At 39.6% G+C, this 72089-nt stretch overlaps 1 protein-coding gene across 3 annotated transcripts; it reads right to left on the bottom strand.

Annotated features, from left to right (window-relative positions):
- Positions 1-31349: 31349 nt before the first annotated feature.
- On the bottom strand, positions 31350-56076 carry BPGM (bisphosphoglycerate mutase). 3 transcript variants are annotated; one of them, XM_012744747.2, is made up of 4 exons: positions 55838-56076; positions 45766-45812; positions 44735-45396; positions 31350-32302 (listed from the first exon to the last, which is right to left on the bottom strand). In XM_012744747.2, the coding sequence occupies exons 3-4, from the start codon at positions 45333-45335 to the stop codon at positions 32124-32126; spliced, it is 780 nt and encodes a 259-aa protein (XP_012600201.1). In that variant the 5' UTR covers positions 45336-45396; positions 45766-45812; positions 55838-56076; the 3' UTR covers positions 31350-32123. The 3 variants fall into 3 exon arrangements, with proteins under 3 accessions (XP_012600201.1, XP_012600199.1, XP_012600200.1); XM_012744745.2 differs by lacking the exon at positions 45766-45812; XM_012744746.2 differs by lacking the exons at positions 45766-45812; positions 55838-56076 and adding an exon at positions 49840-49974.
- Between the last annotated feature and the right edge of the window lie 16013 nt (positions 56077-72089).

Below are 72089 nucleotides of genomic sequence, written 5' to 3'. Positions count from 1 at the left end.
CCTCAATGAGAACAGCTCAGAGTTCCTGCACTCCTCTTCCTCTGTAGTCAGGGACACCCCAAAAGCAATGCAAAGAGAAGCAAGAGCAGCTGGCGTGCTGCTGAGAGACAAGACTCTTCGATCCATCTTTCTCCCACCTCTGCCCGCTTCTCCCTGGTCCATCCCTCTCTGATGGGCACAGTTGTCATTTCCTACATTTTTTTAAATACATAAAAGCACAATCATCTCAGGGCTGAGCAGTACCTTTGAGGGGATCTGATCCTAACTCCTTACTGTCCAGTTAGGAAAAATAAAGGCGAGAGGGGTTAAGGCACGTGCCGAAGGTCAAGAGCCAGCAGGGACAGCGGCAGGATAGGAGCCCAGGCAGGGTGGCTCCCGCCCATGCTTGTAACCAAAACACTCTCCAGTGCGCAGACGTGATGAGAAAGCTGGGGGCGGGGGGGGGGGGGGGGGGGGGAGGTGGGCAAAGAACACAAGAGGGGCTGCCGTGATGATGTCGGCAAGATACCGTGGAGCTCAGTGGCAAGGCCACCCTTATGCTATTTTTGTAATTTTTTTCGTGCAAAATTATCAGCGTGTGGGCAGAAAATGAAGCAAACCCACACACTGTCTCAACTATTTGTAAGCACTGATTACAACACAAAGTGGGTTAAAACTCAAATTGTCAGATTCCTTGGCTTCACTCACTTCCTTCTTTCCTGTATCTCACAAGAAGAGGCAGGTAGGACGATTTGTGCCAGGAGAGGAGCCCTCCATGGGCTCCAGCACCCTGGGGTTCTGCTTCCAACGCTGCCTCTTCCCGGACCAACGGTGGGAGGGACCACTTCCCTTCTCTGGGCCTCTGATCGTTCCTTCATCTGTAACTTGGGGAGACGATTGCTCAAGGTGATCGGTGAGGCTGCTTTCCAGCTCCAGGGCTGCGTGTGTGGCCCACCAGCCAGCGGGCAGCGGTATTTGTGTAGCTCTCTGTGCAGCTGAGAGTGACGGTAAATGCGTGGTTATGTGCATTTTTAGGGACTGGCTTTGTGTCGATTCGTACCTCCACCCCTGTGAATGGAGAGAACCTTTCTAGCCCTCGTAACTCCCTCAGCACGCAGAGCGGGGCTCTGCCCCTGACAGGTACACAGTGAATATGGCCTGAGTGGCTGTACCCAGGGCCAGAGCCCCCTGGGGATTCCCTAGTCCTGGTGAGGCTTCCCTTCCACACCGCTCCTTCCCCTCTCCTCCCATCCAAGAAGCCTCACTGGATTTAGGGGGCCTCAGGATTCAACAAACAGAGCTGTGACCCTGTGACCCTGTCATCTCACGGTGACTAGACAAGAAGACAACCTATCTCCCTGACTCTTGGCAGGCTGCTTCTCCCGGGTTTTACAGATATCTGGCTCGAGGCAACCTATCTGCCATTTTGCTTCTTGCTTGGGCTGTCTGGGGTCCTTCAGGGCTTCCTTGATAAAACAAAAAGTGTTCCGTCTCTTAAAAGTGTCCCCCAGTCCCTATCCTTGACAAGAGCACCCCAGCACCAGGAGTCGGTCAATCCATGTCTTCACCAGGATCCATATTTCCCACCCTACTGGGGTAGGGGGCTGGGTTCGATCCTCTGCAGCAGGGTCTCCAGGACAATGTCCCATGACAGCTACATGAGAGGAAACAGGCATGAACTGCCACATAGGAGAGATTTCTTGTCAGACATTTCATCTTCCTCGGGTCATCGCTTAACAGTCAGGATGGTGAAAGCCAAACATTCATGCTCCAGGAATGTTCTGGAAGTTGTGCTGCCTGGAGGCAAAGCGTTATTCTAAGCCAGTGTCAGAACTTTGGACCTCTGATTCAGTGGTTAGAAACTGGGCTAATCGCTTTGATCCCTAGATGGGCCAATGAACTTGGCCTAATTCAGTGGCCCAAACTCCACCGCTGACTTGAACTTGGTGAACTTCAGTGTAACTGTTCAAAAGAAAACCAAAAACAGAAATTACACCTCAACTGCTCTCAAGGTGTTGTACTATCTTGAAGCAATTTGAAATATTGCTTTGGCGATGATATATATATAAAGAAGAGTTAGGAAGATCTTATATCTTATGTTAGGAAGATCTTTTTTTAATTTATTTTTATTTTATTTTTTTTTGAAACAGAGTCTCACTTTGTTGCCCCGGCTAGAGTGAGTGCCATGGCGTCAGCCTAGCTCACAGCAACCTCAAACTCCTGGGCTCAAGCAATCCTGCTGTCTCAGCCTCCCGAGTAGCTGGGACTACAGGCATGCGTCACCACGCCTGGCTAATTTTTTTTCTATATATATTAGTTGGCCAATTAATTTTCTTTCTATTTATAGTAGAGACGGGGTCTCGCTCTTGCCCAGGCTGGTTTCGAACTCCTGACCTCAAACAATCTGCCAGCCTCGGCCTCCCAGAGTGCTAGGATTACAGCGTGAGCCACCGCGCCTGGCCAGGAAGATCTTTATAGCTTATATAAAGAAGAGTTAGGAAGATCAGTGTCAAAGGATAAAATTTCTAATTCTTCTGTGCTTCTGTTATGCTACTGTCCAGGTACAATTCTGCTTCAACACTGCACTGTTGTAAAGTTGCACGTTTTTTGCACAACCCAAATGTTTTCACATCATGTGTAGCTATTTTCTGTTGATTTGTTACAACATTCCTTCACAAAGAGTCATTTAGTTCAACAAACCAATCATGCTCCTCTCTTAGACAGAAAACTTCTCTTTCCTACGAAAGTAACAGATCAATGGTATTTACCTTGCAGGAAGGAGTACAGATGGGAGTTCGCTGTAGTCGTGTCTGACCTCAGGGCTCTCCAGAAAGCAGCAATTCCTTTTAATTCCTCTCTTATCTCTTTTCAGGCCCCAAATCCCACTAACCCAACCCAAATCCCACTACCTCAACTCCAAAATAATTCAGCCATACCCTTGTGCATTGATGGCGCAGGGCTTTCCTCTCCTGAGGGGTTGAGCACAAGATCTCTTTCATTCCCTATGTCTTTCAAACTATGAAATGGTGCCTGGTGGTGAATTGTTTATACATTCCACCAAAACAAGCCAACAAAAAAATTGAATGAAGTTGGCTCATTTTTTTTGCTGTGTGGATTCCAGAAAATTCCACTACATTGCCAATTAGGCTTCCAAAATGGATGAACAATCTGAAAAAAAAAAAAAAAAAGAAAAGAATCTAGGCAGCAACATAATGTAGAGGAACTGTGGGCTGGGTGATCACTCAGGTCCACCTACGTCCCCGATCTTGTTCCTTTCTTTCACTGCTTATTTTTAAAGTTTATCTTCTTGAATAGGGAATCTTTATTCTCCTGATTTCCCAGTATTTAAAGGCAGCAAAAATTATTTTTGGAAAATGTTTAACTTCACTGATTTGTCATACTTTAACCTAATCCAGGACTGAAGAACAGTCATTGTTGTAGTCTTTTCACCCCAGTGCTTAGAACAGTGCTCATACATGTGATGGTTAATTTTATGGGTCAACGTGACTGTGTAACAGCATGGTGCCCAGATATTTGTTCAAACATCACTCTGGACATTGCTGGGAAGGTATTTTTTAGGTGTGATTGATATTTAAATCAGTGGACTTTGTGCAAAGTAGATACTCTCCATAATGCGGGTGGGCCCCATCCAATCAATTGAAGGCCTTCAGATAAAAGACTGAGGTCCTGTAAAGACAAAGGAATTCTGCCTCCAGACTGCCCTTGGACTCAAGTGTGCAATGTCAGCTCCTGCTGGAATTCCCAGCTTGCCAGTTGGTTTGCCCTGGAAATTTCAGTTGAACAATCATGTGAGTCCAGTTCCTTATAATGAATCTCTCTCTGCACTCTCTCTCTATGTATTATGTATATATTCACATATATATGTGTGTGGACATTCAATAAGATGCATACACACACACACACACACACATATATATATGAGATACATATATATCCCCCATGTATATGTGTGTGTATATATATACACACACATGCACATCTTATTGAATCAATTTCTTATTGATTCTGCTTCTCTGTAGAACCTTGACTTAAATAGCACATGTTAATCAAGAGTTTATTGAACTTCAGACTTAATAGCAAGGAAAGGAGGAAAGGCAAGTGGGGTAAAGTCTGAATGGAAGAGGGAAAATGAAACTATGCAGGTACACAGACAGAGATTGAATAACCAGGAAAGAAACTACATGCCACTATTTTTAAAATAACAATGTCTACATTTATTATGCACCTGGGTACCATATATGTGTGTAGAAATATTTTAATGCAATTAGATTTCCTTGAATTTTAGAGATTCTCATGTAAATATCAAACTTTAAGGTAGAATGAGATTAAGATATCGAAAAAGGGATTTAGGCCAACATAAAGCACATATAATAAAGGGTATGTATATTTTATGGGGGATTTTCTGGAATCTTTAGAATCTTTTGGGACTGGATTAAGTCCCTGGGATTCCTAAACCCTTAGGAGTCCTCAAACTATTCTCAGTATTTTTAAAAGTCGCATTGAAGTCCTACCCCTGGCTGCTGAGCCTGCATAGGCTCATTAAAAGGTCAAATTTTGTTTGCTTGGAGCTAGAATTCTGTTACCCCAGTGTGATGGTGTTAGTTATCCTTTGCTGCTCAACATCTCTAATATCTTTGAAAAAAAATTTGGAAAGGGAAACGTGGATCAACGAATTGAAAAATACAAATTGTTCGATAGAAAACTCTCTCAAAATGCAGGGGGCTCAAGTGGAGTTGAATGAAAGGTTTCTGGTGATGGGAAAGTGGGGTCCTTGTACTGGATGATCGCTGAGCTCCCGCAAGGCCCAAGAGCTTGGTAAAGTCCGTGCGGTATCTGGTTAGCCTCAAGGCTTAGGGTGGCCCAGTGTCAAATGCCCTGTGATTGCTTCTGTGCCTGAACTCAGGTTCACACACAGGTGCCACTAGGGACATGGCTCAGAGAAGTCACGCCAGTAAGCCAGGGGGTCCAGGTGGGATGCAATGTGCTAGAACAGCAACTGCAGCAGTGTTGCTCATTCATTTAGCCTTGACTATTGGAGGCTAGGAACACTGACCCTCAGCCCAGACTGCCCAGCTTTGGGTCCCTCCTCTGTCCCTCACTGGGCTTCTGATCTCTTTTTCTCTCACTTTCCTCGTTGGTAAAAGAATTGATCATGATATGTTCCAGGGTTATTGTAATGATCCAGAAACGTAACATGCAAAGCACCTAGAACAAAGGCAGGAAGAGAGCAAGCCTCCGATTAAAGAGGATTCTTGTTATAGGCCAGACATTGTGCCAAGAATCTTGCATACACCTTTTCCCAGTCCCTAGAACAATCTCTCAAGGTAGGTACTCTTATTGTTTCCATTTTACAGATGAGAAAACCTATGCTTCAAGAGTTTAAGGAATTTGTCCAGTGTCACTCAGCTCATCAGTGACAGAAGCTGGACTCAAACAAAGCCCTGATACTGCCAGCCACTCTCCACCTGTCCTATGGGGCAATGGGTGTGCCTGCCTAGGGCCACCAAATTACTTCACTCACTGTGTGCCCTTGTGCAAGCCACCCAGCCTTCCTGTGCTGCCATTTTTTCAATCCATTGAAAAGGGCCATTTCCCAGTTTTGGTAATACATTGTGGCTATGTATGAGGTCGTCATTTGGGTCAAGCAAGGGAAAGAGTACACAGCAATCCTCTGCACTAATTTTGCAACTACTTCTAAACTTCTAAAATTATTATTATTTTTTGCATATTAATTATATTGTTTATATATCTTTGATCCTTTTTAAAGTTCTCTGAACACATTAGCAAACTTTATTTCTAAAATTATTTTAAAGTAGAAAGTTTGAAAACTACTGTAGGGACCTGCTACTTGGCAATTTTCTTGGTGTCATGCATATAAGTGGTGCTCCGTAAATACTTCTTGATGTGATTCGTTTATTTTCTAGACAGTGAGATGTAACCAGTACTGAGCAGATTGTTCTGTGTGACATGAAAAACAGAGGTCTCTCTGTAAAGTCTCTTGAGTTAAGTAGCAAAAACAAGCATTGGAGAGAATGGAAACATTTTATTCTTCAAAATAATGTCTCTCATGGTATTAAAATTTTATATTAGAAAAAAACAAAAACTAGGGGATTGAGTACAGAGATCTCTAGGGCCACTGTCTGTGATAGAACAAGTCACTTCTAGCAAAAGGCTGGGGTTCTGTGTACGTCCCCAGTGCCTTGGGCTGCCAGTCACATCTCAACATGTCCTTTCAGTTTAGACACTGCGTTCCTGTTAAACACTCATGCGTCCAACTTGTACCCTTGAAACAACTGCTGCTGCCCTCAGGAGTGGCTGGAAAACCCTTCTGCCAGGCGCCTTTGTCCGGTCGTGTCTGCCCAGTGAGGAGGTGAATACAGAGCTACACAGCTCGCCGGGTCTTGGGAAGCAACAAAAATCTGGGGTCAGGCTCCAACCAGCCTCCCCAGAAACAGCCACAGAGAGAGTCTTAAAAAAATAAATAAGTAAATAAATAAATAGAAATAAAAGCCTGGTGTTCTCCCATTGATTTAATACCCTGGATATAGTTCTGGACGGAGAGCTCTATGTCCCCCATTTTGTTGCACAACAACGAAGCAGAGCCAGGACACATCCATCAGCCTGCCTGCCTCAGTTTACCCACATGTTGTACATAAGCTTCTACTCTGCGGGAAGCACATTATTTGTATGCCGGAAAGGGAGAGGGTGGGAGGGAAATAGAATAGGAGCGAAGGGCTTCTTTTTCCTTATTTTAATCCATGGCTAGACCGTATAAAGCAGCCCATTTCTAAAACTCAGCTGACAGAGGAAAGCTAGCAAGACTGTGCCTGTGGGGTCTGGGACCAGGCAGAACAGAAATAATGCATGTGGTTCTAGCTTGGTCCCTTCACAAATAGCTCTCGCTGAGAGCCACTCCTCAAGGCCAGGCCTCCTGGGTCGTCCTGGGCGTCAGATGGAAATGATTTGGGCACATCCGGTATAGCCTGAATTTGATCCTTAGGGTAAGATCTGAAAAAGAAAAGAAGAAAGAAGAAGGCAAACCGATTCCCTTAAAAACTCTGCAGACTGAGAACTTGATATTTAATGCTCACCCCTTAGAGCTGTATTCCTAACTCTGGGTTTGTAAGACACAACATGTTTTTTTCCCCTAATTCTTTCCAAAAATGCATTCCATAAATTGTTAGCATCCCTGCCAATGGCCCCAGTAAACTCACATACCAGCTTTAAAGTCAACCCCTTTTAAACCAATGCATCAGTCCCTTGAGTTAGGGGATATTGTTTCCAGATTCCTATAGCTGCTGGCTTCTTTTTTTTTTTTTCTTTTTTTTTTAAGTTGTAAGTGATCATGTTTCTTCGTAGCTGTTAATTTTTAGGGAGAAATAGAAGCAGTGGCAGCAATGCATGTATACAATAGCTGTGACATCCTCCAACACTCCTTAACACACTCTAAGTTACCCTGACACCCCACCACCTACCTCCCTGTTGCGTCAGCTCTTTCTTAAGGATTCAAAACTCTCCTTGTTCAGAATGTCCAAGAAATTTCCATGCATGTTATCAGGGCTTTGCCATTATTGTTTGTTTTATAATGGAGAGGTGGTCAAACGTGGTGGGTGAACACATGGCCTCCAGAGCCAATCCGCCCAGCTTTGAAGCCCAGCCTTAGCACTTGTAACTGTGTGACCTTGAGCAACTTGCCCAACTTCTCAGTGCCTCAGTGTCCTCATCTATAAAATGGGAATGATGAAAGTACCTACACTAGTTCATATGAAAGTTCATACACTAGTGCTTAAGCAGGGCTTGCACAGAATAAGTTCCACATATGTGCTAGTTGCTAGTACATGGTGTTTCTAGTAGGGCTGCAACTGCTCTGATGACCTTCAGATATCAACATGGAAGATAACCAGAAGGATGTGGGGACAAATAAAAATGCACGCAGAGAATGGAGGGAAGCATGCCTAGTGGTTTTGTGATGCTACTGGGGCTGTTTAGTTTATTGTCTTAAAAATGCTGATGAAGAAGCGAATCATAGACTGCATGGACCAGGAGGTGCTCATAGACCGCAAGGCCCCACCCCTCAACTTACAGCCTGTCGTTGACAAGTTGAGGGCAGACCTGGTGCCAGGCCCTAGGTCTCCCGGTCCCCAGCCCCCAGGCCCAGTTCTCCCCACTGCCCAGTGCTGCCTTTCCCAGGGAAGATGGATACCTGGTCCAGGTCCTCATCTCACCTAGGGTCTGGATTCTACAACATCAATCAATCAGCTGGTTGATTTTGATTTGAGTTTCCCCAGCATTGATCCCTTATACATTTCTTTGCAGGAATAGTTTTGCTCAAATACAATTATCTCTCATCCCACGCCAGTGCTTAAGGGTCTGCAGGGCTTCCTCCTGTATGTGGTGTGGCCTTGGACATGACTCTGATTTTTCACAGAAGCTTAACCCTTTGCACTCAGATGTCAAGTGTGGATAATGTCGAGTGGATGATGAGAAAAAAGCAAGCGAGTGCAAAGGGTTAAAGAACAAGGTTCATTACTTCTCATTTTTTATGTCACTTCTTATTCCCTCTAGTGCTTATTAATTTGCTTTCCCAAAGGGTAGGTGCTCAGTAAAAGCTTATGGCCAACAAAAGGGGCACAGGGACACGGAGAGTTTGCTCGACACACGTATCTCCAAGGCTACACAGAGAGATAGTAGCAGGAAAAGAACACAGTTTCCTCTGTATTCTCTCTTGTATCTGATGGGAGTAGGGTGTAGAAGGATGATACCTCCAGTCAGATAACCCAGAAGGTGTGTTTATTCTGACCATTTAAGTCATTCCTAACATGGAGCAGAAACACCAAAGGCAGTATTTGTTATCGGACTCCCATGGGATGGCAGAGATAGAAAAGGGTCAGGGGCAGCCTAGGCTAGCGAGGAGGGGCTGCACTGGAAGTCAGGGAATGATGTGATTCTCAGTAGAGGATGTACTGAATAGAAGCTATTTGTAATTAAAGAATTCTTGATAAAAATTCCTAGAACCTCCATGTCTTCTGGCAGCTCATGTAGCTAAGAAAGAAATCACCCACTCTTTGGGGAACATAAAGCCCACCAGCATCAGCCTCCTCTGGCTCCCACGCACAAGCCAGGAGCAGAGTAAGGCTCACGGGCTCTGTGCCTCACTCTGAAACAGAACTGCCAGTGACACTCCTGCGACTGAAGCTTCTCTTTGATGAGCTGGAGGGGACTCCGGCCATCATCTGAGCCAGTGCAATTCAAACCCTTCCAGGGTTCAGGTGCGGCCCCACGCAGGCCAGGGAGTGTACAGCGAGCTAAGTGGGCAGAGTCTTGGGGCTCCTTTCCCACGTCCGCTGGGGCAGCTCTGCCTTCCCAAAAATGCCCTGATTTAGATATTTAATAGAAGAAAACCCTGAGCTAGAGCCACTGCTTTGAGGCATTGAGTCTCAGCGATGAAGCAACTGGCTGCAGGTTATTCAGCCAGTTGGTGGCCAAACTTAGGGTAGAATCTTCATCTTGGGGTCTTTGTGCCCAGTCCCTTTGCACTTCACACCCCTGTGCTGCCAACTGTCTTGTGTGCATATTATATCTCAAATAACGATGCTAGAGGATGCTCAAACAATACTTTTTGAAAGAAAAAGCACGAAATGTCCACAAAAGCAAACACGAGATTATCTATTGCCAACAGCCCAAATAGACAAACATATCGTCACACCCAGCTTAAAACTGGGCTGTTCTCTCTCCTCCCTGACAACTGAAGATAAACAAGGCCAACTGTTGGTATAATCAGCTAGTCAATAACTTTGTTTTCCAGGCCTTTCTTCAACAGCAGTTCCTCCTCCTCTTCAGCGTCCCTTTCCTCTGCTACCAATATTGTTACCTGTGGCTCAGTGGAATAACTACTTTTTTGTCAGCATGCTCTGTTCCTTAGTGCTATTTGCTGTTACAGTTTTATTTCTCATAATTTCATAAAGATGTTTGTCCCTTATTAAAGGAAGTTCAGCCATCTGTGACTGAAACAAGGGAAGACACTTTTTCTCAGTAGTTGGGGAAGATCTCCTGATCATATCAGGTGTTAATTCAGGGTACCCTTAAAGTGGCTTAAGAGAAAATCCTATTTTGATCTTTTAAAGGCAGAAATCCCTCCCTAGTAATCTGGACCTAGGAGTAGAACTCGAAGCATCCTTGGTTGAATTTTCAACCATAGGCTGCCTCAAAAGCCCCTCCCTGTCCCCTGCCAGACCTCTGCCTGGTAGGGGGAGACTCATGGGCAGTGGTGGCGCCCTCCACCCCCACCCCTTTCCAATCGTACCAAAAATCTTAACTTTCCCCTGCCCCTGCCAACTCCCCTGTGGTCTCAAGTGTTCCAGGAAATGAGGAGTAATTCTTTAAACCTTGCTTTATAAGGGGAGGTCCATGTGGCTCCTCCCTGTGGAGGGCAAGGGGCTCAGCTAGAGCCTGCAGAAGTCCAGGGTCAGGACTCCAGCCCGGAGACTGCCGCGACTTGGCAGAGATCCCCGGAACAGTCCTCTTTTCCCTCATCCTCTGCCTTCACTTAGTTCCTCCCTCTCTCTGCCCCAGGGCTCCTATTTGCATTCCTTGCATCTTCTGGCATTTTTCATGTTGTTATGCTTTGTATTTAATAACAGCTCTGCATTCTCTTCTTTATCTGAAATCAAGGCTCATACCTGCATCATGTGTTCACTTTGGGAATAAAATTTATGGCAAAGCTTGCCATTGGGTTAATTGCTTTTCGTTTACTTCATGCTTCTTAATTATTACAAATTATTTGCCTGTACAAGAAACAGTTCCATCCTGTTCTCCGAATTTACTAGCCTTCAATTACAACCAGAAACTGGAAGTCTCAGATTGCCTGTGCTTGGGGAGTGAGGTTCCTGGCTTTCTGCAACAGGGTCTGGCCATACTGAGTGTAGGGTAGAGAGGGTGGGTAATCCTAGATCTTTTGACTTCAAAGCCCAGATTATGGTCTATGGGTCAAATAAAAATTGAATTTGCTTTTCTAAGCCATAGACTGTTCTGTGTCTCAGTTCTCAAATCTATAAAGCGGAGTTAGAAAGACAGAAAGGCAAGATGTGTATATTTATTAACAAGTTTACTTTAAAATCAGTTTTGAAAAACCTATACTTCATATAATGAATGGGGTTTCAAAAGCAAGAAAGAGAGAAAGAGTGTACCCTTCAAAAGGGAGCCAGAACAAATCCCAATGGAAAATTTGTGCCTTTCTGCGGTTGGAGTCATTTGGTCAAAAAATGATGAAATACGAATTTCTGAAAAGGGTGTGTGCTGGAGTTTCTGAGGTCCAGGTCTCAGCATGATACTTGGGCAAGGCCAGCATTGAACTCCGAGGCAGAATGAGGAGAAGAAAGTGGCAGAGAGCAGCATTCTCTGCCAGCACAGAGGTGCCTCCGTCCAGAGTCTAATAGAGCCCATTAGCTTCTTCATTGCATGGACTTGGACCCACGCTTTCCTGGCAAGCCTGCACACCCATCGCCCCTTGCAATGTAATTTGTCCTTTACCTCTAGATGGAAATGGGTGGTAAAAGAGAATTGCAGCTGGAGGTTTGCACAAAGGACCTGTGCGATGCAGCAGCAGCAGCTGTTGGAGCTGTGGCCCGGTGCTGGGGAGCAGTAGGTATTTCTCGGCGCAGAGGAACAATCCTGCCCTCCCTCACAGCTCAGTTGTCAATGTCAGCACGGTCTATTTGGTCGCTGGGCTTGGCTTTGAACTAACATGCAAGAAAAGAGAAAGAAGTTGGCCCAGATCTGGGCCGAGAATCAGTGGGGAGGACATTCAGAGTTCCATGGTAAGGGAGCATGGATGGATACAAGGGAGGAGAAGAGTTTGTGGCCATTTCTGCAATCTACCAGACCATTGCCATTGGGCTAGCAGCAGATGTCCCAGCATGAGGGCAGTGTCTGTGCTTGGTGGTAGGGGCATTGGGTCCTTGCTGGAACAATCCCACATGTGGTCTGAGCCTTGTTCTCAGCTGAGTGACCTTGCAAGCTTAACTCTCTGGACTTCCCAAAGAGTGTATGAGCTACCTAATATCCTTTAACAGATTCTTTTTCTGTTTAGACGAGCTGGAGTGGTTTCCACAGTTTCTAGCAAAGGGCCCTGACGCTGATAGTTTTCTAAGGCTAAAGCTCTGTGACTTTAAATACTCCATGCTGAAGAAAGTGCAATTTTTTGTTTTAGTTTTTGCAAATAAAATGTCTTGTTCACCTACTCCTATGTATGTATTTATATAATTCAGTTAGGCTTTGATACACAAGCTCTGAATTCTCCAGATATCAAAGCAGATGGTTTGAGAAAAGGAGGAACGCAAACTCCTATTTCTCCCACTAAGAAAAGCATACACTTAAATTTTGTGTGAAACAAATCTAAGCTCTCTAGCTCCACTCAGTGTCCTGCTGAACTTGTTTCTTTGACCAATTTTAAATGGATATCAATTGAAAATTTTTTTAAAGCTAAAAACAGTATAGGATAATGGCTAAGAGCATGGGCTTTGGAGTTAGATCAACCTGGATTCAAGTTGTGCTGCAGCTATATACCAGCTTCGTGACTGTGGCTTGTCATTCAGCTTTTCTGAGTCTCCTCTGTAAGATGAGGTTAATCAAAGTGTTCACCTTACAATATTATTACGGGATTAAGTAAGACCCAAGACCTGGCTTAATTTGCCATTAGAAAATGACCCACAGGAGTTAATTAAATATACCAGAATGATAAAATTTAAAATCAAGAATTAAGTGTTTTCAGAAGTGGTGCATTTTAGAAGAAGAATTTTAAAGTCTCCCTATTAATCTCTTTTTAAATATGATAGGAATTATAATTCTCATGGGGTTTATATTTTACAATAACAAAATGTAAATGTTGCCTTGGAGAGATTGCATGCTCAAATGGCTGAAGTTCTTCAGTGGCAATGAGAGCTTGGACTACCAGACTCCTCTTGGACTCCTCTATTTATTCCTTTTATATCTTCCATATATCCCACCAGAGACCCAGGCTGGCTTTGGCCTACCTCGCCAAATCCCATCCCGTGCCACTTTACTGTGTTCAAGCTAAACTGACCTTACCCGTTATCTGTTATCTGTTTCCTAAACACCCTTTTCTGTGACAGGGCTATTGTATTTGTAATTTCCTCAGCCTGGAGCACATGTACATGTGCACAAACACATGCACACACTACAATCATTCAAAGTTTAGTATATATGAAACCTCCTCAGAGAAGACTATCATAGCCACCCTTGATACTATTTGGTGGTCCTTAGTCATATAAAATGGCTTTACATATTTTTAAATCTTTTTTGTTATGAAAGTATATTTTTCAAGGTATAGAAAATTCATAAAATATATTTTATATAGCAGTTTGTTAGCTTGAATGATATTTTAAAATATTTAAGTATTGGTTAAAGCATTGACAGCACCTAATTTTTTTTCCTATTGGATATTTAAGTTCCATTCAAATGATGGGACAGCATTCAACCATCCAGTAAGATGATTTGAAGCCTATAAAGCATGGGCAGATGCTGATGATGAAGAAAAGAATACACTATGGAATGTAAATTAAGAATATATCTGTGTGAAACATACATATAGAAAGAAATAAATGAAATAGTTGATAGGATGGTAAGATTAGGGGATCTTTTCCACTTATTTTAAAGACATTTAAATCCACACTTTGAATGAAAATTCCACAATTTAACTCCATACCATCGTAACAGCTGCCCAAGGAGAAAGGATGTGCCTGACAGGTCGCCCTGCCTGCCCTGCCTTCCTGCCCACCAGCAGCAGGGTTTCCATCTCTGCTTCATGGATTGGCGTAGTGGGAAGACAGTCACAGGGTACAGATGGGTTAAGATCAAATGCTGGCCACGAGAAATATTCTAAAGAACAAATCTACAAAAACAAGCAGTTTAGCACGCAAGGTGGATGAAGCTGGGGAATTCAGGAGGGTAAATTTGGATTACCTTGTTTGGCACCCAGACTTGAATTCATTCAGTTCCTCCATGAACAAGTGAGATCCAGGAAAGGTGATCACAGGACTCCACAGGCACTGGAGCGCCCTGAAGGATGGGCAGGTATTCATTCGGCAGGTAATGAAAGGAGGGCAAGGTGGAGCTGGTGACAGAGGATAGTTCTGCGCCAAAGAGACAGAGGGTACAAAGGCAGAGTCTAGAGCAGACGCTGGTACCTCCGAAAGTCCACGGGAGGTTGGGGGGGGCAGAGCTTTGCAGAAGTCCCCCTGACAACGTCTGGAGAGGGTCGGGGGAGTGGGAGTGGAAGCAGGGGATCAGCTACAGGTTGTTGAAATGTTCAAAGATAGAAAAGACAAAGACGAGGGCTTGACTCAAGGCAGAGCTCTGGGGATGGAGAGAGGATGGATGTGAAAGGTAAGAGGAAATGCACTTGTCACTTTACGAGATACATGGAGGTTTTTAAAAATTTGGTTTTATATAGAATTAAATTCATAGGCCAAGAAATGAACCTATAAATCAGCCGGACGCCACGCTAACCAGAAGAAGGAAAGTCAAGGCTGACAGCCGCCCACTGCCTGAGCATCGTGCGCATTGGGGGCGCCAGTTGCAGGACGCGTCTCCAGAAACCAACGAGGACTCGGTATTATCGAAAACTTCCTGTATCTTTCCCAGGTTACAATCCATGGGGATCTACGATATTTATGTCTACATTTTATGGTTACATGTGTTGAGCTCTATAGCTACATTACCAGAGAAAGAAATCCCACCTGGGGAGGAATTCCAGGTCTCTTTAGGCCTGACTTTTTGTAGCAAATAGCCAGAGGCATTTATGAATAAATACTGACCCCCAGCGTCCAGGTGCAGAAATAAAAGATTTTTTTTTTTTTTTTAACTTGATAAAGTAACAAGACTCCTGGGAGAGTCCCTGGAATTCCAGCTGCAAATAACGTTCCTGTAATCACAATCCTAGGATCCTGGGGTGCTTCAGAAATAAAAATACTGACTAGCCAACCTACGCCTAGTGGCAGCCGGGGGAACTCTAATGAGTGTTCTACAGAACGACTGATTGTCAGGATGGATCAAATGTCCTCGGTCATGGGCACAGGGCTGTGTGCTGGCCTCTGCCCTGTCTGCTTCAGAAGCTACATATGTCAAGGTCTAGGTTCAACTACTCTGAAGAGTCTTCCACTAAAAGGGTAGATTTTATGCAACTGATTTGACTAACACAAACTCCAGCTCTGTCCGGTTTCCCCTCTCGTTCAACATGACATCCAGTGAAGTCTCCTCTCAAGCAGGCGCAGCGCAGTGTGTTTGGGCAGACTTTCCTTTTTCAATAACTCTATGATTAGAGTAAATTCATGAGACATTATTGAGTAAACTCTCTGTAGGAAAATAACTCCTTCAGTTGGAGTGGCTTCGTCATGAGAGAGAAAGTGACCATCCAATATCTCGGCCAAGAATTGCTGTCGTGCTAGCAGATGTTTTCTATTTTCTTAAGACCTAGGCAGTGGCTCTTTGGAAATATGCTTATGTCACTATTCCAGGATATGTCGAGGTTTTGAAAACTTTGGCTTTCTATACAATTGAATTTACAGGGCAAGCAATGGGGCTGTCTTGAAAAGGTAGAACCTCCTTCATGAAAATAAAATTCTTCCTTTTTAAAGCAAGAATATACTTAGGTTTAAATGGCCAACTATAACAAAAGGCAAATCTTAACGCCAACAGAATCCATTTGACTTCTGTGGGCCATTCATTACAGCCCACTGACCCTCGGCAATCGCCATCAAAGGGTACGTGGAGGAGCAGTAGAAACGATGGCTTTGGTCCCATGAATTCAAGCTCATGATACTGAACTGAATGATCCAGGGACACTTGTGAGGTGGCTGCTACAGGGAGCTAAAATTCCAGGAAATGAAGGCTCAGAGATTAAGTAGAGTTTGGGAGCCAAATGATTGCATCAAGAAGGGATGCCACCCAAAGGTACAAAGGAGAATAAAATAGGTTTTTTTTATTCCATTACTATTTGTTAACTGCCAGGTGATGGCAATCATAACCCTGTTTCTATTTGGTATACTAGCAGACAAGTAAATCGTTAGTCTGATGCATAGTTGTAGCCTCTAAGATAATAGAAATGAGTGTATAATTTGTTTCTTGACAATTTAATACAGACTTAAGAAGTTTTGTTCTTACAGAATAAGGACTGAGGTTTTTTAACTCTTTAATAAGAATTAAAAAGTACAGAAACCAGGCACCTTTATCCAGTCACTTCATATAACATGTTTTAATGATTGTACTTAACAAAATTGATATACTTGTTTCTCTGTCAATGTCTTCTCCCGTCACTTTGTTTTTCCCAGTTTTATTTTTAAAAATTTAAAACCTACAGAAAAGCTGAAAGAATAGTACAACATCATAAACCGTCTCCTCAACTTACCAATTATGACATTTACTACAGCCATGTGCCAAATAACGGTATCTTGGTCAACAATGAACCACATATATGACAGTGGCCCCATAAAATTATGTGAGCTCAGAAATTACTATTCGCCTAGTGATGTCGTAGCTGTAGTAATGTCACAGCACAAGACATTACTTACACATTCGTGGTGACGCTGGTGTAAACAGACCTACTGCACTGCCAGTCATATAACAGCACAGCACATACAATTATGTACAGAACATAATACCTGAAAATGATAATAAATGACTATATTACTGGTTTATGAATTTACTATACTATACTTTTTATTTTTATTTTAGAGTGCATTCCTACTCATAAAAAAAAAATTAACTGTAAAAGTTAAAGTTAGCTTGAAGCAGGTCCTTCAGGGGGTATTCCAAAAGCAGGCATTGTTGTCATAGAGAATGTCAGCTCCATGTCTGTTTTTGTCCCTGAGTGATATTGATGATCCTGACCCTTTGTAGACCTAGGCTGTTGTGGTGTGTGTTTGTGTCTTAGTTTTTAACAAAAAAGTTTAAAAAGTAAAAAGAAATTAAAAATTTTAAAGTAGAAAAAAGTTTATAGGATGATATAAAGAAAATATTTTTGTACAGCTTACAATGTTCGTGTTTTAAGCTTAAGTGTTACTACAAAATAATCCAAAGTTTTAAATTAAAACTTTTATGTAAAAAAAGTTACAGAAAGCTAAGGTTATTATTAAAGGAAATTTAAAAAACAAATTTGGTGTAGTCTAAGTATACAGTGTTTATAAAGTCTACGGTAGTGTACGGTAATGTCCAAGGCCTTCACATTCAGTCACCACTCACTCACTGACTCACCCTGGGAAACTTACAGTCTTGCAAGCTCCATTCATGGTTAAATATATATAGGTATACCATTTTTATCTTTTATACTGTATTTTTGCTGTGCTTTTTCTATGTTTAGATATGTTCAGATACACAAATAATTACCATCATGTTATAATTTCCTACAGTATTCAGTATAATAACCTACTGTACAAGCTTGTAGCCTAGGAGCAATGGGTTATACCATAGGTGTGAAGTAGGCTATAACATCTAGGTTTGTGTAAGTATACTTGATGATGTTTGCATAATGACAAAATTGCCTAATGATGCATTTCTCAGAACAAACCCCCTATCATTAAAGTGATACATGACAGGTATTTGCTTTGTTTCTCTCTAAATATATAAAGATATTGTATTGGCTGATCCATTTGTAAGTGACCTGCAGACATCAGAACACCTCACCTTTAAATTCTCAGAGGATATCTCCTAAGAACAAGGCACAATACCATTGCTATATCCAATACATTTAATATTTATTATCATCTAATATATAGGCCATATTCAAATTTCCCCAAATGCTCCAAAATGTTCTTTGTAACTTTTTTAAAATCCAAAGATCCAATTAAAGTTCACAAATTACATTTCATTGTCATGTCTCTGTAGTGTCATTTAATCTTGGAACTGCCCCTTCATATTTTTGGATTTGTTTCTTGGCCTCAATATTTTTTAAAAGCCTAAGCTGGTTGTCTTTTAGGATGGCCTATATTCTGAACTTGTCTTATTGCTTTTTCATTATTAGATTCAGATACAAAGTTTTTGGCAAGAATACTATGCAAGTGATTATGTACTTCTCACTGATTTATACAAGGAGGCACATAGGATCACATAATATCCATTTGATCCATCCATTAGAGATATTAAGGTTAATCACTTGGTTGCAGTGGTATCTTATTGATCTTGCCATTGTGAAGATACATTCTTTACTTTGTAATTAATAAGATTATGGACTGTGGGAATGTTCAGTTTCCTAAAAGCCCAATGGTTTTAGTATCCATTAATGATCCTTGCTTAAATAACTTACTACACTGGAAGTTGGCATTCTTCTAGAATATAAAGTTTTCTCTTCTTGCCTCTTTTTCCTCTCCCCACCTTTAAAAAATAACTCTAATTCATTACTTTTTTTAAACCTAACATTGTCCCAAATTTTGTCCTCCAAGCCAACTTTTGTACCTCATCAGTCTTTGGGCATTTTTATCTTTTCTGACTCCTCAAGATGTTCCAAGCTCCCCTTAGGCTTTATCTGTCTCAAACCTGGAACCAGCCATCTCCAAACATCCTTGGTTCTGTGGAATAGTATTTAGGAACCAAGACTGAGGAAACTAAGTGTGCTTATTGTTACCGGGTTATTCCTTCCAGGCCTCTTCCAACGACAGAGCCAGAGTCAGTGGGGGGTGGGGGTAAGGGGAAAATACACACATTGTCATATAGACACCTCCAGTTTAAAACTAGTTACACATGGGTCTGTCTTCACCTTCTTCATTCTGTATCTCTCTTCTTCCATAGTGAGTAACCTGACTTACAATAACATCAATAAATTTACTATTTTTTTTCTTTCTTTCTTTTTTTATTTTAGCGAATTATGGGGGTATAATTGTTAAGTTTACATATATTGCCCATGACCTCCCTCCCCCTTTGAGTCAGAGCTTCAAGCATGTCCATCCCCCAAACGTTGCACATCTTACTCGTTGGATTTGTATATACCCATCCCCTCCCCCCCTACCTGCCTGACACCCGATAAATGTTATTCCTATATGTCCACTCAGGTGTTGATCTGTTAATAACAATTTACTGGTGAGTACATGTGGTGCTTGTTTTTCCATTCTTGAGATACTTCACTTAGTAGAATGGGTTCCAGCTCTATCCAGGAATATACAAGAGGTGCTATATCACCATTGTTTCTTAAAGCTGAGTAGTACTCCATGGTATACATATACCAAATTTACTCATTTTTAATGCTACAGAATTATTTCAGAATTACTTATTAAAAATAGTCTCAGCAACATTTTAGTCTCTACATACTGGAGGTTAACATCAGAGGTATCAAATAATCTCACATTATCCTGCAGAAGTCACCCATAGCAAGCTAACTCACCTCTACACAGCAACCAAAGGTAATACAGACAATATCCAAGTCAAAACTCAAATTGAACACCTTTGCGATCGCTGTCATTTGATTTCTCTGGAGTACCAAAAAAGACAAGGGTCAGAATAGATTACTGAGAGGAGGAACAAGATGGTGGACCAGAGATACCATTCACCAGAGCGTCTCTCTATATATGCACCTGAATGTTTGTAGCAGCACAATTCACAATTACAAATATGTAGAAACTACCCAAGTGCCTATCAATACATGAGTGGACTAATAAAATGTGGAATATGCAAGCCATGGAGTATTACTCAGCAATATAAAAAAATGGTGAACTAATACCTCTTGTATTATCCTAGAGGAAGCTGGAGCCCATTCTTTTAAGTGAAGTATCACAAGAATGGAAAAAACAAACACCACATGTACTAGCCATTAAATTGGTACTAATCTAGCAAAACTTATGTGCACATATGGAAATAACATTCATTGGGGATTGGGCAGGTGGGAGGGGGGAGGAGGGGATGGGTAAGTTCACACCTAATGGATGCTGTGTGCCCTATCTGGTGTATGGGAACACTTGTATCTTTGACTAAGGTGATGCAAAGACAATTTACATGAGCAAAGCATTTGTACCCCCCTGATATTCTGAAATTAAAAAAAAAAGATTACTGATAACTTTCATTATAACCGAAGACTATTTGTTTCCCTTTTCAAAATATATATCCTGTTTTATGTTTGTAATTTGTTTCCAAATAATCCAATATGGGAGAAGAGAGAGAAAGAAGGTACATGATAGTGGTCATAAGCTAATGATGTGGTAGTTGAGTGATGGGCATATGAATGTTCTTTGTGCTAATTATACTGCCTACTTTTGTGGATGTTTACAACATTTTATAATAAAAAGACTTTTTAAAAACATATCCCTGTCAAATCAGAGTAAATGTAAACTTAGATGGCTAGCCCCAACTCAAATAAAAGGCAAGTAGGAAAGATGTGGCTGTATTAGATGTCCCTAGGAAGCGTCAGTTACATTCTAGCTTACCTTTAAAAACTTGCCAAAGAAATCTACAATAAATTTTTTTTACAACTTAAGGTCCAAGGGCCTTAAAGGCTAGTCTATATAGCTAGATTGCCCTCTAATAATCAAAACTTTTAACAATTATGGAAAAAGCAGACTCCAATTCTGTCTTTAATTTTACCAAATAACTTTGTCGTTAGAGAGAAATTGGATAATTAAAGTATTTTTATGTTTTGAATGTTCCCTATTCCCTCTGGGATCAGTGGTTCCCCTCCTATCCCAATGTGAAAACCTTCACACTACAACATAACACAGCGTCTGCCACAGCCAGATCTGCAGCGAGGCAATGCATGATTTAATACAACGAAGGGCATATATAAGTAAGCCCCAAGCTTCCAAAACCCAATGAGACAAAGGTAAAAACAGGAGACATGATCAGGATCTGCCAGGTTGAGGCAATTTTGGTGTTTCTGAGGGAATGAGAACCTATGAGAAAGGCTTTCCAGGTGGGAGGGAAGGTGAACTTTGAAGAAACTCTTACATGTTACTTATAAAGGCATAAACATGACTTAAAATGACATGGGGGTAACAAATCTTCTCTCTAGTAAAGCTGTTTCTTCCACTACATTTCGTCACAAATAGCCAAGTGCTAGGAAAATAAAGAACTGCAATAACATGGTAAGGAAGGGAGGAAAAACTACTTGCTCTCTTAACTTTCTCTTTCATGATGGGTGGCAACATGACCAGATGGAGGATTTCTGCTTTCAGCCACCAAGCTGACCAATTGCAGTTCAATAGAAAATGGTTCTAACAGAGTCACACTGTGACCAGAAAAAGCATTCTCCCCAAAGCTACAGGGCATGGGAGGGCTTCCCAGGCTAGAAGACAAATACCACTGCTATTAATATGCACACTCAGAACTGCTTTTTAATAAAAGTAGTCATGAGCCAAGATGAGAAGTAATTTACAAATGTTGTGCAAAAGACTCTAGCTGAGCTTGGAAATAGAGCACATTAATCTTCCTTGCACATCTTATCAAAGAAAAATACGTTAGACACAATATACCCCAACCAAGGATAATTTGTTAATTCAGTGCCCAAACGGGTACTAGAAAATACAAAACCCTTCATTTTCTGAGGTAGAGCTGTTCTTTAGGAAAAAAACCACACCAAAAACCCAGTTCTCAGTGAACTAGGATGCATTACTAGCATGAGATATTTAACAGTTAAAACCCTGAGAGCCTCTGCTCTTGCTACTGACTTTATCTCGCCACACTGGACCTATACAGTGGGACATTCATTTCAGCCAGGGCACAGGGGACATGTCCACCTTGTTCCAGGGCAACCCTAAACTGGCAGCAGGATAGCCTGCCCAGTGACCAAATTCCTAGAATGTCTTTCTTTTTTTTTAGGAGAAATAAAATCCCTAATTTCTGTCCTAGCCTCAGATAGAACAGAAGGATGCCAGGATTAGGATGCAGGTTAGGCAGCCTTCACGATTCCTGCAACAGAAATTCTGGATAACCTGTTAACAATGCAAAGAAACTAGGTTCAGTAGGCGGTCCTAAGGTTGAGGTGCTGGAGTTAAGACTAACTTTTTATTCAGGATATTATGGGGGTACAAACATTTTGGTGACATGTAATGCATTTGCCCTGCCCAAGCCAGGGCTACAAGCGTGTCCCTCCCCCATACAGTGTGTTCTGCTTCCATTAGTTGGGGGTTTACCCCTCCCCCCCACCGACCCCAACTGGCACCCAATGAGTATTACTACCATTTGAACACATTAGCGTTGGTCAGTTGGTACCAATTTTATGGCGAATACACGTGGTGCATGTTTTTCCATCCTTGTGATACCTCACTTTGAAGGATGGGCTTCATCTCTATCAAGGATAATATAAGAGGTGTTAGATCACCATTGTTTTTTGTAGCTGAGTAGTATTCCATGGTATACATATGCCACATTATTAATTTACTCATGTATTGATGGGCACTTGAGTTGTTTCCACATCTTTGCAATTGGGAATTGTGCTGCTATAAACACTTGACTACAGATGTCTTTATTATAGAATGTCTTTTTTTCCTTTGGATAGATGCCTAGTGGAATTCTTGGATCAAATGGTATTTCTATTTTTAACTCTTTGAGTTATCTCTAGATTACTTTCCACAAGGGCTGTACTAATTTGCAGTCCCACCAGCAGTGTAAGATCGTTGTGATCTCTCAACATCCATGCCAGTATTTGCTGTTTGGGGACTTTTTGATAAGGGCCATTCTCACTGGAGTTAGGTGATATCTCATTGTAGTTTTTTTTTTTTTTTTTCATTTTGGCATATGATGGGGGTACAGATTCTAAGGTTTCAATAAATGCCCTTTCCCCCCTCTCCCCACAAGTCTGAGTCTCCAGCATGACCATCCCCCAGACGGTGCACATCTCACTCATTATGTATGTATATACCCACCCCCCACCCCCCTGCCCAATACCCTATTACTGTAGTACCTATGTGTCCACTTAGGTGCTGCTCAGTTAATACCAGTTTGCTGGTGAGTATATGTGGTTCTTGTTTTTCCATTCTTGGGATACTTCACTTAGTAGTATGGGTTCCAGCTCTAACCAGGAAAATATAAGATGTGCTATATCACCGTTGTTTCTTAGAGCTGAATAGTACTCCATGGTGTACATATACCACATTTTATTAATCCATTCTTGGATTGATGGGCACTTGGGCTGCTTCCACAGCCTTGCAATTATGAATTGTGCTGCTATAAACATTCGAGTACAGGTGTCTTTTTTGTAGAGTGTCATTGGATCTTTTGGGTAGATGCCCAGTAATTGGATTGTTGGATCAAATGGTAGATTCACTTGTATTGCTTTAAGGTATCTCCAAATTGGTTTCCAGAGAGGTTGAACTAGTTTGGAGTCCCACCAGCAGTGTAGGAGTGTTCCTCTCGCTCCGCATCCACGACAGCATTTGTTGTTTGGGGTCTTTTTGATAAAGGCCATTCTCACTGGAGTTAAGTGATATCTCATTTTGGTTTTGATTTGCATTTCCCTGATGATTAGAGATGTTGAGCATTTTTTCATATGTTTGTTGGCCATTCTTCTGTCTTCTTTAGAAAAGTTTCTGTTCAAGTCCTTTGCCCACTTTTTAATGGGGTTATTTGATTTTTTCTTCCTCATTTTCATGAGTTCTAAGTATATTCTAGTTATCAGTCCCTTATCGGATGCATAGGATGCAAAAATTTTCTCCCATTCTGTAGGTTGTCTGTTTACTTTCATGACAATTTCTTTGGCTGTGCAGAAGCTTTGTAGTTTGATCATGTCCCATTTATTTATTTTTGTTGCTGCTGTGATTGCCTTTGGGGACTTCTTCATAAACTCTTTGCCCAGGCCGATGTCTAGGAGAGTGTTTCCAACGTTTTCCTCTAGAGTTCTGATAGTTTCATACCTTAGGTTTAAGTCTGTTATCCAGCGTGAGTTGGTTTTTGTGAGAGGTGAAAGGTGTGGGTCCTGTTTTAGCCTTCTACAGGTGGCTATCCAGTTTTCCCAGCACCACTTATTGAAAAGGGATTCTTTTCCCCAGCGTATGTTTTTGTCTGCTTTGTCAAAGATTAGATGGCTATATGAGGATGGTTTTATATCAGGATTCTCAGTTCTGTTCCATTGGTCAATATTCCTATTTTTATGCCAATACCAGATTGTTTTAATTACTACAGCTTTGTAGTATAGTTTGATGTCTGGCATATTAATGCCTCCCATTTTGTTTTTGTTGCCTAGAATTGCTTTTGATATTCGGGGTCTTCTTTGGTTCCATACAAAGCGTAAAATTATTTTTTCTCTATCTGTGAACAATGCTGATGGGATTTTAATAGGTATTGCATTGAATCTGTAGATCAGTTTGGGTAGTATAGACATTTTAATGATGTTGAGTCTGCCGATCCACAAGCATGGAATGGATTTCCATCTGTTTAAATCTTCTGCTATTTCCTTCCTTAGTGTTTCATAGTTCTCCCTGTAGAGGTCTTTTACCTCCTTGGTTAAGTATATTCCTAGGTACTTTAATTTCTTTGTTGCTATTGTGAAGGGAATTGAGTCTTTGATTTGGTTCTCAGTTTGATTGTTGTTGGCATATATGAATGCCTCTGATTTCTTTGTATTGATTTTGTATCCTGAGACTTTACTAAATTCATTTATCAGTTCCAGGAGTTTCTTGGTTAAATCTTTAGGATTTTCTAAATATAATATCATACCATCAGCAAAGAGTGAAAGTTTGATCTCTTCTGCCCCTATTTGGATACCTTTAATTCCACTTTCCTGTCTGATTGCTGTAGCCAGGACTTCCAGCACTATGTTGAATAGAAGTGGAGATAGTGGGCAGCCTTGTCTGGTTCCAGTTCTAAGTGGGAATGATTTCAATTTTTCCCCATTCAGTATGATGTTGGCTATGGGTCTGTCATATATGGCTTGTATCAGTTTTAGGTATGTCCCTTCTATGCCTATTTTCTTAAGTGTTCGTATCATGAAAGGGTGTTGAATTTTGTCAAAAGCTTTTTCTGCATCTATTGAAAGAATCATGTGGTCTTTGTTTTTGTTTCTGTTTATGTGGTGAATTGCATTTATAGATTTATGTATGTTGAACCATCCCTGCATCCCTGGGATGAAGCCCACTTGGTCATGATGGATTATAAGCGTCTGGATTCAGTTAGCTAAGATTTTGTTGAAAATTTTTGCATCTACATTCATTAGGGATATTGGTCTGTAGTTTTATTTTTTTGTTGCATCCTTCCCTGGTTTTGGTATCAGAGTAATATTCGCTTCATAAAAGGTGTCGGGGAGGTTTCCGTTCTTCTCGATGTTGTGGAATAGTTTCTGCAAGATAGGTACTAGTTCTTCTTTGTAAGTGTGGTAAAATTCGGGTGTGAAACCATCTGGACCAGGACTTTTCTTTTTAGGGAGATTTTTAATTGCTGTTTCTATTTCAGCTGTTGAGATTGGTCTGTTCAGGAAATCTATTTCTTCCTGGTTGAGCCTAGGGAGGCTGTGTGTTTCTAGAAATTTGTCCATTTCTTCCACATTTTCCAGTTTGTGTGCATAAAGATTTTTGTAGTACTCATAAATTATATCTTGTATCTCTTTGGGATCAGTTGTGATATCTCCTTTTTTGTTCCTGATGGAGTTTATGAGAGATTTCTCTTTTCTGCTTTTCGTTAGCTTAGCCAATGGCATGTCTATTTTATTTTTTCAAAGAACCAACTTTTTGTTTTATTAATCTCCTGAATAGCTTCCCTGTTTTCAATTTCATTTAGTTCTGATTTGATCTTGTTGATTTCACTCATTCCTCTGGGTTTGAGGCTGGTCTGTTCTTTTTCCAGCTCTTTGAGTCATTTCATTAGATTGTCTATTTGTGATCTTTTTGACTTTTGGTTATAGGCATTTATGGAGATAAACTTCCCTCTCAGAACTGCTTTAGCTGTGTCCCAGAGGAGTTGATAACTTGTCTCTCCATTGTCGTTTTCTTCATATAATTTTTTTATTTCCATTGTGATTTCTTCATTTATGAAGTAATCATTTAGTAGGAGGTTGTTTAATTTCCACATTTTTGTGTAGAAATGTGAGTTTCTATTACAATTGATTTCTACTTTTATTCCACTGAGATCTGAGAAGATACATGGTATGATTTCTATTTTTTTAAATTTCTTGAGGTTTACTTTGTGTCCTAGGATATGGTCAATCTTAGAGAATGTCCTGTGAGCTGATGAGAAGAACGTATATTCAGTGGATTTTGGATAGAATGTCCTGTAAATGTCAGTCAGACCCAATTGTTCCAGAGTTTTGTTTAAGTCCATTATTTCTTTGTTAATTTTCTGATTGGAGGATCTGTCTTGTGCCGTCAGTGGGGTGTTGAAATCTCCGGTGATTATAGTATTGCTATTAATCAATTTGTTTAGATCCAGTAAGGTTTGCTTTATGAATCTGGGTGCACCTAAGTTGGGTGCATATATATTTAAAACTGTTATCTCTTCTTGTTGAACTGTGCCCTTCACCATTATATAATGACCCTCTTTGTCTTTCACTAATTTTGTTGGTTTAAAAACTAAATCATCTGAAATTAGAACTGCCACACCAGCGTTTTTTTGGCTTCCACTTGCTTGGAATACTGATCTCCACCCTTTTATTTTTAGTCTATCCACATCCTTGCAGGTTAGATGTGTTTCCTGAAGACAAAATATACTTGGCCTGTATTTTCTTATCCATTCAGCCAGCCTATGTCTCTTGAATGGAGAGTTTAAGCCATTCACGTATATTGAGAGAACTGATAGGTAAGGTAGATTGCTGTTTATTCTGTTGGGTTGGATGTTGTTGCTTTTATTTCTCTCTTGAGCCATAATAATATCTAGCCTTTAATCTTTGGGTTTTGGTTGTTTTTGTATTCGTGAGTTTTTATTATGGTGTTCCGTATGTAACACTGTTTTGAGTACTTCTTGTAGGGCTGGTCTTATCTTGGTGAATTCTCTGAGGCTTTGCTTGTCTGGGAATGTCTTTATTTCTTCTTCATATACGAAGCTTAGTTTTCCAGGGAATAAGATTCTAGGCTGGGCATTGTTTTGTTTCAGAAGAGTGAGAATGGGGCCCCAGTCACTCCTTGCTTGTAAAGTCTCATTAGAGAAGTCTGGTGTTATTCGAATTGGCTTTCCCTTGTAAGTTATTTGCTTCTTTCGTCTTACAGCTCTTAGAAGGGCCTCTTTAGTTGATATTTTGGTCAGTCTGATGACTGCATGATGTGACGTCTTCCTGTTTGCATTGAATCTCCCAGGGGTCCTCTGAGGTTCTTGAACTTGTATATCTAGCTTTTGAGCAAGGCCTGGGAAATTTTCTCCTATTATATCTTCAAAGAGCTTGTCCAACCCTTGAGTGATGTCTTCTTCCCCTTCTGGTAACCCTATGACCCTCACATTAGGTTTCTTCACATAATCCCACATCTCTTGTAGGCTTTGCTCTTTTCTCTTGTTTCTCTGCTCTATCTCTGTGACTGATTTATTTAATTGGAAGGTGTTATCTTCAATCTCTGAGATTCTTTCTTCTGTTTGATCTACCTTGTTCTTGAGACTTTCCATTGTATTTGTAATTCCCTGAGTTGATTCTTCATCTCCAGGAATTCAGTTAAAGTCTTCTTCACTGTGTCGATCTGTTTAGTGAACTTTTGTTCCATATCCTGGAGGCTTTTGTGGTTTCTTTGTGTTGGTTATTGAGTTGTTGTTGCAGCTGGGTGAGTGTTCTTTGATCCACATATGAAATTCCTCTTCTGTCATTTTGGTTGCCAGGTTTTGGTTGTTGTCTGTTTCTAAGGGGCTGGTGCTCCTCTTTGGGGGTGTGTTTTCCATTTGTTTTTTCATATTTCCTGAGTTCCTTCGCTGATTTCTTCCCATGTCGCTCAGTTGTTGTTTCTTTCCTTTAGGTTTTCGTTTGGGTATTCACACGTCTTGTTTAGTTTCTGAGCTGGTAGGTGGTGTTGCTCACTGGCGGGGGCCGTCGCTGGGCTGGTGTCTGCATGTCTCTCTACCCGCTGGGGAGCCCAGCAGCAGTCCGAGATGCAGTGGAGGGGAAACGGGTGATTCACCTACCCTTCCCGCTGGTCTCCGGGCTGCTCCGGCGGCCTCCCGTCTTCTGCCTCCTTACTTACACAAGTGGAGATAGAGGGCAGGAACGGGAATGGTTCCTATCTCAGCTCCACCCACAAGGTGGGGCTAGACACTTTGGAGCCAAAGGCCCAGCCCCAAGTCACCAGAGTGTGTGGGGCATAAAATCTCTCTGCCTTATATCCACCAAGGGTAGCCTCCTACTTGGTTCGGCCCTGCCCAGGCCAACTCCAGGGCCTGGACACCAAGCGCAGGAGACCTGTGCAGGGAGAGACTGTCCTGAAACCGGCAGGCCAGTAGCCAGACCCACCAATCCCTGTCTTCTGTCTCTTTAATTACACAGGTGGAGATAAGCAGTAGGAATGGGAACAGTTCCTATCTCAGCTCCGCCCCTAAGGCGGGGACAGAGATTTTGGAGCCAAAGGCTCAACCACAAGACACCGGAGCGTGGTGGACGTAAAGTCTCTCTGCCTTATAATCACCAAGGGCAGCCTCCTATGAGAATTGGCCCTGCCCAGGTGGGCTCCAGGGCTGGACACAGAGCGCAGGAGACCTGTGCAGGGAGAGATTGTCCTGAAGCCGGTAGGCCGGCAGCCAGACCCGCCATGCCCCATCTTCTGTCTCTTTAATTCCACAGGTGGAGATAAGCGGCAGGAACGGGAACAGTTTCTATCTCAGCTCCGCCCCCACGGTGGGGATACAAACTTTGGGGCCAAAGGCTTAGCCCCAAATCCCTGGATGTGGGGGTCATAAAATATCTCTGCCTTATAATCACTAAAGGCAGCCTCCTACAAGGCTTGGCTATGCCTGGCTGGCTCTGCACTCTGGACACAGAGCTTGGGAGACCTTTTCAGGGAGAGACTGACCAGAAGCAGGCAGGCAGGCAATGGGACCCACCAATCCCTGTCTTCTGTCTCCTTAATTACACAGGTGGAGATAAGCGGCAGGAATGGGGACTGTTCCTATCTCAGCTCCGTCCCCAAGGCTGGGACAGAGACTTTGGAGCCCAGGGCAGGGCTCCAGATCGCAGGAGAGTGTGGAAGGCAATGTCTCTCTGCCTTAAATCCGTCAAGGGCAATCTCCCCTGTAGTACTGCCCTGTCCAGGCAGGGTCCACTCTCTGAGCACAGAGTCAGTGCCACTTGTGCAGCAAGTGACGGTCCAATATCAAATTGGTGGAGCAGGGGTGTGTACCAGCACGCTCTCTGCACCTCCCCTCCAAACCCCGAGTCCAAGTCAGTGCTGGAATGTGGGGGCGGGAGCGGTGCCTAGGGGCAGAGGGAGGGGGGTCCTAACGGATCAAGGAGTCTAACTTTGCGCACTCTGACCTCTCAGTGCTATCCCAAATCTCCTCTATATCCAAAATCAAAGCCTCCTTCTGTGTAAACTCCCCTTAACCTTGACCTGGGAGTGTTCTGCAGGGAGATGCCCGAGTGGGCTCTGGTTCCTGCTGTGCGTAGAGTGGTTGCTTCGCTCGGACCCTCCCCCATCTTAAACTGCGGCCGCTGTGTGCTTTGGCGAACTCAGCGCATTCCCTGCTCTAGTCTCCTCTCCACACGGCTTTGTCCCGCGCTGCTACTTCTCACCAACTTCAGGCACCTCCTGGCCTATGTGGGAGTGGAGCTCAGTGTAGGAGGGGGTGTTTCTCAGCACCAGGTAGGGCTGGCGCCACTGCCAGCCGGCAACGGCTTAAACCACGCCTTGCTCCCTCCTTGTTGTGTGCCTCTGAATCCCCGATTTTTGCAGAAGAATAATCGATTCACCTTTGCTTTAGGCTGTAAATGGTCATATCCCTCCGTTTCCTGGCGGATGTCTGCAGGCTTGCGAAGCTGGTCCCGTGGAAGTGCAGATCACTCGCATGTGTGGCTATCCGCTTTCTTCACTTTTTGCTCTGGGAGCAGAGAGCCAGGGGGGCACCCCTACTCTGCCATTTTTCACAAAGCTCCTCATTGTAGTTTTGATTTGCATTTCCCTAATGATTAGAGACGTTGAGCACTTTTTTATGTTTGCTGGCCATAAGTCTGCCTTCTTTTGAAAAGTTTCTGTTCATGTCCTTTGCCCATTTATTGATGAGGTTGTTTGATTTTTTCTTGTTGAATTTCTTAAGTTCTATATAAATTCTTGTTATTAGCCCTTTATCGGATGTGTAGAAAGTGTTATGTGAAGTTTTTATAAATGTCTCTTCTGTTCACATTTACTTCAGCCAAGATCTCAAAAACAGTAAGACTAAATGATATCAGAAAGTTTCCAGCAAAAATCATCCCTATCTTGGGAAGCCTGCAAGATTCCAAAGTGATTGGATATGATGGTTGCTTTGTATGCAGAAGCACATCATGCTGCTAGAGGGTCCCCTGGAAGCTGACACCTAGATGCAGGACAACAGAAGAATCCAACTCTAGGATCTTTAACTGCATTAAGACATGGGCACTAACCAGGTTGTAAAAATCACAGACTAATTCCAGAGTTGAAGTTATTTAAAAATGGTATGAATTACAGTGTAGTCATAGGTTTGGAATTCTAGGGAGATCTGGTAGTTACATTCTTGACCCTGCTCTTTGAATTCTAGAGTATTATTTTGTTCACCAAGAAAACTAAAGGGGCTACATAGAGAAACTAGTAGTCAGTAATAAATGTAAAGCATCTACATTCCATGTCCTTATGCATCACAGATGTGGCCAGCTGTGAGCAAACCAGGTTTATCTCTTCTTCTCAGCCATCGTCTTCAACTAATTTCTAAGAGTCCTGAATTACGGATCAAATGGAGACCAAGCTGTAGCAAATAATTAGTTCCATCAAATGCCAATTTTACTGTAAAAGAGATACAAATAAAATAATCTACCAATAGAAACCCATGAAAAAATGGTAAATATCTATAACACCTATTATAGCTGCAAATGTTTTACATGACTTTATCACTAAAATATATGTGACTTCCTTTGAAATAGAGCCAATAGCTTAAAGGAATGATGACTCACATACCTCCAGCATCTAAAAACATACTGTGGAAAAGAGTATCATTAAGATAAATAAGCAATGAATTGTATCCATGGCCTAGCCTGACTAAATCTATGCTACATACTAATGAATGACAGATATGTGACAAGTCCCAATATACCATTCCCCCTGCTCATGTTTATAAAATTACATGCATTATATTCTACCTTCCTTGCCCTGAACTTCAATTTTTAGAAAATCATGAGTGTCTGTGTGTTGAAACAAGTGCAACTCTTCGAGTGATACAGGAAGATATGAGGCAAAGACTATTTCAGAGGCCCACCTAAAATTCATCAAACAAATGGAGACACTTTGGGGATGGCATTTTCAGTCACAGAACTTTATTTTTAAACTACCTGTAAGTACCCAAAGATTAAAGTTCAAAAACAAAAACAAAACAAAAAGAGAACCTAAACAGCCATAGTTGTCCATATGCTGCTTTTCCAGTGGCCAAAGAGGAATTCTACTAATTGTCAGTCAAAGATATCTCTGGACAAGAAGACAAGTTTAAGGGCCTTGCTGTTGTCTGTGTTGTTGTGATGTGGTTGTTGGCTTTCTTGGAGGAAGAAATCTGTGACTTTCCCATTTAATGGGCCTCTAGTCTTAACTATCAAAATATCCCTTTTCCTACAGGAAAAGATTAGTAATAAATACTTACAGTGTATTGTTTAATATCCATTATTGTCATCCCAGAAAATTTTATTAAATATAAAAGTTAACTACTTATTGGAATAGTACCGGTCAGTGGTGACTTGATAATGACTTGTTGAATGATAAATACCTTAAACTTCATCTCTACTTGTTACTCTCCTGTTTCAGAGAATTATGACTTTGATTAAACCCCACTGCTTACTAGTTTGGTGAATAACTCAGACAGGGCTAGCAAGAAAGCTAACACAAGGTTTATGACATATGTACTCAGGAATCCTAAAGCCTTATCTGGGCCAAGATAAGTTACCTAGTTACCTATACAAACTCTATCCCATGGCCAAGCTCTGAAAAATCTGGAAAATCAGGGGAAAAAAACAGTTTAGTACCCATAACACACTGCATACCACTCCTTCTGCATCTATTTCTAGCCAGCACTTGAGAAAGACTTTATTGTTTGGCTTTTTTCACTTTTCCTTGATCTTCCACTTTCTTAATGGCTGCTTGGATAGCCTCTTGGTCACCAAGAAACTGGTGAGGCCCAATAGCACGCAGGTTTTCATCCAGTTCCAGAAGAATGGGGACTCCAGTAGGAAGAGTAATGTTGATAATGTCTTCATCTGAGATTCCTGTTGATTCGAAGAGAAAGAGACAAGGTGTTTAAGACAACTCAAGAGGAAGTTCTGTTTAATTATTTAACTTCACATTCATTTAATACCATTTAATTCTGTTTCTGAAAACATGCCAGGTGCTGTGAGGGATTCCAGCCACAATTTCTAGAAGCCAAGAACCTTCTAGAAATTAAAGAAAAAAAGAAAGCTTAAGATTCACACCAAGCATTAAATCTTAGGACAGGATATCTTTCTTTTGGGGCAACCCATTCCTGGCTGTTTTCTACCTAAATTGGAAGGGAATAACAATTATTTTCTCCATGCCCACATTTATGTATTTTCTTTTCCACAGGAATCATTTAATCTTGAAAAATCAGAAAGTGAACTAGGAACATTTTCTGTGTTTTTCTTTTTATATGTTTTCTCCAGACTGGTACTAAAATTAGGACTTTAATCTCCAAATCTAATGTATTTTATTAGAATATAATTTATTTTCCAACACTGAGTGAGTCTGGAATACCCCAGGCAAGATCCAGCCAAGCAAGAATGCTTTCCTAGATGCTGAGGGAGCAGAGTTAAGGAGAATCAGGAAAAGGTTTTATAGTAAACAGCCCTTATTTACAGGCTTTGTAAATGGGCTTCATTCTCCTACTGTCCCTTAACATCCCCAGAGAGGAAGGTATACATCAGGCATCCTCAAACTACGGCCCGCGGGCCACATGCCACCCGCCTAGGACATTTATCCAGCCTGCTGGGTATTTTTGCCACCGCTGCCTGTCCTGCTTAGCAGCCGACTTATCCCAGGCCAACACTGCATACTCTCCAACGGTCTGAGGGACAGTGAACTGGCCCCCTGTTTAAAAATTTGAGGACCCCTGGTATACATAATAGTCAAATTATCTTTGATCCTTTTTAAAATACAACTGATTATAGATAATTCAACTTTGACCAGAAGAGCTATAGTTGCAGTCGTAGCAATGGTAGTAATAACATTTTCATTATTACAATTACTTTTAACAATAGACAGCTAATATGTCCTGAGTACAAACTTCATGCCAGATACTCTTCTAAGCATTTTATATGCATTAACTCATTTAATCGTCATTGCAATCCTATGAGGATATGAGCTATTATTTCTCCATGTAAAAAGTTCTGACAGACAGGTTAAGTAAACAACTCGAGAACACATAGATAGTAAATGGCAGAGCCTAGATTCAAACTCAAGGGGTCTGTACCTACTGTATAACACCTTTCAAGTTTCTCTAAGTTCAAAATGGGCAAGGAGAAGGTAAAGAGATGGAGTCAGCCAATTAAAAGGCAACTGAAAGTATTAAAATTATCTACTTTAAAAACATACCTTTATTAATTATATAGACTTCTAAATTCTAACCATATGCTTCTGTTCTTTAACAGAAAAGACCTAGGTGAAGCAAGTTCTGAAGAGAGCCAGGGTTTGTCTTTACTTGATGGAGGCACAATAAGTTGTTACCACTTACTTATTAATGCACTTTGCCATTCTAATTAGCCTTTGGTCCTAACTTTGAGCACCAGCCAAGAGTCACAGAATCATGGCACTGGATCCTTACCACAGCGGTGGTTCTTTATTATAATTTCATGTCTAGGTGCATAACAGCTACTTAGTAACTCTTATACCCAAACTATCCATACTCAAACCGCTACAAAACAATGGAAAGCATCCTAACTTGGAAGACGGTGTCTCTTTCAAGTGTGCTGCCCATTGCCTCTCCCACCCATCCCACCTCTGTATATACTAACTATCTAATTGTAGTGAAGTAACCTCTCTGGACCCCCAAACCCCCTGTCAAATTAAAAAAAGAAACACACATTCTTCATTTTCCAGTATTACAAAAGATGCAGGATAGGAGGGGTGATTTAAAAGAGAACATACATGAAAAAGCATAGTACAGTCAGTCTTTCTTCTTTCCCTACTAGGAATTCCCTTCTAGGTAAAAGATTTAAAGGAAAAGCTGTGAAGACACTACTTTGCCCTGCCAAGCCCCCACCCCTACACTGAGACTGTATATAAGATTATCATCACAAACTAAAGCTGGCAAGAAGAGGTCAATTCAGACCAGGCATCCAGCTGTTTAGCAGGGAGATAACTGCCCTAGATTCTAAGAGCCTTCTGGCTCCATCAGGTCAGAAATGTCAGCTGGCTGTCCAGTAGCTGCCACATGCATCTCTCGGGAAGAGCAGAAGGGGAATTAAATGGCATGTTGGTTTGAGCTAGGTGGCCACTGAGGCTTTAGAATCCAACAATTCTCACTCCCAACTCCAGGGAAAGCTCTGGAGGCCCCCAAGCCTAAATAAAGGGCCTTTTATATACATAATACTCTGGGCAAGGACATACATGATCTTGGCCAGGATTTTGCATCCAATGATCTATGTCTTCATTTATAAAATGAGAAAAGATAGTCTGTCCCTTCTAGCACCAAAGTTCCTTTATTTTATTCTTTATGGTTAAGAAAAAGTAAGAGGCACCTTGGAGGCATGAGAAATATGAGGACACTGAGTACTGTTTACAGTTGTCTATTGTGAAAGGATTATGTTTGATCTGTTTCCAGGCTATAAGCACACTGTTCGTTGAATTGGAGAGAAAGACAGATTTTATAGATTTCTCCAATTAATCTAAATTTTCACTGTAAAAATTGATTTGTTAGGCTATAACTAGTATAAACGATCATGTTTGATTAAAGTTTATCAGAAGTAAAAACTATGAGTGTACCTATCTAACAGCATCTTGGATTCATCACTCATAGACCTGCAACTTTATGATGTCATCAACTATTAAGGACTTTAAAGATTGTACTTCCATTCAACATTGTGTCGGAGGTTCTAGCCAGGGCAACTAGGCAAGAAAACAAAATAAAAGGCACCCAGATTGGAAAGGAAGAAGTAAAACTATCTCTACTTATAGATGATGTGATCCTACGAACAAACTATTAGAACTAATAAATAAGTTCAGCAAGGCTGCAGGATACAAGATCAATATAGAAAAATCAGTTGTATTTTTTATATAGTAGCAATGAGTAACATGAAGTGAAATTAAGTAAACAATTCCATTCATAATAAGATCAAAAGAATAAAATACTAAGAATAAATTTAACCGAAGAAGCACAAAACTTATATTCTGAATACTATAAAACACTGTTCAAATTAAAGAAAACCTAAATATATGGAAAGATATCCTATGTTTATGGATTAGAAGACTTAATATTATTAAAATGACAATATTCCCTAAATTAATCAATTCAATACAATTCCTATCAAAAATCTCAGCTGATATTTTTGCAAAATTGACAAGCTGGTATTAAAAATCATATGGAAATCCAAGGCACTCAGAGCAGCCAACACAATCTTGAAAGTTTCTGATTTCAAACTTACTTCAAAGCTACAGTAATAAAGATAGTGTGGTACTTGCACATGGTATGTGGTACTCACATAATGATAGACCTAGATCAATGGGATAGAATTGATTTCTAATAAGTGTGCCAAGATAATTAAATGTGGAAATAATAGTCTTTTCAACAAACAGTTCTGGGATAACTGCATATCTACATGCAAAAGAATTAACCCCTACACTTCATATTTTATATAAAAATTAACTCAAAATGGATCAAAGACTTAGATGTAAGAGCTAAAACTATAAAAGTCCTCGAAGAAAACATAGGAATAAAGTCTTTATGGCCTTGAATTTGACAGTGGTTTCTTAAATATGATACCCAAAGCATAAGCCATAAAAGAGAAAATAAACTGGGCATAAAAATTTTAAATGTTTGTGTTTCAAAGAATACCACTCAGAACGTGAAAAGACAACCCAGAGATTCAGAGAAAATTTTGCAAATCATATATCTGATAAGGAACTTTTATCTAGAATATATGACTGTTGTACTTCAACAATAAAAAGACAAATGACCAAATTAAAAGTAGGCAAAAGATCTGAACAGACATTTCTCCAAATAAGATATACAAATACACACAAAAATACGTCCAACATCATTAGCTATCAGGAACATGCAAATCAAAACCACAATGAGATACCTCTTATACCCACTAGGATGGCTACAATTAAAAAGTCAGATTATAAACAAATTTTAGTAAGGGTGTAGAGAAACTGTAATCATGGACCTAGACTAAATTACTAAATCCTAATAAAAATGGACCTAGACTTAAATTCTGGTCATGTGACTTGTCTATGGTTATTTCTACCACCACGATGGAAGGGGAGAGACAAGAATGTTTACATATATGCTCTGCCCTTGTTAAGGCTGGGTACTAACTGGGCATCTTCTGATACACCCAGTGTTTCCAGGACTGGTAAGAGGCATGAACAGGTTTGTATGATCCCCTCAAAATAGCTAACACACTGGGATCATGATGGGCCTGGTTTAGGGGTCACTGTCTGTGACTTTAGAAACAAGTTCTAGGTCTTCAGCAAGGGCTAGGCTAGGAGCACATATGAGACTCATTTGTTTGACTATGTCTTCAGATCTAACCAGATCCAACAAATCCTCTCCTTAACAGCACCAATCTCAAGCTCTTATCTAACTTTTGTGTGGGACCACATTAAAGAGCCAGCCTAAACAAACGCCACCAAAACTGTAATATTTAAACTACAAAGGAAGGAGAGTTTAACAAAAATAGAAATGTTTCCAATGAATAAAGCCAACATTCCACTTTAAAGACTACTTAAGCCATTCACACAGCAGACTAATTACTTACAAATATTTAAAATACTTAGACTGGTTAATAATCAGTCAATGTGACTTCAGTGACTGAAATTTTAAAATAGCAAATTAGGAAAAACCACAGTGAAGCTATTACTCATTACCCAATTTTGGCATAAGCTACATTCATCATCCTAAGAAAATTAAGCAAGCAAAACTCCTAAGGCTAGGATAATGCATCTGAACTGGGTTAAACCAGACAGAATTAGTGCTATATTATGTAATATCCCATTACAAAGTCATTCACTGGGACATCATATCAAAGTTAAAATGATACGCAGGGAATTGGTTCCAGGACTCTGCAAATACCCAAATCCACGCATGCAAGTTCAAGTGGCCCCGTGGAAATGATATGCACAAAAAGTTGGCCCAATCAACTCATTCAAGTGTGAGGACACACTTCATTCATTCCCCATTCATTCCCTACTTCCCTTCCCACTCAAATGAGTCATCTTCAAACCTCACTGACAGACAATTTGTGATAAGAGTTCTGGATTCTTCTATGGCCAATAAGCTGAAACAAGAGGTTCTGAATTTCATAGACGATCTACCTACTTTTAATTTTAATTCTTTAAGGTTTGAATGCTATATATGTACAACTTAAAGATAGGCTAGGGCAATCTGAATATTATAATGATGATAGAATAACAACCTCTAATTTACAATAAGGTAGAGAGAAGAATCCATTCCACATTTAATTTCATATTTAAAATAGCCTATACTGTTTAAAAATAAAGGTTTCTATGAATTGATTTTACTTACAATAAAAGAAAGCTTAAGCACACCACCAGGCAACTATTTGCCTCACATGAGAGAGGCCTGAATTGGTTGCTTCTGAAAATATCACACTAAAATGCCAAAGGTGACTAACTCGTCAGTCCCCATTCCCACAGCTAGCTGACCTTTCCTTCCCGATTCTCTAATTTCATCTCATCATTCCTTTGCCTGGTTATGCATGCAGCTGCACACAATTCTTTAGGGATCAAGTCTGTCTTGCATGAGTGTCTTGCGTGCTACTCTTTATTCCAAACATGGAACTGCTTACTTCTATGCTTGAACTCAGACTAAACAATATACTTCCTCTGGCAAGATGTAGACTTCATCCATGCTTTAGTTTGGTACCTGGCTTTTTCTTCAATGCAGGCCAGCAGGAAACAAACAGGAAATGACTATGTCAACCACAGAGAAAGAAACACACGCCTGTCTGGAATGCTACAGAACAAGATGCTTTTAGACATTAGGCCTATGTTAGAAGTTTTCTTGGTGGTGCTTTGTGAGAAGTGTGTCTGAACCAGTCAGGGGTGGTCCCTGATTTAACTAACCTGGACTTACTAGCACAGTACAGGTAATTATTTTTGCTTCTAAAAAAAATCAGCAAAGCAGTCCCTTAAGTAGGAATTTTCTTACTATATAATATTCTGTATGTTTTGTTTTCTTTCTTCTGAAAGTATTAAGAACTACTATCAGATTAAAAATAAAGCAATCTCAAAATCCTAAACAGTTTATAAGCAGAGATATTATATAAACAAGTCATTTAACAGGGTAGAGGCCGTCTTTATTAGTCAAGAAACCTGTCCCAGGCTTTGACATATGGTTCCTATGTTTGCAATTCTTATACAAGAGTGTCACCTAACTCCGAATCAGTAGGACTTGCCTCTCACTGTACCATTCACCTGCACTGACTCCAGGAGCTCCTTGCTGACCTAATCCTAGACTAGGTGGTTGTAAGAAGGAAGAAAAGAAAATGGAAGCCCCAGTTAAGGCTACAGATAAGCAGAGGTAGTTCTCGGATGAAAAAGCCTTTATTAGAACAGCTCACAACCTGTAACATTAACAAAACTCTCAAAACAAAATTTCATGGTCCAGCAGTTTATACACAACTTCTCATGAAGAAGAACTCTTTTAACATCCTTCCCTATAGTGGCCATGGTTTGGGTGCTAAATAAAGTCAGCACCAGATAGCTCAAATAGCTCCTAAAGCCTTGAGAACACATAATAAATGCTCTCCAGGTTAGGTTTTCAAAGGCACAAGTAAGTGTATGTAGCAGCCTTCACTTAATTTTGCTAACTACCAAACAAATCTAGTCTATTATTTTGTGGAACAAAAGGTTAAGAGTCCCAATGAAGACAGTGGTGATTTCACTGGACAAAGATGGTCTTTTTTGAGGTATAATTTACATACAGCAAAATTCACCCTTCTCAGTGTACAGTTCTATGAGTTTTAATAACTGCATATGGTAGTATAATAACCACCAATCAGGATATAAAATAGTCCTATCACCACCCAAATTCCCTCATGCTTCTTTGAAACCTGCCCTTTCCCCACTGGTCTGTGTTATGTTCTGATAGTTTTGCTTTTTCCCCCAAATGGCATATAAATGGAATCATACAATCCATAGTTTTCTGAGCCTAGTCTCTTTCACTCAGCATAATGGACTTGGGAGTCATCCATGATAGTGGGTGTATCAGTAGTTTGCCCCTTTTTCACTAAAGGAGTTTCTTTAAGCAAAACAGCTTAGTGATCAATGACTGATCAAATGAAATAAAAAATATGACCTGGATACACTAAACAGCAGAGTAAAACACAGCATTGAACCATAGCTTTCCAGTAAGCTCAGAGCCATGTTCTAGTCCCCACATAAACAAGATATGTCTATAAAATGTCTAGAACTGTGCTTGGCATGTAGTATGTGCTCAAAAAGGCCACCCTGTATAGTTGTGCTAGGGAGTGCCACTCACAGACCACAATGTTATAACAGCAGTAATAATTTAAGACTCAATTCATTGCATTAAATTACCTTTTTATAGGTTACCTGCTAAGGATGCTTTTGACTCCTCTTCTTACACCATTGTATTCCAAATAAAGAATAGATCAAGGGAAGGACTACTTTTCAGAAAAAAAAAATTTAAAAGCCAGGTGATAACTGTGTGAGGAGACTTTGAATGGGGTTTTGGGTAGACTTCATGATCCCCATTAATTACCATGATCGTGGCCAAGTCATCTGAAGTCTCTTTTGGGGTTCATTTTCTTTAACAGCACAGTTTTCATTTTCCTTTTACTTAAAAGTAAAAGGAGATACTATTAATCATTGCACTGGGACCACAGGTATTAACCAGAAAATGGGTGTATGGTCATATAACTTTATAGTAAATATAAACTGGTAATTAAGGTGGTAAATTTTATATATATATACATTTTACCAAAATAAAAACATACATGCAAATGGCAAGTAGGCCTTCCCATAAGAAGAAAATCTTTATCTTCCCCATAAAGTAAGGGAGATACACTTAAGTTTTGGAGTCTTAAAAAGTTAGCATCTAAATGCAATGAAATATTTTCTGTTAGACTGGGAATTTAACAGGTACCACATGGAGCCCCGTAACTAGAGCTGTTGAAAGTGAGACATACAAGACAACAGGACTAACACAGGTGTTCCTATTCTGGTGAGTGTTTACATCTATAATAAATTTTAAAGGGGCTAAAATCTCACTAAATTAATAGAAATGTGGAAAAATAGCACACACTATTTCTTCTGAGGAAGTCACTTAAGCTTAATTCTTACAGCTGTGATATAGAATAATTAAGCCTTATTTTTCAATGTACATTGTAAGAGGAACTTTATTAATGCAGATTGGCATTTAGAGCAGCAGTCCCCAGACTTTTTGGCACCAGGGACCGGTTTCATGGAAGACAATTTTTCCATGAAAAATTGGGGTTGAGGGAGCAGTGGAGCTCTGTGGCCCGGTCCACAGTCTGTAGGTTGGGGACCACAGAAAAGGGCCCCTAAGACAAGAGATAACTGATTTAGGAAGTGATCCTAAAATTCAATCCAGCCTATTTCATGCACATGACATAGTTTCTTCCATGTTGGCGTGGGAGTTAAATCACAGGTGGGAATCACAGCAACATCTAAGAACTATATGAATCTTAAGCCCAGAAAGGAATAACCTTGTTCTACCCAGGAGGGGTGGGCCTGGATTACAAACCACCTTTGTTATTTTCCTGTGGACAGATCATCATCACATCCACTCTATTTGTTCCTGGGCTATGGGCTTAAGCTCAGCTGCATGTTCTGGCTTTTCTGTCAACTTTTTCCCTTGAATGTCTGCCATCCTCCTTGGTCACCAACTCTGCATTTCCATTCTCTATTTAGTTCATATACACCTCTCTCCTCCTGCAGACATCACCTTCCAGCCCTGTTGCCTTTCTCCATGCTCACATTTCTCCTTGCCACTCCAGTCTCTTCCTACAATTTGCCTCTTTGCACACCAACCCCACTGTTTTAAATCAACTATCCCCTAAATAAAAACATTTCCTATAAAATCTCTTTATAGATAGGGATAGGAGTTACAATGTAAGGCTACTTTAAATTTCATTAATCTCTGAAAGGTTATGTCGTTTCACACATTAAACTTAAAAAAAGACCCTCAGATGAAGGGCTGGAAGCAGCCTAAGGACTAACACCTGCTCATTTCTTGGCCAGCCCTCTAAGTTCACTTCTGTCCCAGTGGTCAAAGCTGCATGTTTACTTTTCTCTTTATTCTATACTACACATCTGTGCATTTCTGCTTTATCACTTCTATATATCTGCCTAAACTATTGCTTTCTAGGCCAAACAATGACAAATAGTTTAACCTTTCAATTCTATTTATTAAATTTTTTGCAGCTTTAATGAGATATAATTTGCATACAATTCACCCACTTAAAGTGTACAATTTAATGACTTTTAGTATATTCATAGAGTTGTGCAACCATCACCCCAAGAAGAAACCCTGTATCCATTAATAATCACTCTCAATCTCTCCCCATTCCAAGCATTAGCTAACAAATGCTCTACTTTCTGTCTCTCTTGATTTGCCTATTCTGGACATTTCACATAAATGGAATCCTATAATATGTGATCCATGTGACCGGCTTCTTTCATATAACATAATGATTTCAAGGTTCACCATGTTGTAGCATGTATCAGTACTTCATTCCTTTTATTGCCAAATAATATTCCACTGTATGGATATATCCCATTTAATTTATCCATTCATTAGTTGATGGACATCTGGGTTGCTTCTACCTTTTGGCCATCACAAATAATGTTGTTATGAAGGTTTGTGTACAAATTTTTGTGTGGACATATACTTTCATTTCTCTTACGTATTTTTATGGGTTGAATTGTGTCCCCCTCAAAAAGATAAGTTGAAGTCCCAACCTCTAGTACCTCAGAGAATGTGACTTTATTTTGAAATGATCTCTCTCAGAGATAATCAATTGAGTAAAAATGAGATCACGGGGGTGGGCCCTAATTCACTATCATTGGTAGCCTTATAAAAAGGGGAAATTTGGACTAGAAACATACACGCAAGGAGAATGCCATATGAAGATGGAGGATTGGAATGATGCTTCTATAAATCAGGGAACACCAATGATTGCCAGCAAACACCAGAAGCTAGAAGAAGCAAGGAAGAATTCTCACCTAGAGTCATCAGAGAGAACATAACCCCCCTTCGACACCTTAGTTTAGGACTTTCATCCCCCAGAAAATAAATTTATGTACTTTCTTACAGTGACATTAAAAACCAAATCCAGGTATATACCTAGGAATGGCACTGCTGGATCATATGTACCTCTATTTTTAACCCTTTAGAGTAACTGCCAGGTTGTTTAAAAAAACAGGTATACCATTTGATTAAATTATTTTTCAATAAATTATTAATGGTTTCAAAAGCTCCCTCAAATGTAAAAAAGTAAGCTTTCCTAAGTCCAAACTTGTTCTCTACATGTAATGCTCTCTCTGCCCTCACTATGGTGACAGTCTTCTTTACTACCACTTCTTAAACTTTCCTCCTATTTCCCTCAAAAAGAACATTAACAAATAGTTGCATCATCAGTATGCTTGAGGAGGGGTATCTGGACTGCACTGTGTTTGGGGCTACAGGATCATCTCAAGGACATCTAAACTTGAAGAGTAAATGGTATTAAATAGCGGGAGACTTTTTCTAAAGGAAGGACTTCCTTGCGAAGGGGTGGGGTGGAGAAGATCCTGAAGGAGATGGTGGCATTTTCTTTAGGGAAGAGAGCCTGGCCACAACAAGATCTAAGTTTCATTTCTGGAAAAAGGAGTTGGCATGATCAAATAGAATGCATTTTCTCACAGAAACTTTGAAATTCTGAATTTCAGTTTCTTGTCCTAATAGGAGCCTCATTACTTCTTCAACAATAAAATATTATAGTCCATTAATGAAGTTATATATCATTTAATCAAATGTCTGATTATGCTGAATAAGAATAAAACCTTTTATGTAGCTGAGTAAATAAGATACAAACACACACACACACACACACACACACACACACCACATGAACAGATCAAGTGCCACATCGAGCCAAAAAGTTTTTAATAGCTAATAAAGTCTGTAGATTTTAGATCTCTGCATGATTAATGGATGTCAGCTATATCAGTAATTATTTGGCTCTTGGCCATGTTATAAAAATTAGGGAAAAATAATCACAGGCTAAAGATCACTTCATTTTGTTACTAATAACCTACTTCACATATAAGGTCAACCTTTTCATTTTTTATAGTGTCTTATAGAAAAATAAAGCAGAATGAAATGGAATGATGGAGAAATGCCTTCTCTTTAGTAAGCTGCTGACAGTGATCAAAGGCAGGAAAACACCAGACAGCAGACCACTCAAAAAGCACAACCCTCTGGGATTAGTGAAGGAACAGAGGGGAGCAAGAAATCCCCATAAGGTGTTACAATGCAAACTGAGACCCAAAATTGGTTACCTTGAGTCCTCAAGAGTTCATTTAGTTCATTTTACTTAAGAAGAATGTAACAATACAGAACATTTTAAGATACATTTAGAACACAATATCAAGTAATTAAAATAAAATTAAGGTTACATATGATCTCAAAATTTTAGAGTCAAGATAAATAAATAAACCAACTACCCTTTTATTTTTTTTCCCCCTACTTTCTTCCAAGTAATGACTAAGCCTGGTCTGGAAAGAGAGGACTGGAACCAGAGAATTGCTCAGGAAACCTAAGTCTGGAAACATAGTAATCATTATTTAAAGCAGGGAGAAAGTGGGCAAAACTAAAGTCTAGATAATTTACTTAAGCTGAAAAACTCAAATTTATTTTCAACACCATTTCTACAATTCCTTCCCTTCCTAGCCTCCTTTCATGGTCCTACAACAAAAGCCATAGAATCTTTTAGACCAGTACTTTTCAAAGTGTGGAACCCCAAGCAGCAGTATCAGCATCAATTAAAAACTTCCAAGAAAAGCAAATTCTGGCTTGGGTAAGGCAAAGTCATAACATGTAGCCAAAATGTTTGTACCCCCATAATATCCTGAAATAAAAATAAAAACAAATTCCAAGGCTGTACCCCAAACCTACTGATTCAGAAGCTCTGAGGGTGGGCCCAGAAATCTGTGTTATACCAAGCTCTCTTATGCTCCCTAAAGTCTGAAAACCATTGCTCTAGATAGTATGAATGGAAAAGGCACAGGTAGCATGAATGGAAAAGGCACAGGAGTTTTCAGTTATAGAACCAAGATGATTCTGAAGTCTGAAGCGACAAAGGGGAATGGAGAAGGGAAGTCTACTATGTAAATGGTGCATTATGAGCTTAATTTCCAGATTAAGGCCCAACTATAACACTTAGCAACCTCTAATAAGTAGTACATAAAGCTGGTACCTTCCAGATGTTTCAGGAGTGCCCTACTGCTATTTCCATGAGCAGATATCAGAACGGTTTTGCCACTTAATACTTCAGGAGCAATCTTTTCATTCCAATAGGGAAGGAGTCTCTCCAGAACATCCTTTAAGCTTTCAGATCGTGGCAGCTGATCCAAGGGTATATCGCACACTTTATACCTCCGGTCATCGTGGATTTCGTGGTAGTAAGGATGAGATTCCTCAATGGGAGGTGGGGTCACATTGTAGCTTCTTCTCCAGAGCCTCACTTGTTCTTCACCATGATTCAAAGCCATTTGCTCCCTGTTGAGACCAATCAAGGCTCCATAGTGACGTTCATTTAAACGCCAGGAGCTTTCCACAGGAACCCATTCCTGCCCCAGCTCTTCCAGGATCAGCCAGGCTGTGTGGATGGACCGATTAAGGACAGATGTGAATACACGATCAAACTCAAAGTTCAGTGCTCTGAGTTGCTTCCCACAGTTCCGGGCTTCCTCCATTCCATCACTGCTAAGTCTCTGATCCACCCAGCTACAAAAACGATTCTCCTTATTCCAAGCACCCTCTCCATGTCTTAACATAATAAGTTTGTACTTGGACATGCTGATGTCTGAGCTTCTTTGGTGTTTTCAAAGGGGCTAGTGTTCAAGGACAGTAATACATCTAAAGAAGAAACAAAAAGTTTAAGTTACATTATTCATTCAACTGACTATCTGGAAATGGAAGCACAATGTCACAACAGCCAGTTTCTAACATAAACTAAAATCCCTTTGAACAGTTGTGACGTTAGACATCCGGTAACTCACACACAATGGCCCATACAAGCATATTCTACAGATAATTAATTACAGGGAATGCAGTTGACTTAAATTTTCTGATGGCTGGATAGTATGGTAATTGTATGATGTAAAATGACAGAACACCACATTTTAATGGCATGCTGTGTTTCCACCAGATAAAAAGGCAGTTCAGGCTTACAGTAAAGAGGATTTAATAGATTGAGTTATAGAGGTCTAAAAGTATGACTAGTACCTGGGAACTCCCAGCTCTTAGCAGCTGACTCTCACTCTGTTTTTCCTCTGGTAGAAAAAGAAACATTGTCTCATGTTCTTGTTACTGACATTGCTAAACATGTTAACTCAATGAACCACCACGTATATCTGGTATGTATTATTGATTTGTAGTAACTAGCTCTTCAACGCCACAGGCTATAACACAAAGAAGAAAATTCTAAGGCATGCAAGACACAAGGCCGTTCAACATTCAAACAGCATTAAAAGTGATTTAAAGTGACATTAACAGTTAATGTGGTATTCATGTAAATAATCTCTCACCTGCCTCAAGATACAGCTTTTAGCAGGAATAAATCTGGATGAGAAACAAACTATCAAATGCGAGCAGCTGAGAGATGCTGCTGTGGGTTATCAGGAGCAAGGCTGTGGGAGAGGAACCACACTGATAAGGAGGCCTGCCTCCTCCTGCCTAGACCTTCAGACATCCTGCACACACCAGCCACATGTTAACAGAATCTAGTAAAGTGGGACAGGTACCCCTCAAGCAATTCTGAACTCCTTCCATTTAAACTACTGGCCGAAAATCTGCTGGGCCCACTGTGCCCCAGGAGATCTGCACAGCCTGCCTTCATTCTCCTTGTGGTGGACACGTCTATGCCGACGAATGCTGCTCGCTCTCCATGCCCAGAGGTCTCCCCCTTCACCCCAGTGTTTTCCACACCAGCGAGTAAAGATTATATGAGCGCTGGGGCCTGGTCTTCTGCCGCTCTTGGCAAATTCCATTAACTGGAGATTTTCTGTCCTGCTTGAAACCTCAAAAGCTCCATGTATAATAAATATTCAGCAATTAGTTAAATAGGAAAAGTCAGTCAATAGTACATTCTGTGTGATTCACCCACAGTTATATAACAATCAGTGACAAAGTTAACTGGAATCTGCATCTGGTTTCTACCTTTCTGTAGTGATTCCTAGAGAGTCGAAAAGGAAAAAAGTGTTTAGAATAAGGTTTTTTATTTCAGTGGAAGGCAAACAGAGGATCTAAGGGAGGAAATCAGATTGAGGTGATTTACAAGTAGTCATGCATAGTTTAAGGAAGGGGCTATGTTCTGAGAAATGAGTCCTTAGGCAATTTTCTTATGCAAACAACACAGAATGTACTTATACAAATCTAGATGGTATGTATACTTCTATTGATACATATTTTTTCATATGGAAAATCAAGTGTCCCAGAACCATTACTGAATATCAATCATTTCCCCTAAGTGATCTGCATTGCCAATGTCAAGTACCATATATCCGATTTCTATATATGTTCCATCATAATTTCATGAGACAAACCACATGAGATCCATCACTGACTAAAACATCGTTATGTGGCACATGACTACAGCTGAAAGGCTACAGAAGTTAGGATTACGATTTCCCTTTTTTGTCGAGCATAGGTTTGAAGCTTCAGTGCATATGGAGCAGGGAAGCACTAGGGAACTCTGGAAGTGCCTGAGTTCAAGGTTCAGGTGAAGGCATCTGACAGAGCTGAGAATTCCCAGGGAGAGAGCACAATGTCTCTACTCTCAGCCTAGAAGATGCATCTAGGTGGCAGAAGAAGAGAGGAGGGGACAAAAGATACCTGGGCAGTATTTTGCAAGGTGATTACCTATGCCCAGGGGCAGAATAATCATGAGGCTAATGAAATGAAGCTCAAGCTCCAGGGCCACTCACCTGGGAGCATTCCCATGGATGGGGGGGGGGTGTGGGCATGTGTTCAATTTGCAAAAGAAAGATATTTTTGTATTGTTTTTTACAAAGTCCCAATCTGCCAAGTAGTAGGAACTTTGTGCTCATCAAAAACACTCTTTGTAACCATTTATTGTTTTGTTTCTTTTGGTGGTAGTGGAGGAGGGGGATGGAGGAAAAACAAGCAAGCTATCAACCATTCCCCTACCTCAACCCTTAGTTTATCTTGTCAAGCAGGAAGCCTCTGTAAGCTAATGAAGCTATTTGCCCTTCAAATGAAGAAGGGTAAAGTAAACAAATTTTGTAGGCAGAAATACTTCTCTATCATCTTTTGATTATGAACTATATCAAGGGAACAACAACAAAAAAGTAGCAATAACAACAGGAACACTCAGGCACTCACCACCAAGCTTTATAGTATCATTTTCCTATATTTGCTTACTTTGCAAAGCTTTGGGTTTTCTGTCATTCCCTTGAGCATGGCAGGTTCTTTCTTGCCTCAATAGTTTTGCACATACTGAATCCTACATAGGACACTCACCCATCACCTCCTCCCCTCCACTACCACTTCAGTCCCATCCTGCTTTAGGTAACCACTATTCATCCTTTAGATCAGCTATGTCCAATCAAAATATAATGCAAGCCACAAATGTAATTCTAAATTTTTTAAAAGCCACATTAAAAAATAAAATGAAATAGGGAGAATTAATTTTAATAACATTTTGTTTAATCCTATGGTCCAAAATATTATCATCCCAACATATGAGCCATATAAAAATTACTAATGAGGTATTTTACATTTTTTTTTCATAGTAAACCTTTGGAACCTGGTATTTTATACTAAGAGCACATCTCAATGTAGACTAGCCACATTTCCAGTGCTCCATAGCCACATGTGACCAGTGGCTACCACACTGGAGAGGACAGCTGTAGAGCTCAGCTTAAATGTTATTTCCTGCAGGCCAGTGGTTCTCAAACTTTAATGTGTATCAAAAATCACATCAAACAGATTATTGTAATTAAAACAGATTGCTATGCCTGCCTCCAGAGCTTGATTTGGTAGGTCTGGGGTAGGCCTGAGAATCTGCATTGCTATCAAGTTTCCAGGTGATGCTGACACTGCTTGTCTGAGGACCATGCTTTGAGAACCTCTACTCTAGGCAGATTTCTCTGCCCTTTCTCTTCACCCACTGGGAAGGAGGCTTTCCTGTTACACTCTTGTAGCACCCTGCTTTACCACATTTGGTGCACTTGTGATAGGTGGCTGGTGCCAGATTACTTGTTCAGTGTCTATGTGCCCTGTTAGACTGGAAGCTACACTGAGGCAGGTCTTACTGCTATCTCTCTAGAACCTAGCATGCCACTTCACACATACAAGTCATTTAGCAGATGTGCTGACTGAATCAAAGTCAGACAAAAATAATTAGATTGTGCTAATGAGCCTAAGGCATGATAGTTTAAGGGGTAATTGCCAAAGTAAAAACAGTCAGCTGGCAGGGGCAAGACATTAGGAAGCATTAACTCAAGAATCCCCTGTGTATTTAACAGCAATCAGGAGCCAAGAATAACTATCCATTATAGTTCTGTACCCTGTACTTTAGTTCTGTAAGTTTGGCTCATGGATGGCCACTATCTCCACAGAGAAAAACAGAGATTCCATTGACTTGTTCAAAAACATATGGCCATTACATGGCAAACTAGGTCTGAGACTCGGGTCTTTTGCCTCCAATCCCTGTGCTCTTTCTTCTTCACGACTAGAGATCTTAGAGTCGTGGTCTGAGGATCTGGGCTCCCTTGGCTTCACAGGAGCATCTCCAGTCCCAACTTGTCCTTCTAAACACAGGCAGCCATTTCATAAAACACAAACAAACAAGGTGAGCATAAAGGAGGGGATCAGCTCATTACAGCTCTTGGGAAAAACCCCAGGGTACAAAATCAAGTCAGGCAATAATCACCCCAACTTATAAGAGGTACTTTACTAAGAATGTAGACTCCCTACCCCAAATTAGAAACTATTCTTTTTAAAACCTCAAGCTTTGGTGTTTTGTTTAGTTTTTGGTAAAACCCACCACCCTACAGTTGGTTCTTAAGGTTCCTAATTTATCCCACAGCAAAAGTTATTGACACTTAAATTAAGTAATAGTTTTAATCAATAATTTATCTTATACCAAAAAGAGAACACATCGGTTATTGAATTATCATTCTCTTGGGTTTCTTCCTTTTTAAGGTATGATCTGGCTTAAAGAAAAAGTTTACTAAGCAAACATCTTTTGTACAACTCTGTATCTCATCCCCTCTCCCCTTCCTCTTCACTGTTTTTCTTCCCTCTAGCTATTCCTTTTATAGCCCGGTCACCTACTTTGTGCCTTTCCCACTCTACTGAAATGATCTCTCAAAAGACTTCAGATCAGTACTTTTAACTAAGTGGAGACCATCTTCTCTCAGGACTCACGCTGCTTTGACCCCCCTAAAGCTGACTACTTCTGCCAAGGAAAAAAAATCCACTAAGATTTTGCTGCTGCTTTTCCTCTAGCTCTTCCATTGTTACATCTTGATCCTGGGTCTCTGCATTTTCTTAACCACCTGCAACTGTATTATGATGATGATGGTATTAGTCACAGTAGCTGACATTCACTGTGTGCTCACCATGTACTTGGCACTGTTTATATAAATCCTCAACCACCATTCCATGAAGTAGGCACTGTGATTACTCCTATTTTCCAGATGCAGAAGCAAGAGGAGAAGTTCAATTGCCTAAGGTAACACAGGTTATGACTGGCAGAGCTGGAATTCAATCTCGGACAGGCTGGACGCCAAAGCCTATACCTGTGTCCTAACCCTTTCTGTTACACTGCCACACTGAAACCCAATCTGTCCTCAATCCTTGGAAACTCTTTTCTCACTACCTTAGTCACATTAAAACGGATGACTTATAAATTGAAAGCTTGGCCTAAACACTCCATAATCTCCCTAGCCTGATTAATTAATCCATTCTTCAAACATGTGTTGCAAACACCATTTGGGGATGGCCCAGTGCTGGGCCTGTGAGGCATATGGACTCCAACATGAATTATGTGTTTAAAAAACATAATTGGGGAAAAGTGACATGTACGTGTGTATCATTAAAGCTCAAAGTAATTTACATCATGAGGAAGCACCACATTCATAAAAGGGAGGTGGGAAGGGAGAGATTATTTCTAAGTAGGGCTTCATGGACATGGCACTATTTAAACTGGATTTTGAAAGATATTTAAGATAGATATTTACAGAAAAAGGAAAAGGAATTCTAGCCTAAAGCACAGTTAGTGGAAGCCAAAGACCAGTGCTTATAGAGAACCCATTCAAACTGGCTGGGGTATACGAGGGCTGTTCAGAAAGTATCCAGCATGATTGATATAATAAATGTCTCTATTTGGCTGGATACTTTCTGGACAGCCCTCCTACGTAGGGTGATCATATCCTGATTTGTCTGATTTCAAAAAAAAAAATTCTTCCCATAAATGCCATGATAAAATTGAAGTTATGTTTCAAGATGAGTATTCTTTTCATAAGGCAGGGACAGAGAGGGTAGACAGGAAAAAGATGCAATTATAGAACAGTATTGTTTTAGGTCTGCTTCCCTACCATAATTATTATTAGGGCAACTTTTACACTTAAGTGTCCCATTTGGAAAATAACATGGTCACCCTAAGTATAGGGTATAACAAGGAAGCAGGAGGAGACTAGCCTAGAAAGATAAGACTGAATAGTGGCTCAAGAAGGGCCTTATGCCAAAGAATGTAGGTTCTTCTATAAATATTGGGACATTACTAAAGGTTTAATAACATGCATTTTAGGAGGATCAGGTAGCATTTACATATACAGAGACAGATGGGAAAAACTCGGGTATAAATACTAGCTGTGAGGTTTCTGCAATAATTCTGGTAACATATAATGAAGACCTGACCAGGATAAGGCTGTTGAAATGAGATGAAAGAGAGAAATGTGAAAGACACCATACCTTAGCTCAAATGTTAGCAGCTTTTTCTGTAAAAGGCCAAATAGAAAATTTTTTAGTCTTTGTGAGCTACGTGGTCTCACAAAGCCTGAAATATGTATAATTATGCACAGTTGTATAATTCTGCCATTGTGGATGAAAGCAACCACAGATAATATATAAATGAATAAATGTGGCTGTATTCTCATAAAATTTTGTGTATGGACACTGGAATTAGAATTTCATATAATTTCCATGCACATGAAATATTATTATTTGATTTATTTCAACCATTTAAAATGTAAAAACCATTCATAGTTTGTGGGCTGTTCAAAAACAGGTAGCAGGCCAGAAGGCCTTACTATGCCAATCCTTGGTCTCACCAGATCCCATACTCAGATCTACTAATCACATTAACCTTTTTAACCTTTCATCATACTGTCATAGGTAATCCCAATAAAAACACCAGATTTTATTATTGGCCAGAACTGCAAGTACCTTGAATAATAGAATCCCATTCACAATTGTTTTTATCCCTCACTGAGCACATTTAAGTCAGTCTGAGTACCTGACTTTTGTTTAATTCAATTATTTAGGAATAGATTCAAGATAGAACTACAGGAAAAAAGTGATTTATCCTATAACCTCTTTCAAAAATATAATCTGTGATTTTTGACATACTTTACTCCAATTAGATATCTTCATAAATTATGTCACAGTGCCTCACACTTCTGGTGAATGTACACTTGCTCAGGAGTAGGGGGTATGCAATTGCCTTGGCAATAAACAAATGCGTGATTCAAAGAATACACTTTGCAGGTAACTCATAACCTTCAAAGACCTTTCACTATGTAGGTACTGAAATTCCATCTAACTTAGCTATAAAGCAAAAAATGTTCTTTCAATAAATGCCACCATAAGATTGAAGTTATGTTTCAAGATTAGCATTCTTTTGGCAAAGCAGGAACAGAGAGAGAGAGTAGACAGGGGAACAATGTCCATGCAAGGCATTGCATTAACTGAAGTTACTCTTCTAGTATTTTTTGGAATCTCTAAGTAGTTTCAACAAATGCAGCATGATCATCTTGCTGCTGCTTCCTATTCTTGCTCTCCATTAGACCATATAATTTCACATATGAAATTGGGTAAAATATAATTTTACATGATATTTCCCCCACAATTGAAGCTTCTCTGATATAACTCCCCCCATAACTGAGGTTCATCTTGTTTTTCAAACTAACACTCCTGGGACTTTGCTTCCTTCCTTACATGTTTGAAAATTAATAATGTCTAAGACTCTAGTATCACAACTCATGAACAGGTTGGGGAAAAGTTCTAAAAATGTGGTTTTTCTTCCATTTCCAAAAATTTAGCAAGAAATTTGATCAACAATATAATGTTGAAGTAATATAAAATATAGGAAATAGAACCAGAGTCACTTTGACTCAAAGTTTATGTTTAAATATTAAATATCCAATTGCTACTCTAGACCACTCAGATATTTTCCTTGGTCCAAATCCTCACCACATATAGCTCTGAGCAAGTTTTAATGCCCATTGCATTAGGAATCTAACTTTATAGAAGATGGGCTATGTTTGAGGACAGAGAGAAAGAAAGGTTAATTGTGTCTCTGACAAATTAATAAGGAATGGTTCTCAATAGAAATTAAATCTGGGGCTCAGTTCCTAACAGCTTTTAGCATCATAACAAAATATGCCTTCCCCCAAATGAAGTTTAATATTAAAAGTTCAAACATGACTGTACCTAAAAGTACCTAGTATTCTATATTCTATTACTTCTCCTAAAGCTTTGTAGTAACTTTTCCATTTGTATTTGCAGTCATAAGAACATCTTTTTACCAGGAGCAAATTCTACCACTCCTACGTGTTTTCCAGACACTATAATCCTTTCATTCTCCAAACTTACATCTACTAATATCCCCTACTGATCACTTGTTACAAGAGTAAAAACCATAGCAGTTAGACCCCTGATCGCAGGGAAAAAATACAGATGTGTAATGACATGTGTATTTTCTTCAGTCATGTTGCTTGTTCTAGCCTGTATGGCATCACCAATGTGCACAACACCCACCCACCTATCTCTGGTCATTTACTTTCTCAGGATAATAGCTTTTGTCAACACAAACTGTTTCCACCAAATCCTAAAGGTTTGAAGCAAAAAAACCTGGATGTGAGCCCAGCTCTGCTATTTATTGACAGTGTGGTCTTCTTGAATAAGTTTTCTAAATTGTTTGGACCTCAGGTTCAGTATCCATAAAGATGAGTATAATGAAACTACTATCCTCAAGGGATTATTAGGAAAATTAAATGAGATTATAGTGAGGCACTCTACCAAAAAGTGAGAAGTAGAATGGAACAGATTTTGACGGACTCATGAAGAAAAGCACAGATCTCAGGCTTATTAAAGCAATCCTACCTTGCCAATGATATGAATAGAAGCAAAAGATGGAAATAAAGTAAAAAGAGGCTAGAGTTAGAAATGAAAAGCTTAAATTTGTGTTGGAAGAAGGAATGCGATCAAATACTGTGGTGTGGGTGATGGTGAGATAGAGTCCTAGAAGCATACCAAATACTAAGTAATATTCTGCAACCCATATGTTTTAGTGATGTGGTTAACATTCAATTTCTATTTTATAAAGTATGCTTTTCCTATATTTGTGACCAAGTTTTAGTGAAAGAGTTCTGTTATTAATACTTTTTGCACTATTTTGTTACCTCCAAATTTGTAGTTCTCTTCCAACTACACCTGTCCTGTCACCCATATAAATATCCCCTCACACCAGATTCATCTCAAAGATGTTTCAAGAAACTGTTCAGTTCAAACATTTGTGTGTCCTCTGTTCTCCAGGCACCAGACACACAAAGATGAAGGCCTACGTAAATTAAGATGTATCAATCACTACTTAAAATAAAAGGTACCTCTTAATCTCAACCAACTATACAAGGCAAAAGAAGAAAGACTAAAAGATCTACCCAAAATTAACAGTGGTTGCCTCTGAGTGATGGGTAAGGATGACAGTTTCTGTCCCATTATACTTCTGTACTGTACAAATTTTCTACAACAGTTTGTAGTTTAGTTTAAATATGAACACAAAAGAACTTACTCTTTAAGCTGGAAAACTTTTACTTGCTAACAGATTGGTACAGAATTTACTGCAATGAGATTCTGCTTGTGTACCTGTGATGAAAATTATCTAATCCTTTTTATTTTAAAACAGACTTTTACAGGCATGGACCTCAGAAATAATCTAATGCAACATCTGCTTTTAAAAATTAAGAGTCAGAATTGAAATGATACATTTAAGATCACACAAATAGTAGCAGTTTCAGGACTAAATCCAAGGTGTCTTGACTTCTAACTCAGAGCTCCTTCCACTATGCCATTAGTTTGAACTATGCTTCTCTAAAGTCCACCACGATCTGGGGAGCATCTGTGGTTTATGAGATGCTAGAGGAATACAATGATGGATAAAGCCTAGTCCCTGGACTCAGGGGAAACAAGTTGACACAAGTTCTGCTTTCATGGTAGGAAATCTTAGTAACTACTGGTGGTGAAACATAGCATTTGATTGTTATTCCCCTCTGAAGGAGTCTGCACTCAGTTAATATTGTAGTTCCGCTCAAAAACTATAAGCCCGCCATAATTTGGAAGTGAGGCAGTAGGGAATGGGAGTTATAATAAAGTTAGCTAACAACCAATTATCCTTCTAAGCTTAACTGCAAACCTAACTTCAATAATGCATTTTTATTGACCTTCTCTAGTGTAATACCAGGCCCGGCCCCTTAGAAAAGACAGAAATACACTTACCTTTGTATTTTTAGTGGTTCTAAAAACCTCTGATTTGACTCCAGATTTCAGTGATACATGAAACCACTGCATATATTTACCTCCTTCTCCTTTCATGGCATTCAAGTTTTTCTGTCTTCTTACACAAAATGATAGGGCCAGTCTGCCATCACCCTAAATACAGGGCACCCTCAATGCCCTGCTTCCTTCCAGGGAACCTTACTACGTACTCTTCAGGCTCTGCCACACCGAGCCTCAGACGTCCAGGAGAGGAGTTGCTCATTCACTTCAACTTCTATTTATTCTTGCCTCAAGACACCTCTACCAAGGCGGCTTTCTCCTTTCAGTTGACAGAACTGTGACTGCCTGAGAGGCTCATGCTGAGAAAGGGACAGCGGAGAGAGAGCCGGCGAACACGCGAGTGTCCCAGCGTGAGGGGTGGAGTGGGCACCAGACTCCCACCAAAGACTAAATGGGGGAAGTAAAGGCCTCCCTCACACCCCAAAATAAAACACCACATCACTTAAAAACGGAAACATTCATAAGAGCAATATTCTAAAACAAGATCACTCACCTGCAAGGATGCCGGCAGCGGCAGAAGCAGCAGCAGACCCTCGGGTCCGCCAAGCAGCCAGCACCTCCTACAACTCATCGTTGCTGTCGGCATCTAAGCTCTTTTCTATCCCCGCAGCCACAAGGGGCAGGTCCAGGGGCTCTGCCTATTGGCAGATAGAGCTGTCATTCCCTCATGGCCGCCCCCTACTCCCGGGACTGGCCTCGGTCTCTTCCGTTTCCCATATCCCTTGAGTAAAAAGGAGAGGCTATGATTGGCTTACTGCGGAGACGAGCACACATCTGGACCAATAAGAGGCTGGGTTCGACGTCGTTGGGCGGGCTTGGGCCTAGGGAAGTAGAGAAACAAACTCTGGAGCGTCGGTGGGGCAACAGAAAAACCTCAGGCTTAGGGAGTTCCCCAGTTCTTGAGGTTCTAGAAAGCGTTTGGCATCATAAGGGGAAACACCTGCCGGTGACGAGCATTTTCGGCGCGGTATCTTGGGAGAAATGAGGTGATATTTCTTTTTTTTCATGGGAAATCTAGGGATTGAAGCATAGGGAGGAAGCTGGATACTCCTCACAGAAGAAAGCTCTTTTGCACTGATAGATACTCGTGGTTTTAAGTCTTAAATCGTGATTAAAACGAAAGACATTAAATTGCCCGATTTATAGGCGGGAACTCATCCTTACTTTATCTTGGCGCTTTTATAGGGATTTCCCCTTAGGAAATTTCCCAACGGTATTTTAAGAGGGGAAGAAAAGTGATGAATGGAATGCGCTAAAAGCTTATAGCCCAGAGGAAGGGAGAATGGAGTTGGAAGAGAACTACAAATTTGGAGGTAACAAGTACAGAACAAAAGAAACCTTTGAAAATACCGAAACCACGCAGAAGGTGCTGTAAGCTTCTAAGCTACCACCCTAGGTTTTGAAGCGTATATGTCAGAACTTTTTGAGTGGGCAAGAAAGATAAGGAATGGCATATTTGCCTGAACACGTGGGAAATTCCCTTCTTGATTTCTGGAAGCTGTCTTTTCTAGAGTTTAGTGTCATCCTTTGAGTTTTTCCTGTTTCATCCTCATAAAAAGTCCAGTAGGTTTGTGACTGGCAAGTAAGTTGTCATCATTATTATATGTACATTTGGAAAGATAATCTTTTCACATTTTAACTCTATGACACGTTATATATTGAACTCATTAAGATCTAATTGTTTGTAGCTAGTTCTTTATCTCATTTATCCATCTTAAAGCATAATATTTACTCCTGGGAGTTCTAATTACAGAACTTTACTTCTGGCAGAGCAAAAATCTTAGGTGTGACAGGTCCCAGCAGGTGATAGGTCCCATCTGGTGATAGAATTTAACTTGGACAAGCTTAACTAGAGTTCAGGTCAGAACAGATGGAGGAGGCCCTCTCCAGTCTTGACTCTGAGGAATGCAGCTTTCAAATCTTATACACTTGCCCACTGGCCCTTTTCTCTGTACCAGATGAGGACAAAATAAAGAGAAAGCTTTTCTACTGCAGTGTAATGTAGCTTCTTACTCAGAGAGCCCACCATCCATGCACTGGAGGATAGAGATAGCCATTCACAAGTGGCAGTGTCTTACGGCATTTGACATTTAGGGTTATACTTACTCTGGACTTAAAGGCACCTACTCATTTGATTTAGTTTTACTGTTGTTTCAGATACACATGGAATGGTAGCTTGTCTTATAAAAACAATATCAAACATTGCCTGCCTTTTGGAATCATTCACAAGAGTATTAGGCTTATGAATAAGTTATTTTGATTATAAGATGGAAGCAATTTTATTAGTACTGTCGAGAAGGAATTAAAAAGAAATTTTACTCAGGAGCAAGCGTAGTATTTGTGAAACAAATTTGTATAGAGGCTATTAATTTCAGGAGTCACTATTGTCCTATGACAGGACTGTTTTCCATAATTATCTTTGTTACAGTGTCATCTCTTAGACCCTGTGTTCTGGTCTGTTTGATGAGCTGTCTCCCTTATGAATTTTTATTTATTTATTTTTTATTTTTAGAGATGGGATCTCACTCTGTTGCCCAGGCTGGAGTGCAGTGGCATGATCATAGCTTACCGTAACCTCAAACTCCTGGACTCAAGCAATCTTTCCTCTTCAGCCTCCCTAATTGAGCTGGGACTACAGGCACACACAAGCATGTCTGGCTAATCTTTAATATTTTTTTTTGTAGAGACAGGGTCTCACTATATTACCCAGGCTGGTTCCAAACTCCTGGCCTCAAACTTCTCTCACCTCAGCCTTCCAAAGTTCCGAGGTTATAGGCATGAGCCACTGTACCTGGTTCTTATGAACTTTTAAATAATGAGATTATGGCTCACAAAGATGATTGTAAATGCATTTAAGGCAAAGATGAACTCCAAAGGATATTAGACTTATAAAAACTTAACTGCTTAACCAGGCTTTAGAAACTAAACTCTAGTCCTTCATTGTACAGGTAAAGACACTGAAGCTTAGGTGATTTGCTCAGAATTGCTTGGTTGGGGGCAGAGGTGGGACAAGGACTTAAAGTTGCTGATTCATAATTCTGGGAAAATGCTTCCTCCTGTTTCTGCCTTCTCCCTCCCTCCTGCCCCCAAAGGCAATGTATTATTTTTTAAATCAAGATTATTTTAGGATTAACTTTCATAAAGATTAATCATGAGGAATTCAATTCTGATATAGGAAGTAGTTTAGGTACTATGAAAATAACTCAGTATCCTCAAACAACTTTGGTATAGCCTCACTTTCATCCAAATGAGAAATGAAAAGCAATAAATTATTGTAGCCATGTTGTCTCCCTTTCGTTGTCATGAATGTATATTGAAGAAGTCAATATTAGCCCATATAATACTTTAAGGATTAGTAGCAGATTGTCTTATTCATGACCTGAATAAAGTACTCTTTTATGATAGCATACATACCTAGTCAGTTTCATGGTTATGCACACAGAGCCTCTGGCCTTTTCCATGTAGGGTTGAGCTGGTCCACCATGCATCAAAACACCATCCACTGACCTAGGCTATTTTGCTGTTTGCTAGCCTGGCAGAATCACTGCCCTCTCCAGCAAATTCTAGAGTTAGCTAGTCCTGTGCCCTATACAAGACTATCTCCTTGCCCTTCACAGTGTCAGGACACACCATGAGCTGGTTGTTTGCTACCAATATCTAGTCTCTATACCCTACCTTTTTCAGGGTCAGATTGAAACCTGCCACCCATAATCTAGTATAATAGGCCCATGTCTAGCCCCCACCATTGACTTAAGTACAGGACTCCCTTTACTGCAATTAAAAACTGGAAATGCTTATAGATTAGCCACGCAGACTCTCAAATGGGAACTTAAAGCCATCTGTCCTTTTGTTTCAAAAGTTACAACTTAGAATCTTCATCTTCCTCACAGAGTAGTATGAATAATAATGGAGGCACTTTTGAAATAGCTTTGCAATCTTTGAAGCACCTTGCATCTGCCACTTTCTAGCTTTGGAAACTTAGACAAATTCTTTGACTCAGCCTCAGTGTCTTTATCTGGGAAATAGGGGACAATACCTAAATGGCCAATGTGTAAAGTAGATGGGTTAATGTAGCATGTACCTGGCACATGGAAAACATTCAATAAATGGTAGTTTTTATTCTTAAATATTGTGATAATGGTTTAAACGTAAAATGTTTTAACTTCTTACAAGTATTCTTGTAAGAACTCAGGAAAGTCTCGGCTTTGTGCTTTTCTCAATTCCCTGCTCTCTGCTCAAATGGAGACCTGGATTCCTGCAGAGGATGTAAAACAGGGATTTCCTCAGCTATCCTGTAGCTACAGCAGAGAGGTGACTGGCAGGAAATGAATGCCAAAGAGGACACAGACCCACTGGCAGGGCCAGGAGCTCTGGTATTGGGAAGCCTGAACTATGTGAAATTCCCCTACTGTAATTCTGAACATTGAATGAGCATCTTGGGGTAGGAAAAGACCCAGGTTGATTTTTTTTTTTTTTTCCTACTTTCAAATTGGGACAAGGGCAAAGGAAAAGGAAGAAAGTTGAAAAATCAAGAGAGGCATTTTTCTCTTTTGCAAATTCACTCCATTGCTCAGAAAAAAAAAAAACCCACATTTTTTTAAATGCTTGTTTTTCTGTGGTAGTAAACACAATTTCTGCCCTGTGGACTTATTTTTAAATGCTATATCATATTTGTTATATCTTTATATTTAAAAGTGTTTATAGGTTTAGAAAAGAAATAACTTATAATATCCTACCATTTATAACATTTTGTACATCCTTCTATTTTTCCCCCTAAATCAATTATTTTAAAAAGGTTAGAATCACAAAAAATATATACTGTTGTGGCAATATTTTTTACTTAATTTATTATGAGCATTTCCTGCTATCATTTAATATTCTGCAATGTATAATTCCCTTATGCAAATGTGCATCCAGGTATTATGTCTCACAGTCCAATCAAAAAAGTAGTCTTGGATATTGAAGTTGTTTCAGTTTCTTGAAAAGATTCAATGATTTAAATGAGTTGCTGCTTTCTGTAAATCAACAGTCCCAAACTTTTTGGCACCCGGGATCAGTTTCACAGAAGACAGCTTTTCCACGGATGGAGCATGGGGAGGGATGGGGTATTGTGGGGTGCAGGGTGCTAGTGCAGAGCTCACGTGGAGATAAGCAGCCCATTTCCTAACAGGCCACGGACCAGGACTGGGCTGAGGCTCAGGGTTTGGGGGCCACAACTCTAAATGACAGGGTGCTCTGGGAATGTTGAATGAACCAGTGGCAATGCCTGCTGGCTCCAGCCCTCATTCATGGAAACTGATAAAGTAGCCAAGAATTCTTTATTCTCAGATAGTACAGAGCTAAGAAAGATTAAGACAATGAAGCCTAATAGCTACTGGAGGGTTTCCCCGTAACCTCTGTCTCCCCAGGATTTCCTATTTTTGAACCTGAAGAAAAGATGTTTAGGTAAGGAAGAATGGGGGGGGATCGGGGGTGGTGGTGGAAATCAGAGGTCCATAAATAAAGCCTCTCAGAACTCCTCACATATGTATCTGCATTTTACAGATGAGGAAAGTGAGGATGAGAGAAACAATTTGTCCAAGACTGTACAGCTAGAGAACCAGAGTTTGACTCCTAGCCTTGGTTCTAAAATCTTCCCACCATTCACTATTCCTAAAAACTGATGGTTATAACCTCATTCTTCTTTTTTTTGTGAGAAATTTTTTGTCAGTCTTCTAAGATATATTTCTTATCTGCTCCCTAACAATAAAAAAATCCCCTCCTGATTGTCCAAGAATACCTTCTGCCTGTGGGTTTCCCCAGTTGTCTAGCTTTTTACCAAATGAACACACCCTCACTCTTTGATGAAGAATCAGATAACTTAGCTTTTCCCCTACGTATTTTCTTATTTGCTTAGAGAATTAACCTCATTGTATGCATGGGAAGGTCATAATTGTAAAAAGAAGTTCTTATAAATCCTACATAAATTAAGAATATTACATGTATTTGTTTCCTTAGCTTTTGAGATTTATGAAAACTCTCTCTCTCTATATATAGCAATATGCCTGTTATTCTGGTTTGGCTTATAAACTGGTTCTGAAGGAAGTTCTAAAAGAAGCTTTTCAGAATTGTTTAGAGCCATAAAGTGTCATTGAAGTGAGTATATAATATGACACTTTGAAGGCAATGACACTTATTTGGAAGTATAAATGCTGTAATGTTTTGTTAAAGCATCTTTACACAATCTAATCAAAATCAGTTTCATTCAAAGTATGTGTTTCAATACTTTTTTCCACCCTCTCCACCCTACCCACACACATATCCCTACACACTGCAACGCCCAAGCTACCATCACCTCTTGCCTGCATTTTCTCAATAACTCTTAACAAGTCTCCCTGAATCCACTTTCACTCTCTTTTAGGCAGTAGGGTGATATTAGTAGAATATCTCTGTGATTGTGTCACAAGTAATCCCCACTGTCCCCTAGCTTAGAACCCTGGCTTCCTATTGCTCCTCATATGGATCTTCTTTCCTTCTCCCTATGGTCATGAGGCCTTCATGGGTAAGAACATGGGCTATGGAGCCAATCTGCCTGGGTTCTAATACCAACTGTATTCTGTACTAACTGTGATCTTGGGCAACTTGTTTAACATCCCTGCCTTATTTCTTTGGTTGTATAAAATGGGCATAAGGCTACCTACCTCACAGAGTTAATGTTATTTAAACAAGTTAATACATGGAAAGAGCCCAATAAATTGTAGCTTTCAAAAGTCTCAGTGATAGAACAAATACCCAATATAATTTCTCATGTATAGGAAAATAACCTTGTTGTTTTCTTCTAAAGAAAAACAGAGCATGCAGCTGAGAGGCCTTCCTAAGGCAGGAAAAAGCTGGTCCTAGCAGATAAGGTTTCCGGGGCTGCACTAGACAGAGAAAGGCATGTGATTACTTAGTCAAAACAAATGCCAGACCACAGATGCTAGTCAGTTGACATAACATAAGCCTAAGAGGTTTGAAAAGTACACAGAGGGAAAAACAATGTAAAGAAATCTAAAACACTTAGTATAAAAATCAAAACAGAGAATACAAGACAGTCTATTTAAAGAAGAAATCATCCTAAGCTTCTAAGCCATGGCCTTTTATGTAAAATACTTTTTCCTTGGTTATAAGCATTTTAGAGGATAGCTGATGTTCCAGGTAGCACCCTTATTAAACAAAATGTTCTCTACTGGCTTTGAGAGCTGCTGTTTCTATAGTTGCTTCAAGGTGCTATTTTATGTCCAGAGAAAAGCGACTTTTCCTATAGATCTGTGACTCCAGCATGAGTGGGACAGAGCTCTTCATGTTTCTCCTTTGAGTCCTCACAGAATCCTTATAAAATAAATTTAGGAAATAGCTTGACTGGCTTTATTTACTAATAAGTTTCAAGTAAGGAATAATGGGAATAAATAATTAATTGCTGGTCTTATATCATTAGTACAAACAACTGAATTTTGATTTCTTCATGCCAGGTAAGTATCCTAACTAGTCTCTGACGTTGTCACTCTGTGAGGTATCAGATGAAAGAATAGATAAATCACTTGACAACCAGAGGATGTAAAATCAGAAAGAGAAGAAGAGTTATTCTCACATGCGATGTTCTGTTTACTAGTTATGATTTACAAAGTGAGTAACGGCAAGCTCCAAAGTTCGATGATTCTAAGTAAGATCATGTACTGAAATTTAGGTTGTTGTTATCCATGATTACTCTGACATCTGAACTGAAGAACTGCAATTCCAAATGACCTACATTTCTTCACCATCAGAACACCAAGCAAATATATAAAAACCAGGCATCCACATCTTTAATAAGTTTCCTTTCCATAGAGAATTGTATCTAGGAGCAATAGGAACCTGTCTCCTCAGCTCCAAACCTAATTATATTAGGCAAAACAAGAATAGACCAACTTTCAACAAAATATTATGGAAAACATTTTCATTTTTATTTTAAAAGAGTTAATGTAGTACATGTGTGTGTATATATATATATATATACATATATATATATATATATAGTGTGTGTGTGTGTATATATGTGTGTGTGTGTGTGTATTCCTCTCTTTCCAAACTCATCTATTTCCTTGTGCTTTGTTGTATCTCCACATTCTCTAAAATTGGGGGAATGATGAAGAGAAAAAAAAGGAAAAGGAAGAATGAGAAAACAAGTAAAACCTTCAGAAATGTACAGAATCTGGTCTCAACCAGCAAATCAAACCAATAAGTAACCAATTATTCATTGAAGTCTTCCTAATGTTTAAGAACTTGTGTTAGGAATTTTGAAAGAATTGAATGAATATTTTCAGTGCTTACCATAAACGATCACTATGCTTGGTGCAAGAGATATAAATATAAGTTAAACATCATCCTTGTCCTCAAGGAGCATGGTGTCCAGTAGGGGATACACCAACTCAACAAAAATAAGTGCAAGTACAATTATTAATACTTGAGCTCACAGGATATTTTGGGGTGGAAAGTGCTTGAGTTTGTGTGTGTGGGGTGGGTTGGAGGTGAGAAGATGTTGGCAGGGATGTAAGAAGCTTAGGTGTACTTAATGGAAGAGGTGAAATCTGAGCAGTATTTAAAAATGAGTAGAATTCCAGTCAAAACTGCACAGTAGGTTTCCACTTTAAATAACTTCTTTGCCTGGTCCCACTCCCAGAATAAATCCTTGTGTGAGAACCTCCATGTGCCTTATGCAGGAAGAGATGGGATTTAAGCACAATAACTACACTTGGCTGATTTCTCAAGATTGTCACAGTTGCAATATTCTATCTGTTCTTTATTTAGAGAGACTCACCTTTTTTTCAGCTCAAATACCCTCATGCATTGCTTAGAAATCCATCCTTACAGATGCAAAGAGGAGATCACCCATCCTTACAGACGCAGAGAGGAGAAGTGAAGTTAGCTGTGACAATCAGGAGCAAATGAAATCTGAATGATATAGGTGTGGTCTGGACTCTTCTGAATTGTTGACCAAGGTGGCACCTCCCTAGGACCTAAAGAAATTTGAAAGAAAATGTGGGCAGTGAGGCAACTATACCTAAAGAACTAGAAGTCACCTGAAGGGACACTAACTCTGGTGAACTTATTATGGTGAAGGGTTTGCTGTTCAGTTTTATAGACTGGAAAACTCTCAGTCCACCACTTTATAAGCTATAAAAGACAGTGATTCTCTTATTTACAAGATTTTTGTGATGCATCTCTTTGTTTTTGATACACCACCAAATATAAACTCAATATTCTAATCATAAACTTTGCAACCATTATTAAAAAGTGGTTGGTGCTAAGGAAGTATCTCTCAGCGGTCTCTAATCAGTCACCCTTATAACTCACCATCATTGAACCAGACAAAAATATTTAATTCAATTTAATAGATATCAGTCATCTATTTGTACAGGCATATCTCATTTTATTGTACTTTGCAGATATTATGTATTTTTAAAAATTTATTTCAGAATATTATGTGGTACAAATGGTTTCATTACATAAATTGCTTTTGTACTGTGCCCATCCCTCACATAGTGTGCATTGTACCCATTTGGTCTAATTTACCTATCTCCTCCTCCCCCCTCTGACCTGCTTGATTTCCAATGAATGTTATTTCCATATGTGCACATAGGTGTTGATTAGTTAGTTCCAATTTAAGGGTGAGTACATGTGGTGTTTATTTTTCCATTTTTGTGATACTTTACTTAGGAGAATGGTCTCTAGTTCCATCCAAGTTAATATAAGAGGTATTTAGTTCACCATTTTTTATGGCTGAGTAGTACTCCATGGTATACATATACCACATTTTATTAATCCATGCATGTATTGATGGGCACTTGGGTTGTTTCCACATCTTTGTGAATTGTGAATTGTTCTATAAACATTCAAGAGCAGGTATCTTTTTTATAGAATGTCTTTTTTTCCTTTGGGTAAATACCCAGTTGTAGGATTGCTGGATCAAATGGTAGTTAAACTTTTAGTTCTTTGAGGATCTCCATACTACTTTTCATAGAGGTTGTACTAGTTTGCAGTCCCCCCAGCAGTGTATCAGTGTACTTGTCTTCTGGATCCATGCCAACATTTGTTGTTTTGGGACTTTCTGATATAAGCTATTCTCAATGTGGTTTTGATTGGCATTTCCCTCATGATTAGAGATGTTAAACATTTTTTCATATGTTTGTTGGCCATTAGTCCATCTTCTCTTGAAAAGTTTCTGTTCATGTCTTTTATCCACTTTTTAATGAGCTTGATTTTTTTTTTCCTTGCTGATGTGCTTGAGTTCTTTGTAGATTTGAGTTATGAGCCCTTTATTGTATGTATAGCATGGAAATATTTTCTCCCATTCTGTAGGTTGTCTATTTGCTCTAATGATTGTTTCCTTGGTTGTGCAGAAGATTTTAAATTGGAACCAGATGAGGTTGCCCACTAATACCACTTCTATAGTACTGGAAGTCCTAGCCAGAGGAATCAGACAAGAGAAGGAAATCAAGGGTAGGCAGAATCAATGGGGGAAGAAGAGGTCAAACTATCACTCTTTGCTGACAGTGTGCTCTTATATCTAGAAAACTCCAAAGATTCTACCAAGAGACTACTGGAATTGATAAAAAAAATTCAGTAAAGTCTCAGGTTACAAAATCAATGTACAGAAATCAGCAGCATTGCTATATACCAACAACAGTCAAGCTGAGAATCAAATCAAAGACTCAATACCTTTTACAATAGTGACAAAGAAAATAAAATAACTAGGAATATATTTAACTAAAGAGGTGATAGACCTCTACAGGGAGAACTATGAAACACTGAGGAAGGAAATACCATAGGACATAAAAAGATGGAAAACCGTACTATGTTCATGGATTGGCAGAATCAACATTGTTAAAATGTCTATACTACCCAAAGTAATCTACAGATTCAATGCAATCCATATTAAAATACCAACATCATTTTTTGCAGACCTAGAAAAAATAATTCTATGCTTTGTATGGAACCAGAGAAGACCCCATATAACCAAAGCAACCTTAAGCAAAAAGAACAAATTAGGAGGCATCAATTAACCACAGTTCAAGCTATACTACAAGGCTATTGTAACCAGAGCAGCATGGTACTAGAACAAGAACAGAGACATAGACCAATAGATCAGAACAGAGAACGCAGATATAAAACCATCCTCATACTACCATCTGATTTTTGACAAGACAAAAACATACACTGGGGAAAAGAATCCCTATTCAATAAATGGTGCTGGGAAAATTGGATAGCCACATGTAGAAGACTGAAACAGGATCTGCATCTCTCACCAATCAGAAAAATCAACTCACAGATAACAGACTTAAACCTAGGGCATGAAACCATAAGAATTCTAGAAAAAATGTTAAAAAAAATTCTTATAAATATTGGTCTAGGCAAAGATTTTATGAAGAAGACCCCGAAAGCAATTCTAGCAACAACAAAATGAATAAATGGGACCAGACATTATATTTTTTAAACATTGAAGATTTGTGGCAACTTTGCATTGGGCAAGTTTATTGGTACCATTTTTCCCACATGTGCTTGCTTCATGTATCTATATCATATTTTGATAATTCTTGCAATATTTCATATTTGCATATTTCACCATTATTATATCTGTTATGGTGATATATTATCAGTCATCTTTAATGTTACTATCGTAATTGTTTTGGGGTGCCATGAAACACTCCCATATAAGACACTGAACTTAATCGATTAATGTGTGTGTTCTGACTGCTCCACCAACCAGCTGTTCCCTCATCTTTCTCCTTCTCTTTGGGCTTCCCTATTCCCTGAGGCACAACAATATTGAAATTAGGCTAATTGATAACCCAGTGATAGCCTCTAAAGTGTTTAGGTGAAAGGAAGAGTCCCACATATTTCACTTGAAATCAAAAGCTATAAATGATTAAGCTTAGTGAGGAAGGCATATTGAAAGCCAAGACAGGCTGAAAGCTAGGCCTCTTGCATCAGCAAAGTTGTGAATGCAAGGGAAAAGTTCTTGAAGAAAATTAAAAGTGCTCCTCCAGTGAGTACACAAATGATAAAGGGAAACAGCCCTATTGCCAATGTGGAGAAAGTTTTTAGTGGTCTGGATAGATCAAACCAGCCACAACATTCCCTTAAGCCAAAACCTATCCCAGAGCAAGGTCTGAATTCTTTAATTCTGCAAAAACTGAGAGGTGAAGAAGCCAAAGAGGAAAAGTTTGAAGCTAACGGGTGGTTTCATGAGGTTTAAGGAAAGGAACCATCTCTGTAACCTAAAAGTACAAGATAAAGTAGCAAGTGCTAATATAGAAGCTGTAGCAAGTTATCCAGAAGATCTAGTTAAGATCTCTAATGAAGGTGGCTACGCTAAACAACAGATTTTCAATGTAGATGAAAAAGCCTTTTATTGGAAGAAGGATGCCATTAGGACTTTCTAGCTACAGAGCAGAAGTTAGTGCCTGGCTTTATCTTTTCTTGTCTTTCACAACCTTGATATTTTTGAAGAATATACGTTATTTTGTCAGATGTCTCATTTTTGAGTTTGTTTGGTGTTTTCTCATGATTGACCTGACGTTATGCATGTTAGGTGAGAATATCATGAAATGACACTATGTCCTTCTCACTGCAGCATGTCATAACTGGTGGTGTTGACCTTGATCACTTAAGATGGTTTCTGCCAAGTTTCTTCCCTGTAAAATCACTCTCTCTCTCTTTGTAATTAATATATTGGGAGAGATGTTTTGAAATGATGCAAACTTTATTTCTCCTCAATGTTTTACCCACTAATTTTAGCATCGGTTGATGGAGTGTGTCTGCATCAGTTATTACTGTGGTGTTTAGTGATGATTTTTATTTCCTTTTATATTTATCAATTCAAATTCTACCATAAGGAAGAATCATCCCATCTCCCCATTTATTTATTTAATCAACTATTTATATCAATATAGACTCACGGATACTTATACTTTACAGATTCTAATCCAACACTATACATTTGACCCTTGAACAACATGGGGTTAGGGATGCCTATCTCCCCACACAGTCATAAATTCTTCTATAATTTTCGACTCCCCCAAAACTCATAGCCTATTGTTGACCAGAAGTCTTGCTGATTATATAAAGTCAATTAACACATATTTTGTACATGTCTTAAAATAAAGTAAGCTAGAGAAAAGAAAATGTTAAGAAAATCATAAGGAAGAAAAAATATATTTATTATTCATTAAGTGGAGTGGATCATTGCAATGATCTTCATCCTGATCTTCACCTTGAGGAGGAGGAAGAGAGGAGGTTGGTCTTGCTATCTTGGGTGGCAGGGGCAGAAGAAAATCCATGTATTAAGTGGGCCTATGCAGTTCAAATTTGTGTTGTTCAAGAGCCAACTGGTTTCAGCTTTGGCAATTAGAAGCTCCTTCAGGTTGGCGTGTGTGTGTGTGTGTGTGTGTGTGTGTTTGCTTCTTGGAACAATTTTTTAGTTTTTGGTACCACAAGATGTTCCAAGCTTATCTGTATATTCCCTGCTCTAGCCCTGTAATCAACTATTTCTCCAACGAACCCTGATTCCTTTTATTGCAGAATGGTGTTTAGAAATCAAGATCTGAGCAGTAGGTGTAAAATTGGCTAAGATTTCTGACAATTTCATGTTGGAGAAAATGTGAAATAATGAGCTCATAGGAATTGGTAAAATCAGTTTGAAAAACAATTTGGCATTAGTTAGTAAATTTGTAGGTAAGTACACTCCATGAGCCAGTAATTTCACTCCTAAGTGAAAACCTTGGAGAAATTTTTGCACATGTGTAACAAGAATCATATATAGCTTTGTTCATATTAGTGCAAACCTGAAAATAACCCAAATGCCTATTACTGAAAGAACAGATAAATAAAATGGAATGCACTAAAGCAGTGAACATGAATGAACAATGGCTATGCACATCAACATGGATGAATCTCAGGTACATAATTCTGAGCAAAAAAGAATACATACAGTGATTCCATTTACATAAAGTCTAATAATCTGTGAAATGAAATAATGTATATATTTGTAGGGATGCAAAAGTGATAAAACTAGAAAGAAAGGGAACAATTAACTGCAAAATCCAGGTTACAAGTTGGATGTGGAATGCAGTTGGACTTCATAGGTATTGGTAATATATTTCTTAGAAAAGTAGTGAGTTAATGGGCATTCATTTTCTTCAGATCATACATATATATGTGAAATATTGTATAATGAGGAAGGCAAAGTGAAAGAAAATAAAAAGAGAAAAAGAAGAAAAGAAGGAAGGGAAGGACACCGGAAGGGAGAGAGAAGTGGAAAGAGAAAAAGACCACTCATGTATGTGATGTCTTAAGATATGAGTAGTAGTTCAGATTCTAACACCAATATATCTGTGTGTCTTTGAATGAGTCACTAAACTTTTCTGAACCTCAGATTTCACACCAGTTAAAGGGGAACAATGTATTCTGCCCTGTATACTTCACAGTGTTATTGTGAGGATAGTGATAAAGTCCTAAAATGTAAGGCAGAAAGAAAATTAATACCCTAAGTCATCTTGCTTTCTAATGCCAGTTATATTTCTCAATATTTATCAATATATTTCTCAGTTATATTTGTCAATATTTATGTGAATTTCATATTCAGTGACTATTTAACTTACATCCTGCTCACTCCTTTCTCAACTGACATATAAAGAAGAAAGCAGATATTCTCTTATGCCTTTTAAGAAGGTTTGTTTGCTCTTCTGACCAAATTTATAGAAGGTGGTTTACCTAGAACATTCTGAACTCTCAGGCTGCAAAATTGAGGGTTTTCTCCCTTTAGAAGGGCAATGTTAGTCTGCTCTCTGGTGGTCAGAGGTGAAAGCACACATGGAGGGGTTATCAATTGGGTCTCAGTTTCAAAAAACACCAGAATAGTCAATATAGCAGCTGCCATGGTACCTTAGTATGTACCAGGCTCTATGCTAACTACTTAATACTCATTATCTCATTTAACTCTTATAAAAATCCTGAAAGATACATCATACTAGCCCCATTTTTTCAGGTGAGTATATAAGACCTCAAAGAGTTGGAGTGAATGATCCACAGTCACTGATGAAGGGCAAATTTTCTCCTCAGAGCTGTTTGTAACTAAAGCCCACACTCAGCATGTAACCCAAATGTCTTGGATGACTGAGATCTCTTTAGAGATCTTAATACTTGTGGTATTTTAATTTCCTCATTGTCCCTATTCTTTGCTTGGAGTAATCAATCATCTCCCCCATATTTGACTGGACCCCTAACTGGCTGCTAATTATTGTCTCTGATCTTTTTATTTCTTTATCTTTTATTCTATTAATGAAATTTATTAGTTGATTATTTTACAGTATATAAATACATAATATTTATACTATATCATAAATATATGTATTTAGTATTTAGCTATCCTTTAATTTTCTGAAATGAAAACCTACTTGGGTACTATATTTTGTAGATTCAGTTGTTACATATTTTATTTAGGATATTTTTGTCTTTTTTTTTTTTTAAGAGGCTGGTCTATAATTTTGAATGATTCTTTGCCAGATTTTAGTTCCAGGTTATTCTAACTTTGTAAGATGAATTGATAAATTAATATCTTCTTGGTATTTTTTTATGCTTTGACATAATTTGAATATCATTGAAAATATACTTGCACTTTGAATGTTTGATAGAATTTTCTTGCTCAGTCATTCAAGCTTGGAGACGTTTTATAGAGTAGATATTGTCGCATGCTTTTTACCCTCTTTACCCCTATTCCGACCTCTGATGCTGCCTGACCTATTCAGGTTTCCTATCTCCTTTAGAGTCAGTTTTGGTAATTTGTGTTTCATATATAATTATCTGTTTCATCTAGATTTTCCAGTTTATGGCACCAAAATTTTATGTCATGTTCTCTTATAATTTTTAAGTATCTTTTTTGATTGTACTTGAATTTGATTGAACAATGTGATTGTTATTCACGTTGCTGTCATTTCTTGTTGACTGCAATAAACCTCCTGACTGGTCTCTCCACATCCACCCTAACTATCTTTTCTCTGTGATCTGCTGCATCTTTTATCACTCACTGCTGTATCCATTAGTGGGTCAAAGAGAGCTATAAGACTTTAACTGACACCCCACACATCATCAGAGAAGGTTATTGAAGTAGCATAGTGGCTGTAGTCTCTTCCTAGCAGATCTGTACTTCAGACCCCAGCTGTGAGCTGTGGAACAGAGTCCTATGCCTAATCTTGGGTATCCAGAGTTGTCATTATGGTACTTACATCTCTAGCTCTCAGCACCTACATGCATATGTACACCTGCTCTTCACTTCTTTCTGCTCTATCCAGCCTGGCTACCTCCATCCTAAATACCTGCCTCCCCACCCTACCTCCTCTGTTATTGGAAAAGGAAATGAGGATGTTCTGTAGAGGTTATCCTGGATTCCTAACATATGGAAAACAACTGCAGCCCCTGATGATCAAATGGGAGTCCACAGTGCTACAAGCAGCCCCTCAACTATGTGACAACCTTCACTAAACAAGCCACTAAAGAAACTCCAGTTCTACTCAGCCCCACCCAGAGGGGAAGTGGATAAATACAGAGATAGTGTGCACTGAGTCTTGATCCCTTTAAAACTACCCCCAAATCAGCAAAAAATCCATCTTTTGGAATTTCAGATCCCAGCCTGACCCACTTCACACATGTGTGACTTTCTTTTTTCTCTTAACCTCTTTCATCACATATTT

This window comes from Microcebus murinus, chromosome 9, assembly GCF_040939455.1.
Source record: "Microcebus murinus isolate Inina chromosome 9, M.murinus_Inina_mat1.0, whole genome shotgun sequence".
In the NCBI taxonomy this organism is placed as follows: Eukaryota; Metazoa; Chordata; class Mammalia; order Primates; family Cheirogaleidae; genus Microcebus; species Microcebus murinus.
Note: the sequence above shows the minus strand (reverse complement) of the source record. Positions and strands in the feature narration are given on the sequence as shown.

What these genes read in the sequence shown, in the direction of transcription:
- BPGM (XM_012744747.2), bottom strand. Translation starts at nt 45,335, where the DNA reads ATGTCCAAGTACAAACTTATTATGTTAAGACATGGAGAGGGTGCTTGG. An exon ending in ACTCCTGAAACATCTGGAAG is followed by an intron (nt 32,303 to 44,734) that starts GTACCAGCTTTA and finishes TCGAATCAACAG; the next exon opens with GAATCTCAGATGAAGACATT.